The sequence below is a fragment of the Capricornis sumatraensis genome, chromosome 12 (genome assembly GCF_032405125.1).
Source record: "Capricornis sumatraensis isolate serow.1 chromosome 12, serow.2, whole genome shotgun sequence".
Taxonomy (NCBI): Eukaryota; Metazoa; Chordata; class Mammalia; order Artiodactyla; family Bovidae; genus Capricornis; species Capricornis sumatraensis.
The window spans coordinates 27,952,167-28,024,255 of NC_091080.1; the positions used below are offsets into that span (position 1 = coordinate 27,952,167).

The 72,089-nt window shown below is 40.1% G+C and overlaps 1 protein-coding gene across 1 annotated transcript; it reads left to right on the plus strand.

Moving 5' to 3' along the window:
* The first annotated feature begins 26,295 nt into the window (after window positions 1-26,295).
* ITM2B (integral membrane protein 2B) lies at window positions 26,296-50,781 on the plus strand. The gene is made up of 6 exons (XM_068984414.1): window positions 26,296-26,495; window positions 45,275-45,403; window positions 46,888-47,094; window positions 47,927-48,037; window positions 48,770-48,920; window positions 50,044-50,781. Exons 1-6 carry the CDS (start codon window positions 26,379-26,381, stop codon window positions 50,127-50,129), a joined length of 801 nt encoding a protein of 266 aa, XP_068840515.1. The 5' UTR covers window positions 26,296-26,378; the 3' UTR covers window positions 50,130-50,781.
* Window positions 50,782-72,089: the final 21,308 nt, after the last annotated feature.

The following is a 72,089-nucleotide window of genomic DNA, read 5'->3' on the forward strand; positions in this document are numbered from 1 at the left end:
GGATGGAGGTAGGATGACCTTGACCTCACCTCTAGGGTGAACTCTAATTGATCTCAGATAAGCATGTTAAACCCTTCCTTGTGTGCTGTGTTTGCTTAGTTGCTCAGTCGTGTCTGACTCTTTGCGACCCCATGGACTAAAGCCCGCCCGGCACCTCTGTCCACAGGGATTCTCCAGGCAAGAATAGTGAAGTGGGTTGCCAACCCTTCCTCCAGGGGATCTTCTAAACCCAGAGATCAAACCTAGGTCTCCCACATTGCGGGCAGATCCTTTACTGTCTGAGCCACCAGGGAAGTCCAAGAATTCTGGAGTGGGTAGCCTATCCCTTTTCCAGGGGATCTTTCTGACTCAGGAATCAAACTGGGGTCTCCTGCATTGCAGGTGGATTCTTTACCAGCTGAGCTATGAGGAAAGCCCAAATCATCCCTTACTGGTACCTGGTTCAGAATGCTAGGCCTAAGCTATCCTTGTAGGGTACTTTCCTGTCTCAGGGATTCAGCTGAGAATGAGCTCATGAGTCACTGCTATGATTCAGTTCAGGCCAATAAGATGCAAGGAGAAATTTGCTGTGGGCGGGGGTGGGGGGGGGGTGTTCCTCTCATGAGAACCACAGTAGTCCCAGAACTGCTAGAACTAGTCTGAAAAGTCAGCAGAGGAGGTTGGGCCAGGAGAATCAGAGAAACAGAGTTGGGCCAGCAGATTAAGCCATTGAAGCTAAACCCTATATCCAGCAAGCCTCTACACTGTAAACCATGGGATCTGATCAGTTTCATGATTATCTGTTTACTTACGACAAAAGCATACTAACCAATACATATTTATACTGTAAAGCACACATACCCAAATGGGATCATATCATAGATTTTGTACAGCAAATTGCTTTTTTCACTAAGTCATACATTCTAAACATCTTTCCACGTGAAAACATTTAGCCCTGCTTCACTATTTTAAATGCCGGATGGTGTTTTCTCAAAAGGAAAAGCCATAGTTTTTCCTTTCTTCTGCGGAAGAACATTTAGGTTGTTTGCAGATTTTCCTTATTACAGATGGTGGCACAAAGACACATATTTTGGAGTGTCTATATTAATATGTACATAAGATAAATTCTTCATAGAATTGCTTGGCCAATAAGTCTGAGAATTTTAAATGTTCATAAATACTGCTAAGTTGTCTTCATTAGTTTACTTCATTAATAAAAAGGCTTCATTAGTTTACACTCTTACTATGGATATGTGAGTGTGCTTATTTCTTCACACCCCTGCAGATACTAGGTATTATAAAAAGTTTAAACCTTTAAATTAGTAAGTTAATATTTTATTCATGGGTTAGGTCAAAGGACAAAAGGAAAGATATACCCATCTGAATGCAGAGTTCCAAAGAATAGCAAGGAGAGATAAGAAAGCCTTCATCAGTGATCAATGCAAAGATATAGAGGAAAACAATAGAATGGGAAAGACTAGAGATCTCTTCAAGAAAATCAGAGATACCAAGGGAACATTTCATGCAAAGATGGGCACAATAAAGGACAGAAATGGAACGAACCTAACAGAAGCAGAAGATATTAAGAAGAGATGGCAAGAATACACAGAAGAACAATACAAAAAAGATCTTAATGACCCAGATAACCACGATGGTGTGATCATTCAACTAGAGCCAGACAGCCTGGAGTCTGAAGTCAAGTGGGCCTTAGGAAGCATCACTGTGAACAAAGCTAGTGGAGGTGATGGAATTCCAGTTGAGCTATTTCAACTCCTGAAAGATGATGCTGTGAAAGTGCTGCACTCAACATGCCAGCAAATTTGGAAAACTCAGCAGTGGCCACAGGACTGGAAAAGGTCAGTTTTCATTCCAATCCCAAAGAAAGGCAATGCCAAAGAATGCTCAAACTACTGCACAGTTGCACTCATCTCACATGCTAGTAAAGTAATGCTCAAAATTCTCCAAACCAGGCTTCAGCAATACGTGAACTGTGAACTCCCTGATGTTCAAGCTGGTTTTAGAAAAGGCAGAGGAACCAGAGATCAAATTGCCAACATCTGCTGGATCATCAAAAAAGCAAGAGAGTTCCAGAAAAACATCTACTTCTGCTTTATTGACTATGCCAAAGCCTTTGACTGTGTGGATCACAATGAACTGTGGAAAATTCTTCAAGAAATAGGAATACCAGACCACCTTACCTGCCTCTTGAGAAATCTGTATGCAGGTCAGGAAGCAACAGTTAGAAGTGGACATAAACAACAGAGTGGTTCCAAATCGGGAAAGGAGCACGTCAAGGCGGTATATTGTCACCCTGCTTATTTAACTTCTATGCAGAGTACATCATGAAAACTGCTGGGCTGGATGAGGCATAAGCTGGAATCAAGATTGCTGGGAGAAATATCAATAACCTCAGATATGCAGATGACACCACCCTTATGGCAGAAAGCGAAGAGGAACTGAAGAGCCTCTTGATGAAAGTGAAAGAAGAGAGTGGCTTAAAGAGGAAAGTTGGCTTAAAGCTCAACATTCAGAAAACTAAGATCATGGCATCCGGTCCCATCACTTCATGGGAAATAGATGGGGAAACAGTGGAAACAGTGGCAGGCTTTATTTTTGGGCTCCAAAATCATTGCAGATGGTGACTGCAGCCATGAAGTTAAGACATTTGCTCCTTGGAAGAAAAGCTATGAGCAACCTAGACAGCATATTAAAAAGCAGAGACATTACTTTGCCAACAAAGGTCCATTTTGTCAAAGCTATGGTTATTCCAGTAGTCACATATGGATCTGAGAGTTGGACCATAAAGAAAGCTGAACGCCGAAGAATTGATGCTTCTGAACTGTGGTGTTGGAAAAGACTCTTGAGAGTCCCTTGGACTGCAAGGAGATCCAAACAATCCATCCTAAAGGAAATCAGTCCTGAATATTCATTGGAAGGACTGATGCTGAAACTCCAATACTTTGGCCACCTGATTCGAAGACCTGACTCATTTGAAAAGACCCTGATGCTGGGAAAGATTGAGGGCAGGAGGAGAAGGGGATGACAGAGGATGAGATGGTTGGATAACATCACCGACTCGATGAACATGAGTCTAAGCAAGTTCTGGGAGCTGGTGATGGACAGGGAAGCCTGGCGTGCTGCTGTCCATGGGGTCACAAAGAGTCAGACACGACTGAGCGACTAAACTGAACTAGGTCAAAACATTTTTATGGTTGTTGTATTTTGTAAACTGTTTATATATATTTTGCCTACTTTTCTAATTAATTTCATTTCTCTTATTGATTTGAGATAGCTCTTTGTATATATTTTTCAAATAGTTATTTTTGATAGGTGTTAAATTTTGTCCCCCTGCTTTAGTTAATCATTTTTATTTGTTTGTGATACATTTTTTCACAAGAAAGTTTCATTCAATCTAATGTGTTGATATTTTCCTTCATCATTTCAGTGTATTGTTTACACTTAGAGTTCTTCCTTCACTCCAATATTATTATTTAAATTCACCAATGTTTTTCTCCACTTATTTTACGGCCTATTTTTACATTTGAGTCTCTGATCCAAGTTAAAAGTTTTTGTTCTACACAAATCTGAACTCTTTGATTTTTTTTTTTACAATGAGTATATATATAAGTATCACAGTTTTTAAAAATATAGTCACCAGTTAGTATAGTACAGCTATATCTTCCTATGAAAATCTTGACAAAAACAAAACCAATAACAGATGTAATTTTAAAAACAATATGCCAAATGAATGAAACTAGGCTTCCCATCTTTTGCTTTGAAAGATCACCATATGTGAGCCTCCCTCTGCTTTCCCGTGTGTACACACTGTTCTGCACATGAGGACGGCTGGCTTCGTATTGGTGGCCACCCCTCCTGAAGCTTGATATGAATCCACAAGAGAAAAGGAAGAGAAGATGTCAAGGGAAAGAGTAATTGAGTAAGAGAAAAGCCTGTTGGAAGCAGAATCAGCATTTACTGCCAGGCAGCAATAGCTCTGCTCAATAGTATGCTTCATTTCTCAACTCCCACCCCATTAAAACTCTTCAAAGCTCTCCACCCTTTCAGTCCACAGCCCCGAAGCGTCTCCCCAAAGCATAAAGTCAAGAAGCGTGGGCTCTGGAGCCAAACTGCCCGATTCACACTGGACTCTGCTACCTGCCTAGCTGTGAGTCCTTAGCAAGTTGCTCAAACATTTTTGGAGGTCAGTTTTCTCTTAAAAAGTGAGAGTAATCGTAGTAAGACTTACCTCGTATAGATGTCCCGTGGATGGATTTGGTGAGGGAATACACATCAAGCACTTATCATAGTATCTGGAACATAATAGGTCTCAGTAAGTATTAGCTCTTTTCATTACCTAAGTCTGATTAAGTCTATCTGAGCCTCCAGTCCCTTGTAGAAGTCTAAGGGAATATCAGAAAGTTAGGAATTATGAGAAATTCCAATTGTAGTTGTTTCACAGGTTTGGGAAATCATGCAAGTTCTGCCTCTCTACTTTGCTAAGCTGTAATATGTGGACAATTAGTTTCTTATTACAATTAACTGCTCATTGTGAATTATGGTAAATATGCAGTTAGAAGGCTACTATTATTAAAGTGGCTCTTATTCACCTGACTTAAAATGTGCTGTTTTTTTCCAACTGACTCAGAGCTCTACTCACTACCATTGTGCAGTAAAATTAGAGAAAGTTGTTGGATCATTTCAAACCTGCTTATTGATGCTAAGATCCCATTGTGAAATGGGGGAAAAAAATCTTAGTCATGGTTAGGCAATAGCACCACATCAGAAGGGAAAGGAAAGGAAACGTGTGGTAATTGAGAAACTGTGCAGTTGAGGTCTATTTTGTGATAATAATTCTCCCACCAGTCTTATGAAGTTAGCACTTTATAATGCTGGCCTATCAAGTTCCCTTCTTATAGAAAGATAGATTGAAACTTTGCAAGATTACATTACTGGCAGGGATCATTAAGATTCATTTTAGAAAACGGCTTACCACATTTACACGTAGATACAAGTTGCTTTCCTTTTTTCCCCAAAAAAGTATAGTAACGAGATTAAAATGCACTAATTTATTTCCTTTAAATTCCTTTTCTATGTGTATTACACTTCATCTTTGGTACACTCTACTGTGGCTGAATTTTTTGGTTCATTCCTTAAAATTCACTAGTTCATATACTTTGATGTGTTTATGTTGCTATTTGGTTTATCTGTTGTTGTTTAGTCGCTGAGTTGTGTCTGACTCTTTTAGGACCCTGTGGACTATAGCCCGCCAGGCTCCCCTGTCCATGGGATTCTCCAAGCAAGAATCCTGGAGCAGGTTGCCATTTCCTTCACCAGGGCGTCTTCCGACCCAGGGATCAAACCTGCATTGACAGGTGGATTCTTTACCACTGATCTACCTGGGAAGCCCTTATTTGGTTTACTTACTAGGACTTTTATTTCAATGATCATATTTTTTTGTGTGTTGTTCTCAAGAGCAACAAGTGATTCTTTAATTAAAAACTGCCTGCTCTTACAGGTATAGTATCCTGTCATATCTCTGCAGTTATTGATCATAGTTAACTTGAAATACTATTTGTTCTAGAAACTGTTTCCTTGGGCATTCACGCTTACACTTGTTGCCTTTGATGCCTGTCTTCCATGGTGTTGGTTTGCCTTAAAACCTTGGTGATTCTTGGTGCACCGCTTGCCTTCGTGTTTGAGCAGCCCTTTCTGTGGGAGCTGCTTCTGCTCCTGGGAGCTGTACCAGTCACTGTGGATCTCTCCAGATCTCTTCTCCTTCCTCCTCCTAGACACCTCCCCCACCCACCGCAATTTCACTACCCTCTGGAACATGTTTCTCAATCCTCTTTTCATTGTTGTTCTTCTAAGAAGCTTTTCTATGACACTTCCCCCCGAGCCACTGCCTAAGCTCAATGAATTTTAGTACCACACATGTGCTGTATATCTGCTTATTTATTGTTGCCCTTTGTTGCTGTTCAGTCTCTAAGCTGCGTCCGACTCTTGGCAGCCTCATGGACTGCAGCACACCAGGCTTCCCTGTCCTTCACCATGTCCCGGAATTTGCTCAAACTCGTGGCAACTGAGTCAGTGATGCCATCCAACCATCTCATCCTCTGTCGTCCCCTCCTCCTCCTGCCCTCAATCTTCCCCAGCATCAGGGTCTTTTCCAATGAGTTGGCTCTTCATATCACGTGTCCTTTGGAGGGCCGCAAATTATTGCAATATTTAAGGGGTTCTTTGTTTTTCTTCTCTCCCCACTCCCCACCCTCAAACCAATTTTTGCCACACCGGGAGGAATAGTGTACACACCCCCAGCTGATGCTGTGTGCTCTGAAGAACATCCCTGCCTTTCTGCACCAAGTGTCCTGGAGGTAAATGCTCTTACAGCCTTCTGCTTAGAAAGTGAAAGTGAAACTTAGTTGCCCAGTTGTGTCCGACTCTTTGCGACCCCATGAACTGTAACCCACCAGGCTCCTTTGTCCATGGAATTCTCTAGGCAAGAATACTGGAGTGGGTTGCCATGCCCTTCTCCAGCAGATCTTCCCAACCCAGGGATCCAACCCACGTCTCTCAAATTGCAGGCAGATACTTTATCATCTGAGCCACCAGGGAAGCCTCTCTGCTTAGAAAACTGTTGCCCAAAAAACTCTCCTGCTTCTCCGTATTCAGTGCCTCTGAGCTTAGAACATCCCAACATTCCCTGAGTCATTCCTACCTCTAGAGTCTCTGATGCACTAGGATGTCTAGTTGCTGTTGTTCTTTTAATAAACTTTCTTCGTTAGAGCAGTTTTAGGCTCACAGCAAAATCAAGCAGGGAGTACAGGCCGTTCTCATACACTCCCTCCCCACCCCACACACAGCCTCCCCACCATCAACATCCCCCTCAGTGTGGTGCATTGGTTACAACTGGTATTTTGTTTTCAGCTGATGTTTACTCTGTTAATCCAATGATACAAGCTTTCGATATTTCTGGAATTCTTCAAACACAAGGACCTAATCAGAGCATATTTTGTTATTTTCAAGCAATAGTATGGATTCTGCTTTGTCTTTATAATTTTTGCAACTTTGAGGGACTAGAACAGGTGGGTAGGGAGACCTTTCCTTATAGTCCTCCATCTGAAATCAATCTTTTAGACGTACCATAATTTTAAAAAAATGAGGTGGAAGTGGTAATTAACTTCCATAGACTGTTATTTTAACTTGTATCAGCAATCCTCCAATTTACCAAGAATCTTCTAAATTCTAAAAGACGAGTAAGTTATTCTTCACTAAATATTCTACATTCGTAACAAATCATGTGTGTTAGCCTATGTATGATGAAGCAGCAGGGCTCTATTTTCATGGGTTCTTTCTTTAGTGTGCTATAACTATGACTGTTGGAGCTTATGATATATTTAATTTATATAGTATATTAAAATGGTATATCAATACTATATGTTTAAGTAAATTTACAGACCACAAAAGCCATTAAATTCTATTTCTATTGTTCCATGTTCACTTTTAATCTGTCAGTATATATGTACACATATTGCATAGTCCTGTCACCCTGCTTATTTAATGTATATGCAGAGTACATCATGAGAAATGCTGGGCTGGAAGAACACAAGCTGGAATCAAGATTGCCGGGAGGAATAGCAATAACCTCAGATATGCAGATGACACCACTCTTATGGCAGAAAGTGAAGAGGAACTAAAAAGCCTCTTGATGAAAGTGAAAGTGGAGAGTGAAAACGTTGGCTTAAAGCTGAACATTCAGAAAACAAACATCATGACACCTGGTCCCATCACTTCATGGGAAATAGATGGGAAGACAGTGGAAACAGTGTCAGACTTTATTTTGGGGGCTCCAAAATCACTGCAGATGGTGACTGCAGCCATGAAATTAAAAGACGCTTACTCCTTGGAAGGAAAGTTATGACCAACATCGATAGCATATTCAAAAGCAGAGACATTACTTTGCCAACAAAGTTCCATCTAGTCAAGGCTATGGTTTTTCCAGTAGTCATGTATGGATGTGATAATTGGACTATAAAGAAGGCTGAGCGCCGAAGAATTGATGCTTCTGAACTGTGGTGTTGGAGAAGACTCTTGAGAGTCCCTTGGACTGCAAGGAGATCCAACCAGTCAGTTCTAAAGGAGATAAGTCCTGGGTGTTCTTTGGAAGGACTGATGCTAAAGCTGAAACTCCAGTACTTTGGCCACCTCATGCAAAGAGTTGACTCACTGGAAAAAACTCTGATGCTGGGAGGGATTGGGGGCAGGAGGAAAAGGGGACGACAGAGGATGAGATGGCTGGATGGCATCACCGACTCAATGGACGCGAGTTTGAGTGAACTCCGGGAGTTGGTGATGGACAGGGAGGCCTGGCGTGCTGTGACTCATGGGGTAGCAAAGAGTCGGACACGACTGAGTGACTGAACTGAATAATTTATACATACTATTTTTGTGCTGTTATGTTAGTGTATGTGTTTACTTAGAGTTCTACAAAGTTGCCATTTTTACTGCCCACCTAATTACTTTTCAAATAATTGTATCTGTTTATGGCTGTGTTGAACCTTCACTGAGGTGCTCAGGCTTTCTCTAGTTGCAGGGAGCAGGGGCTATTCTCTAGTTGCAGTGCATGGGCTTCTCATTGCAGCGGCTTCTCTCTTTGTGGAGCACAGGCTCTGGGGTGCGTGGACTTCAGTAGCTGTGGGGTGTGGGCTCAGTAGTTGCAGCTAGTGGGCTCAGTGGTTGTGGCGCATGGGCTTAGCTGTCTCTCGGCATGTAGAATTGAACTCGTGTCCCTTGCATTGAGAGTACATTCTTAACCTCTGCACCACTCGAGAAGCCTTACTTATATAATTATCATACAGAATGTAAATCACTGATATTTATGGACATCTTCTCAGTATTAAGAAATAAGAATATTTTTATATTGTGTCAAAGAGTATGAATACTATCAAGCGGCTTTCCAAAAAGCATGTCCCCATTTACAATTCACCTTCAGCCTTGCCAAACACAAAATCTTTTATTCTTTTGGAAGTTTTTAAATTGGCTTTTTTTTTTTTTTTCACATTTGTGACTGTGTTTTCCCACTCAATGACTTCCTATCTGTATTGTCCCAGGCATTTCTTAATCTGTCTATATCAACCTAATCATCCAATACATTTTTCTTTGACACTTCCCACGGAGAGACAAGCTCTATGCTCTTCCCCTTGATTTTGGGTGGGCTTATGACTCTGGCAGAAGTGATACTATGTGACCTCCAAGGTTAAGTTTAAAAAAAAAAAATGCAATACAGTGTCTGCTTCAGTTCAAAAAAAGTGCATCGAATTATACACTTGCTCTTAGGACTCAGCCACTGTGCTGTGAGAAAACCCAAGTCACTGTGAGGAGGTCCAGGTGAAGCAGCTGTACAGAGGGCTGCAACTCGTAGTCCTGGCTGAGCTCAGAACAAAGCCAGCACCCACTTGCTAACCGCATGCATGAGTCAGCTTGACTCACTAGTGCTCAAACTAGTCGCCCCTGCTGATGCTGTGGGGTGAGAGCAGAGGTAAGCAATCCTGCTGAGTACTGCCCGAATTAAAGATTTATGAGCAAAACACATAATTGTTTTTGTTTTAAAGCACAGAATTTGGGGCTGATTTGTGACCCAACAGTTGATAACTGATACAGTGTGCATATCTCCTTTAACCACTTATCAAGTGCAGTTAGGAATATTGTTTAACTCTTTATTTGGAAGAGCCACTTTAAAAAAAAAAGAGAAATATAGAGACATGAGAGGTAGTACAGCATAACATGTGAGTATTCTAGAATTTGACTGCCTGGGGTCAAATTCTGGCTCTGCCAAGCACTTACAAATTGTCAACAGATAGCTTGTTATCTGTTAAGTGGGATGTTAATGGTAATCACCTCATTAGAAGTATTATGAGGATAAAATGAGTTAACATATATAAAGTACTTAGTCCAGTGCCCAGCCAACTTCAAACCTTATTTATATGCTGGCCATCCCCAGCAGTTACATATTTTCGCATATTCTCTATTGTGTTTTCTTTCTTTCTTTTTCAAAAAAGTTGCACTGATACACATTTCCTTTATTTTTATACTTGGTATCAGTCAGGATTCTTTCCAGTACAGCTACAGAAAACACAGTGAAAACAAAGCACAATAAAAACTGACTTAAGGAAGAAGTAGCTTAACTAACTTAATCAGAGGTAAGGTGAGATCTGCAATGGGTCAGTATGTTATCTCAGTCTTAACATCAGAGGACTTCCCTGGAAGTCCAGTGGTTGAGAATCAGCCTTCCATTGCAGGGGACATGGGTTTGATCCCTGGTTGGGGAGCTAAGATCTCACATGCCTCCAGGCAACTAAGTCTGAGCACGGCAACTAGAAAAAAGCCAAATCCTGCAATAAAGACCCATTGCAGCCAAAAAAAAGAATAAATTAGTTTGCTACTATATTTTTTGGTAATGCCACAAAGACCCAGGTTCTATTTAGCTCTTAGATTTTCTCTTAGTAACATAGTGGGGGGAATTCTGTGGTGGTTCAGTGGCTAGGACTCTGTGCTTTTACTGCAAGGTTCTGGGTTCAGTCCCTGGTCAGGAAATGAAGATCCTACAAGCTGTGTAGCAAGGCCAAAAAGGGGGAAAAAAGTAACAGTGTGTAAATAATTCTAAGTCATATCCAGATATGGCAAAATGTAGAGGAAGAAGAAAAGTCATCTCTCTCTTGGTTCTTTCATAAAAGGAAAAAAGCTTTTCTTTGAAGACTTACATCCATTGGTAAAAATTGGGTATGTCCTCAATCTATAGCCAAATCTCTTAAATGTGATTGGAATGGAATAGGTGTTGGACTGTCAACTACAATGTTCAGTTGAACACTTTGAAGAGTATACAGCTTGATTCTGATAATATGCGCTGTTTCATCAATGTGTGTGTGCTAAGCTGCTTTAGTCACGGCCGCCCTGTGCAACCCCATGGACTGTAGCTCGCCAGGCTCCTCTGTCCATGGGATTCTCCAGGCAAGAATATTGGGTGGTTGCCGTGCCCTCCTTCAGGGGATCTTTCTGACCCAGGGATCGAACCCACATCTCTTACATCTGCCTTGGCAAGTGGGTTCTTTACCACTAGCACCCCCGTGGAAAGCCCCTGTTTAATCATCCAGTTCAGTTCAGTTCATTTGCTCAGTTGTGGCCGGTCTCTTTGCAGCCCATGGACTGCAGCAGGCCAGGCCTCCCTGTCCATCACCCACTTCCGGTGTTAACTCAAACTCATGTCCATTGAGTCAGTGATGCCATCCAACCATGTCATCCTCTGTTGTCCCCTTCTCTTCCCACCTTCAATATTTCCCAGCACCAGGGTCTTTTCAAATGAGTCAGGTCTTCACATCAGGTGGCCAAGGTATCGGAGTTTCAGCTTCAGCATCAGTCCTTCCAAGGAACACCCAGGACTGATCTCCTTTAGGATGGACTGGTTGGATCTCCTTGTAGTCCAAGGGACCCTCAAGAGTCTTCTCCAACACCACAGTTTAAAAGCATCAATTCTTCAGTGCTCAGCTTTCTTTATGGCCTAACTCTCACATCCATATGTGACCATAGCTTTGACAAGACAGACCTTTGTTGGCAAAGTAATGTCTCTGCTTTTGAATATGCTATTGATGTTGGTCATAACTTTTCTTCCAAGGAGCAAGAGTCTTTTAATTTCATGGCTGCAGTCACCATCTGCAGTGATTTTGGAGCCCAAGAAAATAAAGTCTGACACTGTTTCCATTGTTTCCGCATCTATTCCCCATGAAGTGATGGGACCAGATGCCATGATCTTAGTTTTCTGAATGTTGAGTTTCAAGCCAACTTTTTCACTCTCCTCTTTCACTTTCATCAAGAGGCTCTTTGGTTCCTTTTTGCTTTCTGCCATAAGAATGGTGTCATGTGCATATCTGAGGTTATTGATATTTCTCCTGGCAATCTTGATTCCTGCTTGTGCTTCATCCAGTCCAGCGTTTCTCGCGATGTACTTTGTATAGAAGTTAAATAAGCAGGGTGACAACACACAGCCTTGACGTACTCCTTTTCCTATTTGGAACCAGTCTATTGTTCCATGTCCAGTTCTAACTGTTGCTTCCTGACCTGCATACAGGTTTCTCAGAAGGCAGGTCAGGTGGTCTGGTATTCCCATCTCTTGAACAATTTTCCACAGTTTGTTGTGATCCACACAGTCAAAGGCTTTGGCATAGTCAATAAAGCAGAAGTAGATGTTTTTCTGGAACTCTCTTGCTTTTTTGATGATCCAGCGGATGTTGGCAATTTGATCTCTGGTTCCTCTGCCTTTTCTAAATCCAGCTTGAACATCTGAAAGTTCACGGTTCATGTACTGTTGAAGCCTGGTTTGGAGAATTTTGAGCATTACTTTGCTAGTGTGTGATATGAGTGCAATTGTCCAGGTGGTTCATTACTTTTAAATTCTAGCTTTGTAGAGGATGGGCTTCCCAGGATGACTCAGTGGTTAAGAATCTGACTGCCAATGCAGGAGATGAAGGAGTCCCCAGTTTAATCCCTGGGTTGGGAAGATCCCTTGGAGAAGGAAATGGTTACCCACTCCAGTATTCTTGCCTGGGAAATCCCAGACGTGGAGGAGCCTGGTGGACTACCGTCCATGGGGTCACAAAAGAGCCCAGACACAACTTAATGACTAAGCAAAGAGGACTAAGCAGAGACAGATTTAAAGATGCTGTACTTGAAGATTTGACTGATGAAGCCACAGGCCAAGGAATGTCAAGAGCCAGCAAAAGCAAGAAGAGTCAATGGATGGATTCTCCCTTTGGAAGATGTGTGGCTCCATCAACACCTTGATTTCAGTCTGGTGATATGAGTCCAGGACTTCTGACCTCCAGATCTGTGAGGGAATAAATTTCTATTTTTTGAAGCCATCACTTCTGAGATAATTTGTTAGAGCCACCATAAGAAGTGAATATGATTCCTATCCAATAATACTTTTTCAGTTATAGGGAGATTTAAGAATCATACATCTGCAGGCTCCTGAAACCCTTTTTATCTTCCAGTTCTGACCTAATGGCACCACGCAAGTCAATCACACTGTAGACTGTGTGAAAGAAGCCACTTTATAGGACCCTTCCACGCATGTTATCAGCCAGCTGGAATCGTTTTTCGAGGCAGCTCAATAGTATGTAGATCAGCACTGCCTCCACCCACTGCCCCCGCCAGTTCTGTGCAGGTTGATCTCCGAGAATCTGTTACTTGTCAAATTCTCCCATCTCTCAGGAGACTCTAGCCTTTAGGACAGTGTTTGTAATGACAGCAGGATTCCCGGATATAGAAGTAAGAACTACCTTTGGTATCTAATATGGAAACAAACGATCGTATGGAACGGACACACTGGTAAAGTAGGTTCCTTCACATGTAGAAAAAAATTCTGCCAGTTTCCTAAATACAGTTGGCTATAATTATCTGGCTAAGAAGAATATGGAAACGTTCTAGCTTCCATTGGACCAGAGTTGAGCAAAATCTCCCTCCTTATAAAATGCCAGTTGAATGAAACCTAAAAATGGAATGCAGCCATACAGGTACAGCATGTCATTTCTCTGCTCACAGAAGTTCCCACTTGACAGAGTGTCTTTGTGTTTAGGTTCCTTTAGAACCAGCCTGGGGCCCCATGGGCACTGGAGATAGATACAAGGTCTTCACGCTTTTTCAGGCACTTTATGTTTTGGGTTTTTTTTTTTTTTTTTTTAAGGTTTCTTTGTTTTATTTTATTTTGTAAACCAGGAAAGCAGCTTGCATTTCCAAGGTCATCAGCTCCCTCTCAAATCTCTTCTTTTCACAACCATATTGTTTTGTTTTTCTTGACCCTAGGGAAAAATTCAACCACAAATGTAATGTTTATCCTTCAAAATAGCAGCTGAAAAAAGCACAGGATGTGTGAGACTAAAAACACTCTTTTCGCTTCCTTTTGTGCGTGTGTGTGTGTGTGTGTGTGTGTGTGCATGTGTGTGTTATATCTTCCTCAGGTTTCTTCCAAAGGGAGCCTGCTCCAAGTAAGAATTTTCAGTTTGGCTGGGAAGGAGATGCTCCCCAAATGAGACCAGCATCACCTTGGGAACAGAGCTTCGTGTGCTCTGCGCCTTTGGGTTCAGGGTTAACTTCAGTTTAGCAATGATTCTTTTCCTCCCTTGTCTTTTTTGTTAAGTCATGACTTCAAGCATGTTAGTCCTGCCTCCCTCCTTAGTTGTTTGAAAATACCGTTTAGATCATGGGTACTAGAGATTCCAAAAGACTGGCTTTTCTTGGGAACTCTATAAGAAAGTCCTCTTGGAAACCTGACGGAAGCAGCCACTCAGCCATTTACTTTCCTTTCGGATGCATTCCATTTGACAACAAGATATTTTAGTTTAAATTCTTGCCTCGCAGAACCCACTTGTTCTTAATGCTATGTGTCCTTTCTTCCACTTCTCGTACACCACACCCTCTTTACTCAAGTTTTCCTTTATCTTTGTGTCCTTGTACACTGTTCTGCAACCAACTTGTTATTAACAAGGAAATCTACTTGTTTTTTAACAAGGGACCTTTCTCACCCTCATTATTTCAGTTATGCCTTTTTATAAAGTGTCTATAGGTACTGTGGCCAATGATTTCTTAAAAAATTGAATTGAATTGCTTTGGTTAAATGCCAGTAAGATTCCTCATCTGCAGCATACACGTTTGCGTCTGTTATAAGCACTCTCGTTTGCATTCAATTAACTCTGGTGTCTTAGAATGACGGCCATGTTATTTCTTGGGATTGTCTATAATGCAATATACTTTATTATGCCTCCAAAGTATCATCTTTCTTTTTGCAAAAATGTAACTAGTTCACTTCCAGAAAGAAATGAGTTTTTTGAAAACCGAATAACCCAAAGGAAAGAAAAACTCGGTATGGTGTATCTAGAGCAGCAAGCTCCATAGGTGGTGTTTTGACCCACAGCGCTGAGAGGCATTGAAAGAGTTCCCTGGAGATCCAGTGGTTAAGACTGCCTTCCAGTGCAGAGGGTGAGGTTCAGGGAGCCAAGATCCCTAATGCCTCATGGCCAGAAAAACCAAAACATAAAACAGAATCAATACTGTAACAAATTCAACGAAGACTTTAAAAATAGTCCACATCAAAAAAAAAAAAAAATCTTAAAAAAGAGAACAAATGGTCCTCTTCTGAGTAGGGCAAGCCACAGTGAAGTATTGCCCCCGTGTCTCCCTTTTCCTTTTAGTAACTTAAAGGATGATCATTGAGACTAGGTTACTTTAAATATGTGCCTAAGTGTATGGACATTTCTGAAACTACAAGGACTTTTTTTTTTGTATAACTGGAAGTTTATTTGCAGTTCTGCACGATTTTGTTCTTTCAGGGAATGTCTTACTGTGTTTATTCCCTCAATTCTTCTACATCTGAAAAAAAATGGCCCAGAGCGAGCACTTTGAAAGAGGAAGAAGATACCATCCTTTATTCCTTTGCTGTTGTCTCTGATGAAACCAAAGGTGGGTCACTTCCTCAGTCTATCTTTTAGCATCTTATCTGATTTTCTTTTATAATATTTTTTTTTTTCCTTCCGTGTAGTCTCTTAAAGCAAATGGCAGCTAAATGAGCAGTTTCTGGCTTAGGTCAGGTAATTTCTCAAGATGGATTTTTAAGGCCTATTATGTAGTGTAATCAACCAGCTCTAAGAACATCCTAAGGAGAAACGTGTGTGTTTAGTATACTTAACATGCCTGAATTTCCCTTGACCTTCAAAGCATATATTCCAGCTCTGCTCCTATTTTATCTGCCTGAAACATCTTTTAAAGGAAATTATAAACATAAAAAAAGAAGTTTCTAAATAAATACTTGGGTCTTGATTCTCTAGAGTTTTCATAAATCAAACTCCCCCCCCCCTTTCTTAAATTTAGCCAAAGGAAAGCTAAATGATAGATTATACAGAAATGATCCCTTTAGATGCTTTCTGACTCAAAGCACAATTTTTCTCTTGGGTATATGCCTTCCCTCTTATGCAATGATTCAAAGCAGAAGGAAGCTGATGATACCACATTCAAAGTAAAAATCCAAGTAGATTTCTCCTGTTCTGGTGGACTTATTTGCATTTCTCATGTTCTTCTGCAGTTGGTTAAAGTGATTTGGGACCCATATTCCCTAAGTGGAGAATAAAATAATTCCTTTTATAGCCAAGTGTTTTTTAAAGTGTGATCTGTGATGGGGAGGCTCTTAAAAATACTTCCTATGACCTTGTTTTGTCCCTGGCATGGGTCACACAGCACAATTCATTGTTATATATCTTATCTTGAGCTCCTTTAGTTGTAGTCTGCTAATTTGTTTTACAGATATCAGCCCCTAAAGATATATATTTTTAATATATATATTCCTCTTGGGCATGGAACAACCTTAAAGTATTTTTAGAGAGTACTGGGGCAGAACCGAAGAGAAGAAAACAACTCATTCGCTATCTCAAAGATCTTGCAATTATTACCAAGTTTAAGAAACACAGCTCTGAATATATGCCCCACCTCTGTTTGCCCTAGGAGTGTAGTAGCAAGGAGTCAGAACTGAGCAACACAGGTTAACTGTGCCAGTAGGTGCTAAGTAACTCATTGTAAGGTCTTTCCCAGGTCTTTTTGTCTACTAAGGGTTAGAAATACAGGGAAAGTTTCAGTTAGGCATAGACTGTCATGGTTATCTAAGGAATGATCTCCGAATAAGTAGGAAATAGCCTCCTCATTGGGCTTCCCGGGGGGCTCAACGGTAGTGGATTCTTTTTACTGTTGGAAAAAAGGAGATGCAGGAAACATGGGTTCGATCCATGGGTCGGGAAGATCCCCTGGAGAATGGCATGGGAACCCACTCTAGTATTCTTGCCTAGAGAATCCCATGGACAGAGGAGCCTGGTGGGCTACAGTCCATAGGGTTGCACAGAGTCGGACACATAGCCTCCTTCTCAGTATCTATGGCTGGGTTTGGGTTGTACTACCACCTAGAAGTCATGAAGATTCAGTGTGGAATAAAGCCCTTAATCTTACTACCCCATTAATTATGCTGCTTTATGAATGTTTTACTTGCTTAATAACCATTGCTGGATGCAATGTATCTTGAGGTCCCAAGTTGGAAATATCATTTTAGTGATCATAGCTCAGTTGACCACAGTTGCGCAGGAGACCAAATGAATTCAAGTTTTTTGTTGATTTTTGAATTTTTTTTTTTTTTTTTTTTAACGATCGGAAGGAAAGTTATTTTGCGTTGTGTCTGAAGAAGCATGACCTTCCTATTAGATTGTATTGCAGTCTGTTCTTGGACAAGGCAGTAAAAGAACTATCAGAAGACTTCTTGAAGGCTTTTCCAGGATGGTGATTGTAGTAGGTAGAACACTGAACACAAGGCAAAATCTTCTGGCTATTTAGTTTGAGAACATGAGATTTTACATTTATGGTTTTCAGAAATTTGACTACTCCTAAACAGCCAGGTTAACTCTTAAATTCCCTGCCCAATCTTTATTTTTCTATTTTGACCTAGATTTAAAATTGTACATATACCTTAGATGTAATTAATGAGTATATATTAAATACAAGATATAATATACAAAAATATTTATAGAGATGTGGTATCTCAAACCATGATTAGACTATCCTAGCCATTCTCATAAAGCTTCTAGGCAAATTAATTTTACAAGTTATTCGGCAATTAAATTTACGAAAATATTTCCAGGAGAAATGGAATGGTAAATAACTCAGCAGAATTCATGTAGTGAGCACTGTTTTTGTTTCAGCTGTAAAGAAAAAGTCAAAAAGTAAGGAAGAAAAGTATATTTAGGAATCACATGGGGACTGTTAATCCTAGGGTAATGAATACATAAAAAAAATAATCAGTGTTAGATGAAGTCTGCCTTCAGGAGTTCATATATGTCCATTGACCAAAGCCTGTTAATAACTCCTGGGAAACCAAAATAGAAAATAAAATCCAACCTTTTTGTTTCTTCTTCTGTGCTTAGTCTAGTTTCACGTGCTCATAGAGGGCCACGTGCAGAGGGCTTGAACTTGGCGCTTCAGACCAGAGTTCCTGGTTTAAAATGGCTCCCTCCACACCTCAGCTGGGAGGGCCATCTGCAGGTCTCACACACACACACACACACACACACACAAACAGAGGATACCTCAATTCAAAATGGCAGCGGCGGGCTGGGTGCAGGCAGGCTGTGTGCAGACGGGCTGTGCGGCTCAGGTGTGCCTTCCTGGGAGAACCCTGCCCCCTCCCTGCTGAACAGGTCCCGATAAAGCAGCTTCGCCCACAGCCTGTGGAGTTCAGTGCTCTGGAGCCCAAGCTCACACCTGGCTCTCCATTCATTGATAAAAGAAATGTTTCCAGGACTTCCCTGGTGGTCCAGTGGCTAAGACTTCACCCTCCCAATGCAGGAGGCCTAGTTTCAAGCCCTGGTTAAGGATCCCATATGCTATAACTAGAGATCCTGCATGCTGCAACTAAAACCTGGTGAAGCCAAATAATACTATAAATAAACATTTTTAAAAAATTTCCTTTGCTTCTAAACTGAACTTGGTCTTGTTCTGTTGGTTCAAGCAACATTGGGCATGAGAACCTTTGCTGGGGCTCAAAAGTGTCAGTAACACTACATACAGTGTCTAATTTTTTAAAAAGTGAACAAAAAAATAATGGAACTATCTGGAAATTTAATCAAAAGTCTAAGAAACTCATGAAAATAAATGTCTTAGTACTGATTTCATATTCATTCCTCTTTTGTTGTAACAAAATGGCAAACTACCTGCTTCCTCTGTGTTGCTGCTGCTGCTGCTGCTAAGTCGCTTCAGTCGTGTCCGACTCTGTGCGACCCCATAGACGGCAGCCCACCAGGCTCCGCTGTCCCTGGGATTCTCCAGGCAAGAACACCGGAGTGGGTTGCCATTTCCTTCTCCAGCTTTCTCTGTATTAATGAGAAAAAAGATTCCTGCACTGAAGACTGCCCAGAATAGACTGAAGAGAGTTCACTGGGGACATTAGATTGATTCGATGATAGAGGACCTTGCAAAGTTTAGGCTACACATGTGCACATACACGCTCACAAACACACACTGCCTGTGTGTGGGGGGCTATGTATGTATGCACTCACGATAGAGAAATATTAGCGCCTTCCTCAACAATCCCTGTTGCCAAAATAATAGTTATGACAACAGCAGCACCTCTGCACCATTTGCCTGAAAGTTCTTAGGCTTCCTGGATGAAGGAAGGCCTATGACGCTTGGTAAAATTTAACTAGAGTAGGGCAGCGTTTCTATAGTCTTCGGGTAGTCTTTGCGTACCTGACTTTTATGATAACTTATTTGACCTAGAAACACACATACTCTCTCTCTATCATATGTTATTATTAGCTATGCTGGTTTATATGGTATCCTTTATTCTAACATAAATAAAAGCATTAAGGAACACATTTATCCTCTTTTTGTTTTTGCTTTTTAAAGAGGGAAGTAGATTCAATGGCCTGGAAAGCTGTTTTAATGGTTTTTGGTGTTTCCTTCTTTCTCATTTGCTCAGAATGCCAGATTAATCTTTATAGAGAAAACTTTTTTTTTTTTTTCCAAACAGGTTATTTGCAGAAATGTTCAACAATCCCCTCAGGAAAAATTCCACACTAGTCATTCTAAGAGGACATGCAGATTTACAGCTCCACCCTCTGCAGCTGTTGATCCCCACCTTGCTTAGCATACACCCTCTCCCAGAGGCTGCTCTTTGCCTGGCTCAGTTCTTTCTAGTGGTCTTGGTGTTTTTCTCGCTGTTTCCTCTATTTAGGTGCTCTTCCCTTTCGTTTCCCTGCATCCAAATCCTTCCCATTCCTCCAACTAAAATCTTGTCTCTGTGAAAACTTACCAGGCCCCTCCAGGTCATTGCAGCCTCCAACCTCTTACTCTGAACAGATGGTTTATTTGTTGAGTATTGCTGATAAAATCTGAGGCAAGATGAGGTTTAAGCCAGAGTAGGGTTCAGGTCTGAGCGGATTCTGTCCGTTGGACTATCTTTGTGCCTTCTTGCCATATCTCTCAGTTCCTCTCTGTCATTTATTTTTTTAACTTGCATTTCTTATGGTTTCTTCCCGCCACCCCCGCCCCCAGCCCTCTCTTTTAAATGTGAAGACTCACAGCATATCCTTAGCATGAATGGACTTGATAGCCAGGCTTTGGAGGAGGGCAACAGACAGATGGCAACTAGAAAACTAGAGCACTCAGAGTGGAACATACCTACACTTCTCACAATCAAACTGAAATACTGTAAAAATGTCAATGCCACAGTCAATCGAGTCAAAACAGAACTGCATTTATAAACAAGACAATTCCCAAAGGGTTGGCATATTACGGGGTGACTTCCCTAGTGGCTCAGATGGTAAAGAATCCGCCTGCAATGCAGAAGACCAAGGTTCGATCCCTGGGTTGGGAAGATCCCCTGGAGAAGGAAATGGCAACCCACTCCAGTATTCTTTCCTGGAGAATTCCTTGGGCAGAGGAGCCTGACAGGCTACAGTTCATGGGGTTGCAAAGAGTCAGATATGACTGAGCGACTAACATTGGCATATTACAACACCATTAAAAACTAATTTAGTTCATCAGGGAAAGCAGTTACATGGTATAAAATAAAATAATTGGAAAATATATATAGGATTGAGGACAGGAGGAGAAGGAGGCAACAGAGAATGAGATGGTTGGATAGCATTGGACATGAGTTTGAGCCAACTCTGGGAGATAGTGAAAGATAGGGAAGCCTGGCATGCTGCAGACCGTGGGGTCACCGAGTTGGACACAACTTAGTGTGTCTGAACAACAAACAACAACAATTGAGGCGGGGAGGCAATAAAATATATAACCTTGGGAGGTAAGAAACTTAGAAACAATAAAGGCTATCTGAAGTACTGCCAGGGGAAATAGCAATAAACTCAGATATGCAGATAACACCACCTTTATGGGAGAAAGCAAAGAGGAACGAAACAGCCTCTTGAGAAAGGTGAAAGAGGAGAGTGAAAAAGCTGGCTTAAAACTCAACATTCAAAAAAAGTAAGATCGTGACGTCCCGTCCCATCGCTTCATGGCAAATACATGGGAAAACAATGGAAACAGTGACAGACTTTATTTTCTTGGGGACCAAAATCACTGCAGATGGTGACTGCAGCCATGAAATTAAAAGATGATTGCTCCTTGGAAGAAAAGCTATGACCAACCTAGACAGTATATTAAAAAGCAGAGCCATTACTTTACCGACAAAGGTCCATTTAGGCAAAGCTATGGTTTTTCCAGTAGCTGTACAGATGTGAGAGTTGGACCATAAAGATTGCTGAGCAACAAAGAACTGATGCTTTTGAACTATGGTGTTGGAAAAGACTCTTGAGAATCCTTGGACTGCAAGGAGATCAAACCAGTTAATCCTAAAGGAAATCAACCCTGAATATTCATTGGAAGGACTGATGCTGAAGCTGAAACTCCAATACTTTGGCCGCCTGATGCAAAGAGCCAACCCATTAGAAAAGACCCTGATGCTGGGACAGATTGAAGGCAGGAGGAGAAGGTGGCCACAGAGAATGAGATGTTTGGATGGCATCACTGACTCAATGGACATGAGTTTGAGCAAGCTCCAGGAGATGGTGAAGGACAAGAAAGCCTGGTGTGCTGCAGTCCATGCAGTTATAAAGAGTTGGACATGACTGAGCGACTGAACAACAACCACAATTTTGAAATTAGGAAGGAGTGAGGAAAATAATGCTTGCTTAAGTCTTAGTTCAGTTCAGTTCAGTTCGGTCACTCAGTCGTGTCCGACTCTTTGCAACCCCATGAACCACAGCACGCCAGGCCTCGCTGTCCATCACCAACTCCCGGAGTCCACCCGAACCCATGTCCATCGAGTTGGTGATGCTGTCGAGCCATATCATCCTCTGATGTCCCCTTCTCCTCCTGCCTTCAATCTTTCCCAGCATCAGGGTCTTTTCCAATGAGTCAGCTCTTCGCATCAGGTGGCCAAAGTAGGAGTTTCAGCTTCAACATCAGTCCTTCCAATGAACACCCAGGACTGATCTCCTTTAGGATGGACTGGTTGGATCTCCTTGCAATCCAAGGGACTCTCAAGAGTCTTCTCCAACACCACAGTTTAAAAGCATCAATTCTTCGGTGCTCAGCCTTTTTTATAGTCCAACTCTCACATCCATACATGACCACAGGAAAAATCATAGCCTTGACTAGACGTACCTTTGTTGGCAAAGTAATGTCTCTGCTTTTTAATATGCTGTCTAGGTTGGTCATAACTTTCCTTCCAAGGAGTAAGAGTCTTTTAATTTCATTGCTGCAATCACCATCTGCAGTGATTTTGGAGCCCAGAAAAATAAAATCAGCCATTGTTTCCAATGTTTCCCCATCTATCTGCCATGAAGTGATGGGACTAGATGTCATGATCTTAGTTTTCTGAATGTTGAGCTTTAAGCCAACTTTCTTCTTTAAGCCACTCTTCTCTTTCACTTTCATCAAGAGGCTCTTTAGTTCCTCTTCACTTTCTGCCATAAGGGTGGTGTCAACTGCTTATCTGAGATTGTTGATATTTTTCCCAGCAATCTTGATTCCAGCTTATGCCTCATCCAGCCCAGCAGTTTTCATGATGTACTCTGCATAGAAGTTAAATAAGCAGAGTTACAATATACAGCCTTGACGTACTCCTTTTCCTATTTGGAACCACTCTGTTGTTCCATGTCCACTTCTAACTGTTGCTTCCTGACCTGCATACAGATTTCTCAAGAGGCAGGTCAGGTGGTCTGGTATTCCCATCTCTTTCAGAATTTTCCACAGTTTATTGTGATCCACACAGTCAAAGGCTTTGGCATAGTCAGTAAAGCAGAAGTAGATGTTTTTCTTGAACTGTCTTGCTTTTTCCATGATCCAGCAGATGTTGGCAATTTGATCTCTGGTTCCTCTGCCTTTTCTAAAACCAGCTTGAACGTCAGGGAGTTCATGGTTCACGTATTGCTGAAGCCTCGCTTGGAGAATTGTAAGCATTACTTTACTAACGTGTGAGATGAGTGCAGTTGTGCAGTAGTTTGAGCATTCTTTGGCATTGCCTTTCTTTGGGATTGGAATGAAAACTGACCTTTTCCAGTCCTGTGGCCACTGATGAGTTTTCCATATTTGCTGGCATATTGAATGCAGCACTTTCACAGTGTCATCTTTCAGGAATTGAAATAACTCAGCTGGAATTCCATCACCTCCACTAGCTTTGTTTGGAGTGATGCTTCCTAAGTCTAGAGAGAAGCAAGTAGATGCCTTCACCTTTTGCCTAGAAGAAACACCTTTAAATAAATAAAATCTAAGACAAAGCCACAAGGTGTTCAGCTATAGTCACACACTGGGTTAAGAGGGACTTTGTCAAGAACACATTTTAAAGGACATATTCAGGGATATTGTTTCACTAAGGGGCCTATATTTGCAAAAATGTTTTCCTAATCAACCTGGTAAATCTGAAGGAGAGTGCACAGAAAGCATGAAGATGTAAAAGAACCCTAGGGCAGGCAGGGACTGGGGGTGGGGCGGGGAGGGTGTTGGCCCCTCGGAATCCCTTTCCAACACATCACACAAATCTAAATGATCTAAGATCCTTGAATTTATTTCGCTGACTCTAGTGTGTCCTCCCATCACTCTCTCAAGATCACCGTGAAAAGAGAAAACAGAGCTCTTCCAAGACTCTCTTCACATTCAGTAGTTAGTGGTAACTTATGACAATGTTTTCAACTTTCTTCTGTTGAGTCATTGACTCCTCCTCCTCTCTCAGTTTCCAGGGTCATTGGGCAACCCTTTGTAAATCACAGGACTAGATTTGCTTTGTTTGGTCTTGTTCCAGCTTCTTCATTATCTCTTCTGTTGTGTACTACACAGTTTTGTAGACACACCAGATAAAGTGGAGAAACAAAACCAGATTATTCCCAGACTGCTTGCCATCTGATTTTAAACTATTGCTTGCTGCTGGTACACAAAACAAGGAATAGTGTTTTATTCCTGAGTTTTTAGACTAGAAATTAACTAAGGGCTAGTTAATTTTTGGTTCAGGCAAACATCTTCGTTCAGTTTGTTAATTTGTTTAATAGTGCTGTTTATAATTTTGTTTTCTTCCCTCATTCTCTATAGTGCAAAATGCCTTGGGTGTTTTTCCACCATTCTAGTATCATTAAAAGTGGAGCAGGAAGGATATGCTGCTGCTGCTGCTAAGTCGCTTCAGTCGTGTCCGACTCTGTGTGACCCCATAGACAGCAGCCCACCAGGCTCCCCCGTCCTTGGGATTCTCCAGGCAAGAACCCTGGAGTGGGTTGCCATTTCCTTCTCCAACGCATGAAAGTGAAAAGTTAAAGTGAAGTCGCTCAGTCATGTCGGACTCTTTGCGACCCCATGGACTGCAGGCCCCCAGGCTCCTCCGCCCATGGGACTCTCCAGGCTAGAGTACTGGAGTGGGGTGCCATTGCCTTCTCCTAGGAAGGATATGTATAACCATTTATAATCATCTAGATCTTGCTTCCAAAATTTCTTGGTCTTCAATTGTAGAGTTTCAAGAAATCTCTGAAACTATGTCAGTTCACAGAGTCAACCCCACAGAGTTGATCCCTGGACCAGGGAAACCCAGGGAGTTTAAATAAGTCATTGCAAGTCATATGGCCAGCTAGGGTCAGGATGTGCCAGGACTTGAACCTATCTCTTAGTATTTTCAACGGAACACATAACTCATTTGTAGTCGAATTTCAGAATGCTTAAGCAGACTCAATGTTTGGGCTGGATTTCTACCTCAGTCCAGGATGACTCTTGCAAATATATGATCTGGAAGGTTCTGAGATCTTGGTACAATTGCAGGGAGTTATGGTCTGATTATGGGCTTCCCAGGTGGCCCTAGTGGTAAAGAACCCACCTGCCAATGCAGGAGTTGTAAGAGACCACAACTTCCATCCCTGGATTGGGAAGATCCCCTGGAGGAGAACATGGCAACCCACTCCAGTATTCTTGCCTGAAGAATCTCAAGGACAGAGGCGCCTGGTGGGCTACAGTCCATAGCCGTGCAAAATGATACGTCTGAAGGGACTTAGCACTCAGGCATGGTCGGATTCTGTGGAGAGTCTAAGAGACTTAAACCGCCTCCTTGAACAGAACCAAATTCCCCAGAACCTCACACTCAACCCACTTTCTTCACGGTTGACTCAGAGCAGAGCTGACACAGCTGAAACATTCTAGAGTACGCCCACATCTCTGGCTTAATGTGGACAGAATGGAGTGGAACAAGGATTCAAGATCAATCATTCATCCAAAGGGTCATCTGTTGACCGTCATTAACTCAGTATCACTGCAGGCCCGTATCCTCTCTCGAATTAGTGGTAAGTGAAATCTCTTCAAAACAAAATTTTGCTTTATCCATAATTTTTTTTAATTTCGTAGAAAGCCGCTAAAGACTCATCAGAGAATATGAATCACAAATCAGCCCCGTGTTCATGTGGGTTCTGTCCAAGTCTACACAAGAGGGGAACATTTTGTTTTAGAAATGTGAGATGTATGAAATACAAATCTGCCAAGAACCTTCCTCTGAATTGCTTTGGGACTAGGCAGGGCAGCCTGGGACCTTGCGAGGGCGGCGCGGGGGGAGAAAACAAGGCAAGTGTGAGTCAGGTAACGCCCTTGGGGTGGGGTCCGGGAAAGATAAAGAAGTGAGATCACAAGGATAGAGAGCACTGAATATTTGTGTTCCACTGAGTAGGATCCACAGTAAAGTTAGACAGTGGAGGTATGGAGGCCCCCAGAGTCCACAGCCTTTAGGTTCTCGGTGGGGGCAGCAGGCAGGGAAGGGTCGACCTGGTTCTGCCAGAGGTTAACGCACGGTCCAGGCGGACCCAGGAAAGTTCACCTAATTTTGCTAAAAAGCTGCAATCCTGTGCGCGGCGGTAAACAGGGTTGGAAGCGAAATCGGAACCGCAAAATCCAGGCCCTCGCACAAGAGCACCCCCCTTTCCTTCCCTGCCCGATACCCTCCTCCGATCCGGGATGAGGGCAGGGCTCGCCGCCCCCCCCCCGCAATCGGTTGGTCACCCGGGGTTCAGACTGCGGGACCCCGCCCATATGGCCTCCGACCCCGCCCCTGACCCCGCCCACCCCGGATCGGCCCGCCCCCGGCGGGGAGCGAGCGGTCTCCGCCCTCGCCCCCGAGCTGCGAGGCTGCAGGACTGGTGCCGCAGTCGCCGCCTCGGCCACCGCGCAGCTGCCGGTCCACCTCCGCCACCGCTTAGCCGCGCTCGGAGCCCGGCCGAGGAGGCTGCCACCGCCGCCAGGAGCCCGCAGCCTGCGCCCCAAGCCCGCCGCCGCCGCCCTCCGAGGGCGCCCCAGGCCGCGCCATGGTGAAGGTGACGTTCAACTCGGCTCTGGCCCAGAAGGAGGCCAAGAAGGACGAGTCCAAGAGCGGCGAGGAGGCGCTCATCATCCCTCCGGACGCCGTTGCCGTGGACTGCAAGGTCCGAGGGCCGGGGCTCGGGGAAGTGGGCCCGCTGGGGCCCCGGGAGAGCTGCGCGGGGCTAGGGCGGCTGTGCGCCCCGGGACAGCGCGGGGCGCGCGCGGGACGGGGGTCCCTGAGAGGGCCGAGTACTCCCTTTTCTCGGGCTGCTCCCCGTTCTTGTCCGGCGCAGCTTCTTTGTAAGAAAGTGCGTGTGCAGAAAGCGGTGCCCGGCGCGGAATCGGGGGCTTGGGGGCCTCCGGGGGAGGAGGATTGGAGAACCGGGCCGAGTGCACGGTGCTTGGTGCAGTCGAGGAATGTGCGTGGAGCCGTGCCGGGGTTCGTTCCACCTGGAGATCGGCGGCGACATGCAAAACGACAAAACAACAACAAGAGTTTGGCACGTCCTCCCAGTATAAATAATGTCCCTAAGATGGCTGACATCATTACAAGCCTAAACCGCAGTTGCTTCCTTACTTTCGTTTCCAGGCTGAACTGCACTGGGACTAAGTCCGGCTTCTGTAAGCCTCTTAATTTTAAAAGCGTTTTTTTTTTTCTTTAACCTTCTCTTTTTCCACGGCCCTTTGGTAGCCGTGGAACTTCGCCGTGGGGTCTGGAGAGGGAGGGAGCGGGCGAGGGGAGAAGGCAAGGTGATGGTCTGCTCAGAATAGGTTCTGGCTGTTCATTTTATAACTGAAATATTCCCGGTAAAGGTTACTGATTACTATCTGGATGTTAGTGTAAAACCGACAGTTCACTTTTAAATTATATCAGCAACTTTACGAGAACCCCTTAAGCTAAGTGAAACTAAACAAACTTGTCCTACGTCTCTTTCAAAATTGTCCTTCATCCCTTTTAAAATTGTCCTGGGTCCCTTCAACAACTTTTCTTTATTTTACAAAATCCCCCCTTTAACCCTAAGCAAAAATCCAGAGAGGAACTATTATCGGGCTACAGTAATAGTCGTTTAGGATGTGATTGTCTCAGAAGTTGAATAAACAGGAAAGGTTCACAACCTTTCTACCAGATCTTCAGGCTGCAAAAATTTAATTCTATAGAAATTAGTTGTAGAATTATTTACGTTCGTAACTTTTAATTTTTTTGTTAGCATTTTTCAAGACCTGCTGTAAGTAGGGTAAACTTAGTTTTAACTTAAAAAAAACCCAGTAACTTGTGCAGGTATAAGGACTGTTATTTAATATATTACTGCAACTGGGAAACAGTGTGAAAAATGGTTGAAAATACAGTGTTAATCTGCATGTGCCTGTACTGGATTTTTGGAAATGTTCTAGTTAAAAACACAAATGTCAGGAGTTGATTTTTTAAATGACTGTCTTGCCTTGAAATAGGAAGTGGACAGATTGCCTAAAAGGATTAAGCGTTTTGGCATTGGTATTGTTTGCCTGAATCCATTGCAGACAGTCTAGGTTTTAGAGAAAATGTTTGGAATCCACAGAGGATAATTGCAGCAGCAAATTATTATTTGAGCTCTGTATTTGTCTAACATTCATTGTACCTAAATTAGATTGATAGTCAAGTACCCCATCATAACAGACTGAAATACATATATAGAGATTAGGTAGATTTTAATCCTATTACATATCTTTTTAAAAATCCTATGAACAAATATAATTCCTCTCACTAAAAAAGAGAGGAAGAAAGGATCCGATGATGTCACTTCAGATAGCTTTTCCCTGTTCCTGTTGTGAAAGAGATTTGAAACGCTGGACAAAAATCAGAAATAATTTGCTGGGTAGCTGTAAATCTGATTTTGGACGTTTATTGTCATTTCTGAAACGGTGACTGTGTTTTCAGGTTCTCAGAATTTCTCAGTTTCACCATATTTAAATATTGTGGTCATAGCAGCAGTTTAAAAAGTAACCATTCCTAGCTCTGTTTTCTCAGATCCCCATATCCAAAGAAATACTGGAACTAAGCTGTGAGGGCCTGTCTTCCTTTATAACCACACAGCAGTCATGGATGAACTGGCAGATACAAAATGACTAATGCTTTTTCGAGCTGTGAACTCAAAGACCTCTTAAGTGAGTAACAGAATATTGCTGTACATTAGAAGGAGAATCATTATAATCCGTCAGTCACTTAACAGTAAATGCAAACCTTACTTAGTAACAGGCATTTGCAGACGGTCTCTTACAGCTGGGACAGTGATTACATAATGTTCTCTGACTCCTTTGGGTGACTGTACTGTGACCACTGAGTTTGACTCTGCGAATTCTGCACAGAATCAGCCTTCCTGTGTTTGCCTGGGGCATTTCCTTGCCTGGTTGGTCAAGAGGATCCGGTTTAGCTAGTTATGAGCAAGAACTCCTGAACAAGAATTTTGAGTATCTTTAGCTCTCCCAGACCACAGTGTCCTGAAGACCATTGTTTCTCCCGATGTCCCCTTAAGGGTCACCTAGTATCACCTGGGATTCTGATTTTAAAATGCAGATTCTTCAGACCTTCTGCAGTAAAGAATTCTGATCGCTCCAGTCAGCTGGCTTATGTAACTCACATTCCAGTACGTTTACACTGCTCCTGTCTTTTGCCATTTCTTTAGCTCTTTTCTCTGGAAGCTGTTGCATTGTCCTGTCTTTTAGATTTGTCTTTTCAGTAGCTATTAATCCCAGCAGCCACGTCTGTGGATTATATTGTCTCAGCTAGCTTGCTGTTTATTATTCTTTCTCTACATTTCCCCCTAGGTTTTATGTAATAGAGGTGAATTTGAAATTATGAATGTTTTATGTGAGAGGCAGCTATTCATTCATGAACTTTTGTGTTTTTACTTTGAACTTTGAAACATTGTTTGTTATATACGTGTAAATATCAAAGAAAATACTTACCGTCCTGAGTCAGAAGTCCCAGTTTTGTCAGTACACAACTGCTTGATCTTGGGTTTAAGCTTTTTATTTTTTTGAAGAGTTCTTTATGTGTAAGATGACAGGGTAGGACCAGATGGTCTGTGGAGGACTCTTCCAGTTTTAAAATTCTATGAAAATGGCAAGAATTACATAATTATATTTGGCAGGAGTCAGATTGTTTTAACTGTTCCCCTCTCACCCTAGCTAGACTGTTCCTTTTTTTCCTCCCCTTGTTCAGCTTGTTACATGTCTTCCTCTTATTAAGTAGCTGTGGGTCACGGAGAAAAGAGATGGCTAGAGGTATTATGTAATAAGCTAAATTTTGGTTTTGGGTTACCTCACTGTAGAAGAGTAGCTGTCAATAACTCCTGTTGTCATGCCTGATTATGAAATGCCTTTTCCCGTTTCAGGCCTCGAAGAAGCTCAAGTTTTCTTCCTAGGTATCCCTGTAAATTGTTTTGCTGATAAATAATGTTGCCTTTTCTCTGCAGTACATTGTAGTTGTAGACATCCTTAAAAGGAAAAGTGAAATGCTTGTGGAGGGGAGAGAAGGGGCAGGATGGAAGCCTAAGTGAAGGGCTACTAACCCAGTAAGTTCTGAGTCAGCCATCACAAAACAGCTATCTCCCTGCTAATTCTTTTCACTTTCTGGCATTTCTCTCTGCATAAAACAGGACTGGTCATTTAGCTTTTTGGTGATGTTGGTGTTCCTTTTATTTTTTGTTTGGGGTAGAGGGCTAGAGGGGAAGAGGAACATAAAAGTCTGACGCCATATACTGAAATGTTTTGGTCTTTAGAGAAGGGATGGGGAGCTTGGTTCCCTTTAACAAAAGAGCATATCATTACCCTGTTGTATAGTTCAGTGTCAGTAAAACATTGACCAGCAAAAAGTTTACAGTCGCTGCATTTTAGTTCTTCGTGAGGGTATTGATATCTGACGTGAGGATTTAGTGCTGGGAGATGAATTAATTGCCCCTGTGCATACCAAGTGACCTTGGCAGGATCTTTTTGTGTCCACATGCCTCATGGGTGGCTGCCGCTCCAGAGGGTGGAAAAGTTGTACATTGTGCAGCTGAAAACTGCCCCCAAGACCCTGCTTGGGGTCTTCCCAGTGTCACCTTAAACATAATCTTCTTTGGACTAGATGGAACCGAATATATTATCCTTGGCAAAATCATAAACCTGTAAGACATTTTGGAATTCAGCTCAGCCATATTAGAGATTTAGGTGCATAGAAGTATTACTTTAACCAGAAATATCTCTCGGAACACATGGTACAGGCCTATTTAAACTGACTTAGAATTTAACTTTAAAAATTTTCCATATGTATTGTTAGAGCTTGATGTAAAGTGGGACATTTTATTTCTTATTTGTTCTTTCATACCCTAACTTAAATACCTGGAATGTCTGTTTAAAAGGCATTTTTTTCTCCCTCGAAAGGAAAGTGCTTTCTGAATTCATGGCATAACTAAAACTTCAGGAACTCTTTTATCACAGTGTCAGCAGAGGAAGAACCAGAAAAAAATTTGTCTTTTCAAACTGACATCAGTGAATCCATCCTCTTAAACTTTTTGGTAAACTTGTCACTTTTTATTAGAGCTTCAGCTAAAGGAGTTAAGGACTTTGCCATCAAAGGACTTTTTCAGGCCATAGCTGCTGCCTGTTAAAAATAAAGGATTTGACAGTGCTGAATTTCTGAATGTGGTGGTTTTTGTCAAAATGCTGTAGAAAGCAATAACACTGGAGTTATGTTTTCAAGAAGCTTATGTGTAAAGAGTTATTTCCTGTCTTTCTATTTACTTTGCATGGCTTAACAATGAAAATTTTACAGGCTGGACAACTGAAAGTTGAAAATTAGAAATTTTGTAACAGATGTGACCCTAAGAATATCAATAAAAATCATTCAATTGTGATTTTCCCTTTTAATCAGTGTTTATGATATATACACTTAATAGCTTTAAATAATCCTATTTTATGTTACCAACAATTGAGCAAAATTGTTTGTAAACAGTTGAAGTTTTTTTGAACTCTTGATCAAAGGGAAAAAAAGAACTTAATAACTTAATGAAGTATTTCTATAATTCTGTCATTTGGGGGAAAATCAAGTAAAATGAACATAGACTTATGCAGAAAAATACTTTAAAAATGACAAAATTACTCTTGTTTTTATGATAGAGGGATATTCTAATTTTTCATTTAATATTTATCAATATTTATTGATAACTGATAATATTAACATTGATTAGTTTCTAGCAGTAATTATATGAGCTAGAGCTAAGATATATTTGTCAGAAGATAAATTAATGTTGAAATTAAATTTGCACAGTTTATGAATCCTAAACATTTTCAAATTAAAAAATGTAGGGAGTTTATTTGGGAAATGGATACTAAGTGCGTGTGAGGTATTTAGTACCTTAAGATTCTGAAATACTTGCATAAACCTTTTTTGGCATAGTTGAATTTCATATTTTAAAAAAGAAGATTTAACGAGGTTTTGTACATTTGAATGTTTTTAACTTTTAATGCCAAATTAATCTTGGATTGTTTTCTCTGCTTTAAATATGATTATGATGTTTAAAATTTTGTAATGTAAAAACCTAAAAGGTAAGTTGCATTATTAAGTCACTTACTGCAACATCCAGAAGAAGAATCATCTTTATGCTGGGAAAAATGACTTTTAAAGGTCAGTCCATCTAGGTCTGCAGTTTTTTGGGGGGTGGGGGTGGGAGGACACTGTGGTTTTTGTGGGATCTCACTTTCCCGACCAGGATTTGAACCCTAGCCACGAGAGAAAGCCTGCAATCCTCACCACTAGGCCACTCAGGAACCTAGGTCTGCATTTCTTAAAATTGTTTTTTTTTTTTTTTCAGCCAGCCTCTCTAGTATTTCATTTCTGCTGTATATACCATGGCAGTTTTTTCATTGTTCATTTTCTAGCTTTCTCTTCAATTTATTTTACTTTGCTTTCATTTTAATGCTTGGAAGTTTCCCAATTCCATCAGTTTTAGCTCGAGCAAAAACTAGGCATGTTAAGCAGAGATGGCAAATTCAATACTCTTGGGCCCAAGTAGATGTTTTAGTGAAGCCAAGCTTTTTTCTTTTTTCATTTTTTTTTTTTTTTGCATATTAAGCAACTTAGAATATTCTTCATTTTCATTTAAAAAGTGAAAGATCAATGTTGCTTGATCCTCCAGGTTTTAAAGGTAAGCTGGAATGGGTTTCATTTAAAACTTGAATTTTAAATATTAACCACTAATTTATACAAGAATTTCATGCAGAAACACAGATGACTGACACAGGCCACCGTTTTACAGTCTCCTTTACAGTGGAGAGCAGGACTGGCAGATTATGGCCTACTGCCGGTTTTTGTATAACCCACGAGCTAAGAATGATTTTTTTAAAAAATATATTTTTAGATGTTTGGGGAGAAATAATCAATTTCTCCCATTTGCCCCAGTTCCCTCACAATCGAAAAAGGAGTATCATTTGGGAAGCCACACTGTCTACTTACTGAGAACTCAGACTATGCAGTTTATACTTTTAAGGGTTTAGATTCTGTCTCTACCATCTACTACGATACTTTGGGGGAAGTTACTACTACTCTCTGTGTCTTTCTCCATCAGCTAACTGGGGAATAAGATAATTTGTAAAAAGTGTATCACAATACCTGGAACAGCATATGACTCAGTAGATGCTATTATTACTACTACAGATTTTTTTTTTTTTTTTTAATGATTCAAACTTTTATTTGGCACCACTGCAAGATTTCTGGAAGTGGACTTCAGGGTGGGTGTGCCTGAGTGCTCAGTCATGCCCAACTCTGCGACCACAGGTACTGCAGCCCGCCAGGCTCCTCTGTCTGTGGGGTTTTCCAGGCAAGGGTCCTGGAGTGGGTTGCCCTTTCCTCCTTCCTCCAGGGGGTCGAACCTGAGGCTCCTATGTCTCCTGCATTGCAGGCGGACTCTTCACCCTCTCAGCCATAGGGGACGCCAGGTAGAAGTAGAAACTTAATGAAGCAGGGCAGTTACTCATTTTATACTGATTTTTATAGACTAATACCTCAAACTCAACACTGTCTTCAGATAATGTTAGAGCCTGCTGGCAAAGGTTAATATTATTACCTAGATCTGATAATTTGGGCAAGTCCCACAACCTCCCAAGCCCCAGTTCCCTCACTTGTAAAATAATGTAATGGTACCGACCTTAAATAGTGTTCTTGTGGTAGAATTAACAGTCCCTGGTACATAGAAACTCATTAAATGTTAGCACTTTTCCCCAAATCCCCATCTGTTAAAAGTCCCATTTTTAGCCCCCTCATCATTCTTTTGTTGGACTGTTACTTCTTATGCTACTATTATTGCTCATCCCTCCTTCACGTGTCAGTTAAATTGCAGTATTGTTGATAAGTAACACCCTGCTCCCCTGAGACACTCTGCCAAAGAGTCATTCCTGCAACATAAAAATCCTTAGCATTCAGTAGCTATGTCCATTTTTTATAGAAGTATTTCTTATTACAGAATAGAATGTTGATATAATTTTACAAATTTAATTTGGGGTTTAACCAAAGTAATACTTAGGGCAGGACAGTTATTTGCATTTTAAAACTATCTCTGAAGAACACACATTTTTTGGGGAACCCACTTTGTGCATTAATGGTTCTCAAATGTTTTGGTCTCAGAAACCCTTTGTACTCTTAAAAATTGTTGAGGGTCCCAAAGAGCTTTTGATTTATGTTGGTTATATTTATTGATATTTACTGTATTCAAAATTAAAACAATATTTATTGATTTAAAATAATACAAAACCTATAACATGTTAGCAAAAATAACATTTACAAATAAAAATTTCCATATACCCGACAGACTTTCAGAACAGTAAGAGCAACGTCGTTTTTAATTTTTACCCTTTACTGAGTGGCTTAATAGAAGACAGCTGAATTCTCCAGTTAGCTTCTATGCTGTGTCACACATTCAGCTTCTGGGAAACTCCACTGTACACTGTCCAGAGAATGAGAATGGGGGTGGGGAGGCTTATTTTTATTACAAAATTAGTTTTGACATTGTGGACCCCCCCCCCCCCCACATTGTGGTGTCTGTCCCTAGAGCACATTTGGAGAACTTCTAAATACTTGCTATTTCATGGTTTTTGTTTTCATTTGTATTTTTTGCAATTTTAGATAGTACTTACTGGCTTCCTAAAATGGGAAGTGACTATTTAGCCTTTTCTATTTGTTTGTATAGTATATACATAGTCTCTTCTCCTGGTATAGTTACAGTAATGTCTGGTTAAATTGCTGGTCCATGCTTTTATTGTAATTGACATGAAACTTACATCGGAGTAATGTAGTATAACTTTTTCTACTTCCTTTCTTGTACAAAGCCATTATTTTCCCTGAATTTGATAATTGGCTTCTTGAGTCAAGAGAGAGGGTTACTTAATTTTCTGTGTATTGCTAGTTCATCCTCAGTGTCTCTGACAAACTTTCAGATAACAAACTTTCATATCTACAAACTTAGCAGATAATTTACCGAGTTTTCTATTTTTCTTGGTGATATTTCACTTGTCATTCTTCAGTCTTCCCACTCAGATGGTGGTACTCTAGGTATGTGGCTGCACAGATATCCTGAGAGTAATTATTATCCTCGAATTATTCTGCCTTTGCCTCCATCCTCCGTTGGATCTTCAGTTTTATAAATCCAAGAAACAGAATTTGAGATGGAATTTTTTTTTTAAACCTGTCTGAGAATCTTTACTCTGTCTTCACATTTCATTGATAATTTATCTGGGCATAAAATTCTAGGTTAGCTGTAATTTTCTTTCAGCATTTTAATGGTGTTGCTCCATCTTCTATGATGCCGTTCTGATTCCTGGTTCTTTGAATAGGACCACTTTTGTTTTGCTTTTCCTCCAGAAGCTTGAGGTTTTTTCCCTTATGCTCTCAGCTTTTAAAATTTCTATTGACATACTTTATCTTCTGTCATTTCCATTTCTAGCTTATGGTTTATTTGTTTATCCCTTTACCAGCACTCTTTTGAGCTTTCAGGAGGAAGTAAAGATGACTGTTTAACTGGAAATCAGTAACAGGACTTTCAACTCAGCTGTCTTCTTAGCTTTAAGACTTACTAGATCGTTTTATTTAAAATTGAAAATGGAATTTTAATGATAGTAGATAATAATAGGAATAGTAGATAATAATAGGAAACCATGTTCATTTTTATTAGCATCAGTTTAATGCCTGACAGGATAACCTATAGAGAGGCATCTGCTTGTCTCCTTTTTTAATATTCCAGAATTGTCTTTTCATGAGTAATTTTAGACAGCTCCCTCACTGTCAACTTCATGATTTTTGCTTTGTGGCTTTATTTCTCTAACTTTACTAGCTTCATTTTTGTAATAACGTCTTGCCTTGTTCATCTTTGAAATGTTTATATTCTAGTGAGCCTGAGATATTTTCCTTCATTGTTTTTCCTTCATGTGCATATGATTTAAATACTTTTTGTTACTATCCTTTGTTAATTTGATGAATAATAGAAAAAAATTCTATTCTATTAACTTTGTCAACACATTAATAACAACACTACTGTTGTAACAGTTAACACATAGTGCTTCCTATGAGTGTGACTCAATTTGAGTAAACCTATTATGATAGGGAAAAGCTGTAGAAACTCAGGTCATTTCTGGTTGGATATTTATCTGTAAAATGACATATTGGACTAAATGACCTCTCACGGCTCTTGCATAGAGGATCTTTGCTTTCTAAGTATACTGATCACATATTCAGGGGCCGCTGTTGCATGACCAGACCTTATACTAAGAAGTTAAAATTTACTGAACGCCTAACCTTCAAAAAACCCCTAGTGTAACTCAGAGAGACTGACCAACTATGTAAACCAAATTAACCACAACCTGCTTAAATATCTGTATCTGTTTTCACAAGAAAACAACCCTCCTGGATCCAAGAGTGAGGCGAATAGTAGGATAAGGGAGCAGAATCAAATGACTGCTGAATGTTTACTGCTCATGTATTTGGTGCTAGGCATAGGTTCAAAGCACGTTTTACCATGTATTCACTATATAGGTACAAATATCTGTGATCTCAGGACTGGAATTATCTTTTTCTAATAGTCATTTTGTATAACTTCTAAATTTCTGAACTTGGATGGAAGATACAGCTTTCCGCCTTCGAATTATTTTATGCTTTTAAAAGACTATACGTGGAATTTTCTTGTCAAAAATGCTGCATTTTAAGTGGAATGACTCATATTTGAATACAAATGTATGATTATCTTATTGAATGACAGTAAAATCGAAGATTTATACAAAAATGAGTCCAGAACAGCAGAACAGGTTTGTTCCCTCCTACCTCTAATCTTGACATGTAATTCTATGATGAATTATAGAGTAGAGCATTCCTATCATACTTGAAAATTTTTGGAAGATGGTTGATACTCTCATTAAGAACAGTATGAACTTGTGGTTCAGCCAGTAGCAGAAGATATCTGTCTTGACCAAGTTGTCTATCCCTAGTAAAGACTGTTACTAACAACAAATGTCATTTGTATATAATAGCGTTGTTTACAAACATCTGTCAGTCGGTGCTAGTCTAAGTTTTTCTTTTGACTACCCACTACCTTTCTGTCTCACTAATATGAATTTGAAAACCTGGTGAAATATTACACTTTCCTTCAGTGTAAATGGAATAAACACTATATAGAAATGGTCATCTTTTAAAATAAGCAGAAAAAAGAATAGAAGATTTTAAGGTATTCCTGTATTAATATTCTGCTAGGTACCAGATACTCTGCTTGCTCCTAATCATGTAAAAAGTGATTAAGTGACAGTCCAGCACTAAAAGCATTTACAGACTGATCTTTTTCTTTTTTATAGCTCTGGCCTATTTTTTTGTTTAACCTTGGCCTGTGCTAATTTTACATAATGGCAATAATTTTGGTTCAGATTTTTGTATTTCTCACAGTAGTTAAATTGTTATGCAGTGGATTTAAATTGTTAATTTTTTCATTCCTATTTTGCTGGTTGTGTCATAGGATTTGTTAACAAATAAAGGACGTTAAAGAGAAATTGGTTTTGTAGACATTATAATTTTAGATTAGTTTGTTTTGAAAAATCTCTCCTTACGCAAGTATAAAATAATGCAATAACCTTATTATGCATATAATGCCAATCACTTGGAAAACTGCTCCCTTTTTGCATCTTATACACAAGGTTTCTTGTGGACTTTCTCACATGGTTGAGATAGTAGCAGTCTTACTTGAAAAATCAGATGAGAAGGTAAAATTCAGTTTTACGTGTTTAAATGAGCAAGAGAAACTGCAAACAGATGTTTGGTGGCTTTATAGATTTTTTAGCTTCCTAGCCATAGATTTTTGTGTTTTACATATAGCAGAATATAGTTGGTAACCAGTTAATGCTGTTAATGGTGAACAGGTTGCTGGATCATGTCTTTTTGATGCTTCCATGATGGGAAAGAAAGCTAATGTAGAAGCCAGGTGACTTTAGAACAAGTACGGTGGTAAATGAATGACCCCGCTATTCTACATGATAGTAATCAGATGGAGCAATTGCCTATGTTACTTCAGTGGTTTGAAGAGTCTGGTTAGGAAATTATTTTGGAAATATTTAAAAATAGATCTTCAGTGATGACCAAGGTTTTTATTTTTAATTCTTATTGGAATAGGAAGTCATTTTCTTTTCCTCTCTAGTAATGTCTTTTTCAATTGGCTTTTTCAGTACTTTGCTGTTCAGTTCAGTTGCTCAGTTGTGTCCGACTCTGCGACCCCATGGACTGCAGCACGCCAGGCTTCTCTGTCCATCACCAACTCCTGGAGCTTGCTCAAACTCGTGTCCATCGAGTCAGTGATGCCATCCAACCATCTCATCCTCTGCCATCCCCTTCTCCTGCTGCCTTCAATCTTTCATTTATGAGGTCTTAGGAAGAAACCCTCTCCTTGCTCCTCATAAGCTGGGAAAGAGAGGAATTCAGATTTGTTGGAGTATTAGTTACATCCTGAAAATGTCAGCCCCTGGAACTTTATACAGTTCTGTTGATTCTGACCAATATATGCAGCTGTGTGATCACATCACTTTGTAGTTTGTTCCATTTTTCTGTCTCTGTAATTTACCTTTTCCAGAACCTCATACCAGTGGTATTATACCGGGAGCGGCTGTCCTTCATTCTCATCGTTCCTGCCCTGAGAACTGGGCGTCCTCTCGAGCATCTTTGATGCGACAGTTCTTGGACCACAGCTTTCTCTGAGCTTATCCAATACCCGGCTTCTCCCTGTCACCATTTTTGCTTATGCCATTCATGCTTGGATGTACTTTTTGCAAAAGAATACCTGTTCTGCCATTTAACGGATTAAGATGCTTTATTCACCATATTAATCTAGTCTCTAAAACCCAGAACTCTAAATCCTTTTATGTGGAGAAGTGGTTTAAAATTAGATGCTCAGAAGGAATCATACATAACCTAGTCATCGGTATGGAAGTGAAGACTGAAGTCCAAAACTAAGTGACTTTGTAGAAAAGAACTTAGTATGTTTGGTCTTCACTAGGAAGAAAAATGATGAGGGAGGAATTGAGAAAACTAGAACATAGATGAGAAGTTTATTTATGAAAATTTGAATTATTGGATTTTTTAAAATGTTGGCAGCTAATTCTGTATTTTGTAAAACAGTCGCAGGCTAAACAGCACACCCATGGGCAGCCAGCCTGTGCAGCCCCATGTTTATCAGTATTACTGAATGTGTTTTAAAAAGCACATATTTTGAAATAAACTAAATCTACTTCTGATGCTACTCTGAGTTGAATAAATTGTATTTTTTCCCCCTGAATTTCAGTATTTATATTACAGTGTTTTTACACCATCGTGTTCTTTTTCTTTTTTGTAATACGATTTTTAACTCTCAGAGATAGTTTCTTCTTTGGTAATTCTGGTTCTTACAGCATTGTTGCACTTGCTCTAATAATGCAAAGTAATATTTCTGGGGGCTTTGAAGAAATGTCTCCTCATTCATTCTGCAAAGAAGGCTCATGAAGTGAGTTGTTAGTGTGGAACAGAATAAAAATTATATGGAAACCCTTGCATCTTGTCTGAGTTCAGTTTATAGTTGAAGCACATTTACTAAAGCCTCTTAGGGAACTCATTGAGGTGACCTAATTCTTAACTAATTGAAGTACCAGAACTGAATTTATCCTTCATTTTGCTTAAGATATAACTGGTTAAATAATTTTACTTTATAATATGGTGATAAGATTCATTTGAACCAGAGATTAGTAGTGTCAGAGTGATAATGCATTTGAAGCAGTTTCTTTCTTTTCCTACTGTGGAGGGTGACAAGGGTGATTATGGGCCAGAGTGTGCTTTGGCATCTTCATTTATAAACTGGGATGAAAACTTGAGGTTTTAGGAAGATTAATGAGAAGATAATTGTATAGCACCTGTGGGAGTTCTTTTACCTTATCAGCATAATTTAAGGTGCACCAGTTTTATTGCAGTACCAGGGGAGGAAATGTCTGTTACTTGTTTAAATTAGGCCAAGTGAAGTTATAGATGTCAGTGAAGATGTTCTTGTTCATGAGTGGTTTTCCTTTTTCTTACTGTGGTGGTTAATTATGAAATAATCCAAAGGTCCCCCCCCCCAAAAAAAAAAAAGTTTAGAGTACCGTTTATTTTTTTTTAATGTTTTTTTAAGTGTTAAATGTGTGATGTAAATTTTTAATTCAACTTGACTTTTTTTGGTTGAGAATTCTAAGATTAATCACAAAGTCATCAGTGCTAGTTGGTTTCATTTAGACTTTAATTGTATGAACCTATACTTTATTATTTACTTGATGGACATTTAAGTTATTTCCAATTGTCTTCTTAATGACCATTCTGCAGTTATCATTATTGAGCCTCTTGTCTGTGTACAGAAGTGTTTATCTAGGGTTATAGTGCTAGGACTGGAAACACTGGCTTGTAGGATATATACATACCTTTAATTGTATTAGATCCTGCCAGATTGTCATTCAAAACATTGGTACCAGCTCCTGTCTTTAACTGTGCAAAAATTCTCACTTCCCTTTGTTCCACACTCCAGCACTGGTGTTGTTAGGCTTCCTTTTATTGCCGACTGTATAGGAACTCAGTTGATACTTTTTTCTCTCACTCCCCATATTGAAATAAACTTTACAGGCAGTAGGTCTTCTTGGTGATCTAGTGGTTGGGGGTTTGCCTGCCAGTGCGGTGGACACGGATTCAATCCCTGGTCTGGGAAGATTGCTCATGCCAGCGGGCAACTAAGGCCGTGCACCACAACTGCTAAGCCTGTGCACCCTAGAGCCCACGCTCTGCAACAGGAGACGCCACTGCAGCGAGAAGCCCGTGCCCCCAAACTAGAGAAAGCCCACTCACTGCAGCGAAGACCCAGCGCAGCCAAAAAGAAAAAGAAAAAACTTGACAGTAAAATACACCTGTTTTATGTATATAATTTGATAGAAATTATGGTCCTTGTATAAAGTCATATATCCACCACCACTCATGATATGAAACATTTCCATCACTCTAAAAGATTTCCCCATGGCTCTTCTATCTTCCTTTCACCCTGACAGCCACTAAGCTGCTTTCTGTCATTGTAGTTTTTCCTTTTTCTGTCATTGGCTAGTCTTTTTTGTGTTGGAATTTTCTCACTCTAATGTGTTTGAGATTCAGTGTGATTAAACCACACTTTATTTATCCATGCATCAGTTAGTGGATAGTTACGTTGTTTCTGCTTTGGGGCTATTATGAACAGTGATGCTATGACTATTTATGTATAAATCTTTGACCTGTTGATTTTGATCTTCAGCAATTTTGCTGAACTCTAATTAGTTTGAATAATGTGGCTTTCTCAGATTTTCTGCATAGACAGTTATATCACTTAACATAATGACAGCTTTGTTTTCTTTTTCCTAATCTTTTCTGTTCACGTTCTGTCATTTTTGAACTACGTTGGATCTCTAGTACAGTGTTCGAACAAAAACAAAGAATCATACTCCTGACTTGAAAGGTTATGGTTTAACTCTGAAGCTTAACTGTTACATATGAGGTTTGGGACTGATTTTTGATCATTAACCTTTTTCATGTTAATGAATTTCAACTGTTCTAGTTTGAAAAGAGATTTTATTATGAATGGGAGTGAGAGTTTATCAAATGTATTTTCTACGTATTTTGAGATGGTCATGGGGCTTTTCTTTAATCTTACATGCGGCTTTTTTTCCCTCTGAGCTTACTCTTTCAAGTTTTAAAATTTAGTTATTTAAAATACATTTTTAAATCACTTAGGTTAAAAACTTTTCTATCTTAAATATACTTTCATCCCTTCTCCATGACTAAGACTGTAATAAAGGAACATCATTTAATTGTCATGCATACTGTTAATTTTAACTGTAAATTGCTTAAGGTCTCAGCCATATCTTAATCACATTTGAATTTCCCACAGGATGTAGCACAGTACGTTGCAAATAACAGGCCCTTAATGTTGAGCTGGGCTAAGTACTTAGGGCTACTATTCTTCCCTAAAGAGCCACAGTCTCTTGTTGGTTAATAAATTCTTACGTTGCCCCCACCTTTCATTACCATCCTGGCTGTTAATGTAATTTTGGGGGTCATTAAAAAATAACCAAGTTTTAAAGCTTTTAAATTTTATCCACTCATCAATTATTTATTGAGTGCCAACTAAATGCCAAGGTTGGCTTGGTGCTACCATACTAACCTTATAGGAATTTAGAGAAAACAAGAGATTAGTTAGACTTTGAAGACCTGGTACCTCTTTTATGAAATAAATGATTGTATAAGTTAGATTCTTTTGGGAAATTTAAATTTTTATTCCTGTAGTCCTGAAATGTGATTTTTGAATGAACAAGAGATAGCATGTTACATAAAGTACCTTTGTGACCTGCCCCAGTAACTTGTCCATTCTCATCTCTGCATCAGTTGCCACCACGTTGGGCACTCTAGCCATACCCCAGGTGACTGTGGAGAAGTAACGCGTTCTGGTTATTCATTCTTTGCCCTACATATGACACCCTTTAACTCCACCTTCTGCGCAGTTAATGAGTATTTGTCCTTCATTCCACTCCAGTATTTTCTCCCCTGGGAAGGCTTTCCCAAATCAGCCCTCCTGTGTTCTCTACCTTCTCCTATTAGAGCTTGTAACATATTTATGTTCTTTTTTATAGATTGATTTTCCAGGCTGACCTGAATGCTCCCTTTCTTGGCCGTGGCTATATACCCATAGCACTTGGCCCATAGTAGGCATTTATAATTTAGTCTTGAAAATATTGCTTGTTGACCTGTTAAAAATGACAGAGCAAAAGGCCTGGAAACTTGTCATCAAATTAACAGTTGGGACTGTGTATTCCTTTACGAGAGTCTGCCCATGCTCTCGGGCTGCTCCTTGAAGTGATGCTACTGAAGAGGGCCTGCCAAAACAGGGGGCTGTTTCACACACATCTGACGGTCTCAGCAGCTGATACCAAATGTGTAGAATTCACTGTTTCCATCTGCCATTTTCATCTCCCCACCCTGCCTCCACCCTAAAATTAATTATCCTTGAAACTGTTTCCTGTCTTCTTAGATATTTGTGTCAGACAAGGACTCAAGCAAAACACTGTATGTCCTTTGGTATTGGGGTTTCATAATACCTTCATGACTCCATGGAATTCTGTTCACAGACGGGATGTCTTACCTGACCCGATAAATTCCTTAGGTTTATTTTCTGGTACACACTACTTCCTTGGAATGCACTTGTCGTCCTCTAAGTATACATACAGTCTGTTGACAGGTACACCTACCACAGCAAAGTGTGATGAACTCACAGCATCTGAGTCAGTCCCTAGACTGAGAGACATTTTTTCTACAGTGTTTAAACTTCAACCAACCCAGGTACTTTAAAATTATCCTTGGTTGGCTGGGACATCTGGGCTTGGGCTTTCCCTGAGTGATATCAAGTTAAGATTCCTCATCTAAGAATTGAAAACGTGACTTTAGCTTTCATTCTTTCCTATCTGAACTCTTGCTTCAACTATATCCAGTGTTTTTTTTTTTTTTTTTTTTTAATTGTGGTGTTTTGTTTTGTTTTGGCTGTGCCACGAGACTTGCAGGATCCTTGTTCCCCTACCAGGGATTGATCCCAGGCCAAGGCATTGAAAGTTCGGAGTCCCAGTCACTGGACCACCAGAGAATTCCCTCCAGCATCGTTCATACAGTTTTCATTCCTAACTTATAAGTTATATCCTGTTTATCTATGTAATTGTGGGGTCAAGTCTCCTTTGTCCTCTAACTCATCCTATAGTGAGTTTTCCAAGTAAAGGTCAGAGTTGTGTACAGTACTTGAGAGGCTGCACACACATACTACTTACTGCTGCTGCTGCTGCTAAGTCGCTTCACTCGTGTCCGACTCTGTGCGACCCCGTAGACGGCAGCCCACCAGGCTCCACTGTCCCTGGGATTCTCCAGGCAAGAATACTGGAGTGGGTTGCCATTTCCTTCTCCAATTCATGAAAGTGAAAAGTGAAAGTGAAGTCGCTTAGTTGTGTCTGACTCTTAGCGACTCCATGGACTGCAGCCCACCAGGCTCCTCTGTCCATGGGATTTTCCAGGCAAGAGTACTGGAGTGGGGTGCCATTGCCTTCTCTGATACTACTTACTAGATCATCTTTTATTATGTTGGTTTCAAGTCCATTGGAGTCTCTCTTTTGCTGTCTGTACTGTTTTTTGAGCCACTGGTTATATAACACCAGCAGCTAATCTCATTTGTTTGTTAGCTCTTTGCACATAAACCTGGGTACAGATAAGTTAGCTGTAACTTTGAAGTGGCAGGGTGGAAGGACTGATTTAGAAGGGCAAGTGTATCTAAGGACTGTACATATCCTGATCCTTGGTGATGTTTCAGGGCTAAATTACCTCCTTGAATAGGTCGGAATCCAAATTCTAACAATTGCATACTAGTTGTATGTCTCGTAATCATTAAGTTTTTCTTACTGAATCTTTCCTCAATTTTCTACTGTTTCTATCTTTAAAGTGAAAAACTTTGTTAAACTGGGATCCTTTAGGGTAGAGCAATGCATTAATGGAATTATTTCTGAATATGTTTGTCCTACTTATTTGAGATTCTCATTATTTAAAGAATCTGTTTAATATTATTTGGTCTGTCCCAGTTTTCCTGTTAATTTTTCTTGTGTTTGGTTAGGAATGGCTTTGTACCTAGTGTGAAATATTAACTACCTGCATCAGGCTGACATATAATTTTATGAATAACCTCACATACCCTGAAGTTGTAATACACAAGACATGTGTGCGTGCTCAGTTACGTCTGACTCTTTGTGACCCCATGGACTATAGCCTGCCAGGCTCCTCTGTCCATGAAATTTTCCAGGCAAGAATACTGGAGTGGGTTGCTATTTCCTTCTCCAGGGGATCTTCTTGACCCAAGGATTAACCTGAATCTCCTGCATTGGCAGGCAGATTCTTTACCACTGAGCCATAGGGGAAGCCCGATACACAAGGCTCAGCACCATAATTTTGCATGACAAAGTTGTAGCCTTTTCTAAATTTTTAAATATTAGAAGATATTTTAACCACAGAAGTTATGCACAGAAAGTAGAAATTGTTGAATATGTTATTGATTGCTCTGGAGGTATGGGTGGCAGGTGGGATGCTGAAAGTTAGAAGAAGTCAAGAACTCTCCCAAGGGCCTGGTGTCTCAGCTCAGGAGGCATCAGGCTGGGGCCCGGTGCCACCACTGAATCATACCTAGGGAATTGTTGAGTAGAGACCTGACTTCTTTGGTTTTCTGTATTTTTGTTTACAAAGTGATCATTCTTAAGGTTTCTTTCAGCTTGACATTTCCGTGGTTCTGACTGGAGATAAGATACTGACCATCAGTCTTCCACATTTCAGGACCCAGATGAAGTGGTTCCAGTTGGCCAAAGAAGAGCTTGGTGTTGGTGCATGTGCTTTGGACTGGCGTTTATGCTCGCAGGTGTCATTCTAGGGGGAGCGTACCTGTACAAATATTTTGCATTTCAAGTAAGTGGGGAAATGCTAAGGACACTTCTGCCTTTCCGTCACCTGTACTAGAAAATTGGCCCAAACTTATTCTAAGCCTGTGCTTTTTGTCTGTGGCCTTTTTAGCCAGAGTGGTGGTTCTGTTTTCTGGTTATGTTCAAAAATTCCCTGAGCATAAGTTCACTGAGCCTATTAGACAGTCATTAAAAGCAGAATAACATTGTTTTGAAATGCTGCTGACTGAAGGATATAGATGGCTAGATGATATTTCAAAACTGACGAACCCTCCATTTTCCTACCATGATTAATAGCTAAGTTATAGGATTTTTCAGTTGCCAGTTGAATAAATATACCAGCCTCAGATGTCATGTTGATAAACTGTAATTTATTGGATCGACATTTTGGGCTTCCCCACAGTAGCTTTTTGCTTCTGGGCCCAGAGTACTCTTGTTGCATTTCTCTCTGCCTCTTTCTCAGCCATTGGTTTATCTTAAGAATTGGGACTTTGGCAATAATGCTGATGTAATTTAGGATGAAAGTTGTTTGTATTTATTATAGAATAGGAATCCCAGTGGATTGAGCCATAGTTTTTTTCTTCTGATTACAATTATTGAGATTTATGATCTCTTGTGACTTATTTCTCTGCCAATAATCCAGTAGTTTTATTTCATTTAATATACCAGAATTTGGAGAAACTGTTGACAAATAGATTTTATTAAAATAATGAGACATTCTATAGAGGATGTATAAGTTTTGTGCTCATTTTCTGTGTTTGAGATATTAGCATGGTGATAGCCATTAGTGAAATACAAGTCATCTTTCTTAATGCAGTTTTTTATAAGAAATGTATTTTCAATATAAAAAGTCATTGCAGCTCCACTGTCTAGAGATATTTGTTGATCTATCTTTTTGTTATATGCTCATAATCTTTATTATATATGCCTACTTAAAATCTTTATAATGATTTGCTGTAATCTGATATTTTCCATTTAATTGTGATATATTTTAAGGAAAAATGAGAGCTACCTGTATGCCTGTAGAAATGACAGAAAAACCATCCCTTTTTTGGCTAATAAGAGAAAAATCATGTAATCAGTGAATCACAGCAAAATTAAAAGTATATTCTTTAAGGAAAATTATTCCTGGTTTATGAATATATTCCTTTTATAAAATTACGGTCTACAGGTAGAAAGAGGCGTGTGTTTCTTCAGATTTACTTGTCACCAGATGGATAATTGCTTTTATAGCCTATTTTTAATCAAATACAAAAAGCAAAGGAGAAATCAACTGCTTTTTTCCTTCTGAAACTGTTTTTTTTTATAATACTTCAACACCTGATCTTAAAGAATGTGTTAACTCTGTAATTAAACTGTCTGACTTGTCATCTAAAAGTAGGAGTTTGCAAGCAAAATGCTATTTAGATGAAGGTGGCAGCTTAAGTAATACTTACATTTAAAAACCTGTCTCCCACTGCATTGCTGAAATAGTGTTTAAACTCTCTGTAGCCAGATGACGTCTACTACTGTGGAATCAAGTACATCAAAGATGATGTCATCTTAAATGAGCCTTCTGCAGACGCCCCAGCCTCTCGCTACCAGACCATTGAAGAAAATATCAAGATCTTTGAGGAAGATGAGGTTGAATTCATCAGCGTGCCTGTCCCAGAGTTTGCAGATAGTGACCCTGCCAATATTGTTCATGACTTTAACAAGGTGAGCCAGGTGCCCTGAACAGTAAAAAGAATGCAGGTCCCTTGATGGGTGCTTTTGTAGTTTTAATTTTAATATTGACTAATTTATTCTATTTACGGTTTACTGTTTGAAAAGAAAATTTTAAAAAAGGCCTTGGGTTTTTTCTGCCCTACCAAGAAAAACTCCAACATTTGATGGGCTTTGTCTGAGGCCAACCCTCAGGGAATCTACTTTTTCTCCCCCTTTCCTTGTCTGTCTTAGTGCATACCAGATGGTGTTCCTTCTCTGCTGTTAAATTGCTTTTAGAAATCTAAATATTTACATGTTTTGGTTTAACTCATTTTAATCCTCAGAACCATCCTGGTGAGTTAGTCTTTCTCATTCATGGTTTCTCATTTGAACCACAAGAACAGAGTCATTTAATTGATTTATTTCAGTCAATTTCATCCAGTTCTCTGGTAGATGGTAGTAACTAGCCAATACTTTCTAGATGCATCAGAGAGAAGTTAATTTTTATATACAATAGATGGATGCCTTGGAGGGCATGATGGTTTATAAGTGCTGGGACTAAGTCTCTTAAATCAGATGATAGGGTATTGGAGTTAGTTTTAATAGTTTGTTATTATCTGATCAGTATGTAAATTCTGACTAGTAGCAGAATTTCCTCTCCGCTTACTACTTCCATTCCTATCCTACCAAATTCTTGATTTGTTGAAATGCCAGTGATTGACACATTCTAAAGCCAACCCATTTTAATGGTACAAATTGCTCTTAAAAATCCAGTTGCTGCCTGTTTGTATATTTGTAATATTTATACATGAATCTAACAAAAATATCATCTTTTTCTTCCCAGAAACTTACCGCCTATTTGGATCTTAACCTGGATAAGTGCTATGTGATTCCTCTGAACACTTCCATTGTCATGCCACCCAAAAACCTATTGGAGCTGCTTATTAACATAAAGGTATAAAACTTTCAGATTCTTCTTCTTATTGCTGCTGTTACAGGATCTTGGAATTCCTTATTGATAAATTAGCCCATCTTACTGACAGTATAGCTAATAAGCATCTTATATGACAAGTAACTGAGACTGGTGGTTTGGGATTTTTTTCCCTTGTCTCTTTTAATATTTTATTTATTGAAATTAAAATGTGATTTCTTAAATTACATCATAGGGCCAGAGAATAAATAGTAGGCTTTAAAGAAATAAGGTCAGTGTTGCAGCTATTCAATTTTGATGCCATAGACAATATGTAAACAGATGGGCACAACTATACTCCAATAAAACTTCTAAAAAGTTACTGATTGATTTATTTTTGGCTGCACTTGGGTCTTTGTTGCGGTGTGTGGGCTTTCTCTAGTTCTGGTGCCTGGGCTTCTCATTGTGGTGGCTTCTCTTGTTGTGGAGCATGGGCTCTGGGTGCATGGAGTTCAGTAGGTATGGCTCTTACGCCTCGTTTTCCTGGAACCTTCCCAGAGCAGGGATCCAACTGTGTCCCCTGCATTGGCAGGCAGATTCTTAACCACTGGCCCATCAGAGAAGTCCCCAGTTAAACTTTATAGAAACAGATGGTAGGTGATATAGTTTGCCAATCTCTGTTTTGCGTTATAATCCCTAAAAATTTTGTTTGTTTTCCTTGTCTGTTCAATGTATGTTTTGAGATATCCATGTAATATAATTCTTTTCCAAATGTAGGCTGGGACCTACTTGCCTCAGTCATATCTGATTCATGAACACATGGTCATCACTGATCGCATTGAAAACATTGATCACCTGGGTTTCTACATTTATCGACTGTGCCATGACAAGGAAACTTACAAACTGCAACGCAGAGAAACCATCAAAGGTAATACTTAACGAATGTTAGAGTGTTGGCAGAAAAGTTTGTTTCACTTCATTGTGTTAAGTTAGATTTAGTTGTAAGCTTGTCATTGTTACCAATACATGGGCCATGAGTAAGAAATAAACCTGTATTGTACACTGTATACTATTTCTAGATTACTGAAGAATCGTCTTAGTTCTAAATCTCCTCTTTTCAGATGTAGAGAATAGGTGAATGTGAAATTCCTTTCCTAGATGTGCTGCTGTTAGTTCACTTCCATACGGTCCCCCCGTCTGCCTTTCCATCCTCCCACTTTGGTTCAGCCAGACTATGCAAGGGTTCTGCTTCCCCAAAGAGTCTCTAAAGTAGCTCTCAGGTGTGCACTCGGGTTCTAAGCAGAGTGTGCCTTTTGGATCACGTTGACGATAACCACAGGTTAGTTAGAAAGGAACTGGACTGAAGAATTACAAGCACTGACACAACTAAGGTCACTTTGCCAAATCGCTTAACCTTTGTTTTCTCACGTGATGATGTTGTTTATCTCCTCATTTCTTTTCAAGATCATTCAAAAAATAAAATGAAAGTACAGGTGACAGAGCTTTAGAAAGTAAGACATGCCATGCAGATACACTGTGATGTGATTTCTTTGAAATTGTGGCACCTGGTTAAATGGATTCCTGGCTTTTTGTTAGCACTTTTGATGATTCTGATCTACTATTTGATGATACTTTGATGATGAGTTACCTGAAACCTGAGGCTTGATGTCTTACATCATGAAATGAACTTCATGGTTCATAATTTTTTTAAAGCCGTAATTTTACGTATAATAAAATTCACCCTTTTTTAGTGTGTAGTTCTGAATTTCAACAGATGACCACCACATCAAGATATAGAATGTTTTTGTTACCTGCAAGGTCACAACTTTATATGTATGGCATTGTTACTGTTATCAACCTCTGTAAAGATACTTAGTTTAGAAAAGAGTGGAAATTATTTTCTGCCATGTTAAAACAAATCAGACTACAGAAGTTAATGGACTATAGCTAGTGTAAAATATTTGTATATGTCTGAATAATAGTTGTGAAGATTGATATGAATATTTATTACCAAAGAACCAGAAATTTTAAAAACTTTTTCTTTCAAACAGGTATTCAGAAACGTGCAGCCAGCGCCTGTGTTACGATTCGGCATTTTGAGAACAAATTTGCCGTGGAAACTTTAATTTGCTCTTGAACAGGCAAGAAAAACATAATGGAGAGAAATTTAATACCACAGCATAACCCCACCCTTTGTATTTTGTGCAGTGATTATTTTTTAAAAAATCTTCTTTCATGTAAGTAGCACATAGGGCTTCACGATTTTTTCATCTCATTAACTCAATTAAAACCATTATCTTTAAAAATCTTTTTTTCTTTCCAAGTGTGGTGTCTTTTATCTTGAATTAGTTATATAAAGTCATAGGTAATAGTACACTTCATCATAGAGCTTAGGTATTAGGAAGTGTTTAAATTTCATTAATCCATGTATCCAGATTTTTGTGTTTTAATTATGCATTCTCAAGACGAGAGGTTCTCTAATAACCACATATATGCATACGTAAAAATGGACCACGGGGACTTACTTGTAGCTGTTGCCCTGCTACTTAGTTTGTTAGAGCATTTTAGCACACATTTTAATTTTCTCCTCTAATTAAAATGTGTAGTATTTTCAGTGTCATATTTAACTATTTAGAGTATGATTTCCACCTCGATGTTTTAATATTCTAGGCATCTGGTGTAATGCTATTTTAGAAACTGTTTGGAATTTAAGGAATAACTTGTATTACTAATTTGTATAATCTCTACCTGTGCAATGGAATATAAATATCACAAAGTTTGTTTGACTAAAGGACTGTGTGTTGTTTTTCCCATATAATAAAACCAAAGAGTAATTTGGTTCTTCATATCTTGAGGTAATCCATATTAAAGAAGAAACTATTTCTTAAAAATCCAGTTCTCCATATACAGTGGGTAAAGACATAGGTTTTATAACTATATTCTTCATGGATACTGTTCAAGTAACATCTAAGACTCAAGATGCTGTTTAAACATTTTGAAGGAATGTTTTTGTATTTAATGGAAGGGCTGTCATTAAACCTAAACTTTCCAAGGAGCATAACCTAAAGTGCTTTCCTGGGAATATCTCCTCACAAATGGAGCATTTTGATTATAGTGGTGATTCTTATATGTCTAAGTTTGTTTCCTATCTGAAATAATTTAGAATCCACCTCTATTTAAAATATCTAAGAGTAATTTCCTTGTAAATTCTTGAGACAAATTCCAATTCTGAATTTAAGAAGTCAGACTTTTTAAAGCTTTACAAACCCATAAAGGGTTTAGTCTAGGAACCAGTACTAGGCTAACAAGGATATTATTTTGAGTCCTGGCTCTTGGTTTCCTTTCAGTAATACTGTAAAAGCTTTAGGCTGGCTAGACAGATACTTGGGGATTGAAATTTTTTTCAGAAGAGAATATATTCTGATGAAATGAGAATTGCTTTTCCCTGCCTCCAAGGCACTAACATTTCATGTTTTAGGGGCTATGAACACTTAGGAGCACATTATTAATTCATTGAGCAGATACTTCGCATCCTTTATATATGCCCAGCACATGCCATTAAGTGTTGAAGTTACACCTGTGAAAAAGAAAGACAACTGCGTCTTAGTAGAGACTGTCAGTCTCATGAAAGGAACCGATTAATAACCAACTAATTGTAACACAGTTGTGATTGGTGCTGGAAGAGGGGAAGATTGGGTCCAGATGTTTTAGGAGCCTTTAGAAGGGTCAGTGAGATTTTTGGGGATGTGGAGTGCGTGGGACCAGGTTATGATGGACCTTCTCTGCCATCCTGAGGACTTCTTTCTAATAGATCATGGACTGGTATTGAAGGTTTGTGTTCTGGATGGAACATCTTAGTTTTTAGGATGATAGGATAGACTAACCGCTGTGACAGTTCCAAATTCTCAGTGGTTTCGGACAGCAGGTCTTCTGTCTGTTTTCATCATTACTTCAATGTGCCAGGAAGGTTCCCAGGGACCCAGACTTGCCCATCTTGTGACAGTGCCAGCTTGGAATCGTCAGACTTGCCCTGGAAGAAGGGGAGTTGGGGTGGTAGATCCTGCAGGGGTTTATGGGCAGGCCTGCTAGGGTGCGCATCACTATTCCCCATTTCCATTGGCCAGCGCCCAGCCCTATGACCTCAGGCCAGTGGTAAGGGAGGTGGGGAATGTAGTCATCAGGTGTGTCCAGGAAGAGGACCAAAATGATGTGCTGAACACAAAGCGTTGTCTTTTTTTTTTTTACCACGAGTGGACGGTTCAAATGAATGAAAGAAAAAACAAACTCATAAGAAAATAAAGATCCTCTATAATTCTATTACCCAGCAATAATCATAAGGAATTGAGTGTATATTTAAAACTGTATCATCTTACTGTAACAGCAGCATGCTCTTTGTAGATTTGGAAAATACATAGAAACACAAGGAAAAGGGGAAATTATTCCCTACCAAGAACTGCCTGTGTTTTTTGTTGTTATTTTGGTGTATGCACTTCTGTGTCTTCAGTGTTTTATAGCCTTTTCCTCCACTTAATGTAAGCACTTTCGCAGGTCGTTGAGCATTCTACATCTTAAAGGCTGAATTATATTTATTGTGGGTGTAGTGTAACTTTCTAGTAAGTTCTCTCTTGTTGGACATTTCGGTAATGGGTAACATTTTTGCTATTAAAAATGCTGAGGTGTGTATCCCTTATTTAGAGTCAGTTGAACAGAGGTGTCCCTCTCACCCAAGCTTGGTCAGTCAGACGTGGCTCAGGAGTATTGGAGCTCCAGCTGAGATTCAGGGTTGTACCCTTTGAACTCATATGCCATGCCTGAGACTACAGTCGTGGTGTGTGTGGTCGTGAGCTTGGGGAAAGCAGAAGGCAAAGGAAGTGAGTGAGAAGAGGACCGAATCAGCGTGGCAGAGAGGACTGCCCAGTTTCCTGGGGGGTGGAGGAGACTCATACATGCTTCCCTACTCTTGACTTCCCTGGGGCTCTCCGTCTTGCGTATGTGCACGTTTATCTACGATTGCTCTAATCCGGCTAGCTCCCTTCCAGAAACATCCTACTGCATGGCTGAGTAAAGAGCACACGTCAGAAGATTAAAATCTTTGCACGGCGTTAGGACTCCGGTCTGATCACTGCGGCAGAAGAGGGAAAAAAATAAATGTGAAAGAGCTTTGTATAGTGCCGTCTAGTTGTTTGCAGCCGCTATCGTTTTTGGGGAACCCCCATCACTGGTACGTGTTAGCAAGTAAACACTGATCCTGTTCTTCAGTGCACGTTTTAAAATTTTCTGCTTTTGCTGTGTCCATTTTAGATTCTCCACATCCGTGTTAAAATAAGTAGGATGCAAAAACAAAACAGTGTTCTCAAGGGTGTTTATCTCAAACAGTGGAAGTGGGGTGTAGACTATAAAGAAACTCAAAGGCAGTTGAATAATAAAACAAGAAGCAAATGGATTACTGGAAGGAAAAGTCCAGATTCCACATTTGAATGCGGTTATGAGTTAATGCTGGCTGAATGGCTAACATCCTGCTAAGTGCACACTTAATAGTTCATTGGACACCTCCTTTCCACCTAGAGAGGAGTTTGCTGGCTGCAATTCTATGAATCCTGCTCTGAACGATGGGCACCAATCCTTGCATGTTTAACTCTTTGAGATTCAGTTTCCCAGGTGAGGACTTCATGTGTATGTGTTTATAAAAAGGACATCGTTTCAGCTCCACGAAACTACAGAGCTGTCAGTTTGTTAAATGTCTTGTCCAAAGTCAGGGGTAGCTTTCTTCTTTCTGGGTCTTTCTCATTCAAATATTACATGCGGGAAAAGCATAGTCTAGTCCGCTCTCTCACTATTGATCATTGTTAGGCTTTTATCTTACTGACAAAATATTAATCACAATTTAAGATTAAAAAAAATAACACGTATACTCAGGCGTGTCTGACTCTGCGACCCCATGGACTATAGCCCACCAGGCTCCTCTGTCCATGGGATTCTCCAGGCACAAATATTGGAGTGGGTTGCCATTTCCCTCTCCAGGGGATGTTCCTGACCCAGGGATTGAACTCGCGTACCTTGCATCTCCTGCATATACTGTAGCCTTTATTTGGCGTGGACTCTTAATCCCTCCAGTCTTCTATTGCAGATGAGTCCCAAGAAGCAGATGGGTGGGAGTGGGCTCTTGAGAGCTCAAAATCCATTTCTAAGTGGCATAAAACAAGGTAATCCTAGCTTTCTTGCTTATATTTGTAAATAATTTGATGGGGTTTCTATATTCAATTTTCGGCTTACATTTGTATTCACGTTTTTATTGTAAAAGTCATGTCATATAGGAATGTTGATGGTAAAAAGTGAATGCCCCCCTCTTTCTAGCATCCTTTTTAGCCCATTCCCACCATTCTTGACAGTTGAACGTGTAATGTAGCATGTAATTTTTAGATGACCAAGGCAAGGTGTAATTCTTCCCCTGGTGAGTAAGAAGGTGAGAACAGGGACTTCCCAGGTGGTCCCGTGGCTGAGACTCCACACTCCCAGTGCAGGGGGCCCGGGTTCCATCCCTGGTCAGGGAACTAGATCCCACATGCCGCAACTTGGAGTTTGCATGCTGCAACTAATGATTCTGCAAAGACTGAAGATCCTGCATGCCACAGCTAAGACATAGCCAGCCAAATAAATATTAAAAAAAAAAAAGAAAAACTTCTAGTCAGATGATATGCTTTTACCTGTCATGAACTGGGAGCATGTTTTAAGAAGCCCAACCCAGAAACCCCATCCTTTCCCAGTCACCAAGTCCTTCACATCCCAGCATCTTCATGGTTTTTGCAGAGATGGCTTAATATCCACTTCACCCCCGCAATCTATTCGTCATACTGCAGCCACAATAATCTCTTCAAGACACACATTTGATGTGTGTTTTTTTTTTTTTTTTAAATAGTACACACGGCTTTAAAACCTGCTCAAGGCTTTCCCTAGTTCTCAGAGTAAAGGACAGATTCCTCGCTGCTGCCTCATACAGTGCTATCCCACCTCGGCAACCTCGTCTTCATCAAACTCCCCTTTGCTCTCTGGAGTCTCTCACACTGGCTTCCTTACAGTGTAAATGCTGTTTTTCCTCCCTTGAAAATTATTCCTGTTCATTCTTCACCATGCCCTGTGGTTGACTTCTCAATCTGTAGAATCTAGTTCCCTTTCCCAAAGGAGACCTTTTCTGAAGCATTAGGAAAAGGTTCACGACTTCATAGCATCACATACTTCTCCTTTATGGCACTGTGATTGAAAGTTTGTTTTGTTATTCCTGCTTATTTTCCCCACTTGACTCGTCAGTATCTTAACAGGGCACTGGCATATAGTTGGAGCTCTTAATTATTTACTCAATGAATCAATCATTCCTCCCTGTTCCACCTTCATTCCCTTGTCTTGCCCACCATCACCTTTACTACGTAATATAACGTTGCCCACCCAGGTGCCTAGATGTCACTTCCAAAATCTAAGTTGGCTTTCTCCAATCTATCCATTCTGGATCTGAATGAGTTGGGTTAAACGTAAGTCTGATCATGTCTTTTTTTTGTTAAATTTTGTGATGGTGTTTTGCTACACTTAGGAGAAAGGTTGAAATCTTACCAAGCCCTGACATTCTGCCCTCATGAGATTTGTCTTCTCCACTTTTCTATGTTCATGCTAACCTGTTCTGGCTTTTGTATAATCTGGTGCCCCTGCCTAACTCCCTAAACCCCTCCCTCCCCACAAACAAAACATTTAATTTCTTTTCATCCTTTATATCTCAATTTTAAAATTTCCTCAGAAAAAGTCACTATAACTCTAATTCTAATATTAATAACTTCCATATTTATTATCTATTTCCCTGAAACATTCCAGCAGACTATCAGCAAAGCTTACCACTGTGTAATAGGTCTTAACACCAAATGAAGGAATAAACTAACTTCTTGATCAGTTGTATCTAGAAAACAAAAAGTTTTAACATCAACTTTATTATAACCAAAGTATTTGGGGCAGATAATCTTCATCATTCGAATGGACAGTTCAATTAATATTTATTGAATGAATGAGCAACATTTTGTGGGTTCTTTTCAGCTGCTGAGGATTTTACTTGGAGGCTGTTTCATCCTGGTAGGCTCATTGTGCAAAGACATAGCCTTGTTCTAAGTAAAATGTTCTGAGAACCATATTCAAGTTTTTGTATGACAGAAGTGAATAACTGATACTATATGTCCCCCAAATGTTTCAAACCAAGCTTATATCTTTTTCTGTGTCATGTGATTCCACTGAATTTGGGATCAGATGCTTTTCCATATTCAAAAGGATACCAACTTTGTTTTAAGCCCCAGTGTTTACTGAAAGGGGTGATGCTAAGTTTAAAAACAGAGCAGGACTATTTGGTTGTCGTAAGGCTAAGGATGCTACTTGCACTTCTTGAGTGGAGCCAAGGATGCTAAACGTGTTAAAAGCTGGGAGTCCTGAACAACAAAGTACTCTGTGTGTGTGTGTGTGTGTGTGTGCACGCGTGCTCAGTCACGTCCAACTCTCTGTGACACCATGGACTGTCACCCGCCAGACTCCTCTGTCCATAGGATTCCCCAGGCAAGAATACTAGAGTGGGTTGCCATTTCCTCCTCTAGTGGGTCTTCCCAATCTAGGGACTGAACCCAGATCTCTTATGTCTCCTGTATTGGCAGGCAGATTCTTTACCAGCTGAGCCACCAAGAAAGGCCTAACAAAGTACTACTCTGCCTAATTTTGTCAATTACAGCGCTGCTGGGAAGCACAGGAAGGAGTTGCAGAAGAGGTACCTAAATGCCAGAGATGAAGTTATCCATTAAGTCCCAACTAAGCAGACCCAGGCATGGTTTTCTATTTGGGTGTGAATATGGCAGCTTCTTAGAACTTTTTTTTCTTTTAAGGTGTGTGTGTGTGTGTGTGTACCACGAGGGAAGTCCCAGAGCTCCTGTCACAAACCCAGCTGAGGCATGCAGAAAAGTGAGCTTATGAACTCTGAGAATGCTTTATTTCTCAAGAGTGAGTCCCTAGATTCTATCCTTGCAGCTAGGTGGCAGTCTAGAAAGCTTCCTTGAATGCCTCCTTCAGGTTCCCCATAGAAATTCCTTCATAGTGAAAGTCGCTCAGTGTCCGACTTTTTGCAACCCCATGCACTGTAGTCTGCCAGGCTCTCTTTGTCCTTGGAATTCTCCAGGCAAGAATACTGGAGTGGGTAGCCGTTCCCTTCTCCAGTGGCCCACATTCTGTCAGACCTCTCCGCCATGACCCGCCCATCTTGAGTGGCTCCACAGCGCATAGCTTAGTTTCACTGAAGTGGGTAGCCGTTTCCTTCTCCGGGGGATCATCCTGACCCCAAAATTGAACCCGTGTCACCCGCATTGCAGGCAGACTCTTTACCACTGAGCCACCAGGGAGGCCCTCCTTCATGGACCCATAACTTGACAGAAATAAAAATGAGCCCAAAATGTTTCTTCAACTTCTATGAAGGTTTTATTGAAAAAATTTGTAATATATTTTTATCTAAATAGTCTTTTTTGACTGCACTTTGGCATACTGGATCTTAGTTCCCTGAGCAGGAATGGAGCTCACACCCCCTGCATTGAAAGTGCTGAGTCTTATTAACCACTGGACTGCCAGGGAATTCCCCTGGATATTCTTTAAAATGTAGTGATAGGAATTTTTTAAAAAAAATTATACATGCTGATATTAGATAATAGAGCTAAATAATGCTTCCCTTTTGCTTTGATTGCTGGAAAACAGAGCTCCCAGTTTGTGCTCAATTAGATTAATTGCTTTTCTCCTAGGTTTTTCAGTAGTATATAACCCTTTCAATAGTTGGCTCATGTCCTGTTGTGTATTTTAGATAGAATTTACATTTAATAAAATGTACATGTATTCAATACAGTGAATTATGACAATTTTCTATGTCTGGGTTAACAGTCATTAGAACAACTTCATTACCCCAGAGAGTTTCCTTGTACTCCTTTCCAATCAATTTTCCTCCATCTGATGAAACTACTTGCTGAATTCTATGACCCTAGATTAGTTTTTGGTTGTTCTTGAAATTTACTTGAATCGTAGAACTTGTAGTCTTTTAGTCTGGCTTTTTTCACTCAAAATTTTTGACATCCACGTTGTTGCATGAATCAGTATTTCTTTTTAATTGCTGAGTAGTATTTTACCTAGAGGCTTCCCAGGTTGTGCAGTGGTAAAGAATTCTCCTGCCAAAGCAGGAGATGGGTTCAATCCCTGGTTTGGGAAGATCCCCTGCAGGAGGAAGTGGCAACCCACTTCTGTATTCTTACCTGGAGAATTCTATGGACAGAGGAGCCTGGCAGGCTACAATCCATGAAGTTGCCAAAGAGTTGGATATGACTTAGCAACTGAACAACAATGTTACTTTTTAATAAATACTATAATTTATCATGTCTCCTGCATATGGAGTTATTTCCAATGCTTGGCTATTATGGATAAAGTTGGTATGAGCATTCATGCACAATTCTTTGTGGATAGCTCATGTTTCAAAATCTTTGTTCAATGTTTTCATTGTGAAAGTATCTTTATTGTAAACCTCACATCTGGATGGGGAGGGGGAGTGAAAATATAGCAGTCCCAGTATTAGATTTATATCATAACTTAAACACTAAAAACAACTTATAAATTTTAGTTTCCCATTGTTTTGAAACTGAAGGCCAAGGCAAGTACATAACTTATCCCTTCAAATAAACATCTGTCATTTGGAAAACTTCTCATTTAAATTCCTGCTAAGCTAAAGGTTGGATAGCATCACCGATTCAATGGACATGAACTTGGGCGATAGTGAGGGATGGGGAGGCCAGGTGTGCTGTAGTCCATGGGGTTACAAAGAGTCAGACATGACGTAGCAACTAAACAACAACAAAGCTACGGTCGCTGTCTTTTCACATCCTCATTTTACTTGTCCAGTAGGCATACCAGATTCAGCATATTCAAAGGAAAATTTTATCCACCCCACCCACCTCCACACACACAAAAATAAGCTAGCCAGCCCTTCCATATTCTCATGTCAACTCTTTTCTCAGTTGCTCAAACTAAAAATGTGTCTTCATCCTTGATACCTCTCTTTTTCAGAAACCTCACACCTAATCAAGGAGCAAATCTGGTGTGCTCTATCCTCAAAATACAGACTGTCAGGAAGCCAGGCCCTTCTCACTCTCCCTACTGCTAACATGTAGTCAAAGCCACTGTCAGCTCTTGCTTGGATCAGTGAAACAGCCTCCTAACCAGTCTTGCTGCTTCTATCTGTGGTCCCTAGAGCCTAGTCCAAATAGGGCAGCTAGAGTGGTCCTTCCCCAGTCTCAGTTGCGTCAGTCACCGCAATCCATTTTCATTCAGAATAAAAGTCAAAGGTTTCACATGTTCTGCAAGGCCATAGGTAATCCCCTGACCTCCCCTTCACTGGCTTTCTCTCCCCTTTCTCGCTCCTCTCCAGTCACGTGGCTGCCTCCCCTTTCTTTAAACTACCTAGAGCAATCCTGCCTCAGAACTTCAACACTTGGCTATTTCTGGGCCAGGAATTCCACTCTTCCTACCTCCAGCCCCTACATACCGCCCAAGGCTCACTGCCTTACTTTATCCATGTCTCTACTCCGCGTCACTTCATTGGATAGGTCTGGTCTGAGCATCTTTTCTAAAGTGAATCCCACCTCCACCCTCAACACCAGCAATGTCAATTTGTACTGTGTTCTTAGCCCAACCCAGGCCAGCCCACGAAGACTGCTTCAAGTTGAAAGAAGGGCAAACGTGATGACAAGAACTTGACTCAACGCTCTTAAAACAGCTAATAAGTAATGTAAAGAAGAGAGAAATAAGAAAGTGACCGGGGTGAATTGGTGGTCCAGTGACTAAGACTCTGGGCTCCCAGGGCAGGGAGACTGGGTCAGGGACTAAATCCCACATGCCACAGCTAAGACCTGGAGCAGCCAAATAAAAATAAATATTAAAAAGGAAAATTTATTTTTTAAAGTGGCTGGGAACACTGTCTACAGCCTCCCCTGTTTTCTCGTGGAAGCTCCTCTGGGACTTGGTGATCCCCTCAGTCCACCTGGAGTGAAATGTCCACTAGAGTCGAGAAGCACAGAACTGTGGGCTTTGCCTTCCTGCCTCCCCTCACCCCCTGGCCTCCAGCAGCTGGAAACCACCTGTCTTATCATTCTGCTGCACAGTGAGACCAATCGTCGGGGCCTTGTGCGTGGGTGACTGTGGCTTTGATAATCTCCTTTTATCTCTGCCTGCACTCCACAGGGTCTGAGAGTTTTCTGGTCTGTCTTCTTAGAAGCCATGAATTACCATAATGCCTTACTTTCTTCATGATTCTTATTATCACCCGACCTATTATATCTTTCTTTTTTTGCATATTTGTTGCTTGTTTCCCCAAGTAAAATGTTAAGTTCCCTGACAACAGAGACTCGACTCGTTTCGTTCATGCTATATCTCCTCCCCAGTACTTAGAATGGCAGCTGGCACATAGTAAATAATAAAGATTTACGAAATTAATTTTGTTCAATGCATTTAACATCATCCTGTGTAGTCTCTCCCCAAAATTGGTATCATTGTAAGGACTTTAGCCGCTGTTAATGTCAAACCAAACCAAACCTCTCTTTTGGCTTTTTTCTTTCCTTTGAGTTTCAGAAAGTCATTTAGGGGTTGGAATGGGCTTCCTTGGCAGTTCAGACAGTAAAGAATCTGCCTGCAATGCAGGATATCCAGGTTTGATTCCTGGGTCCTGGAGAAGGGCATGGCAACCCACTCCAGTATTCTTGCCTGGGGAATCCCATGGACAGAGAAGCCTGGCAGGCTACAGTCCGTGGGGTCGAAAAGAGTCGGACGTGACTGACCGACTAACACTTTCTTTTCATGACCATGGGAATGCAAGCTACATACACCTCAGACTTGGCACTGGTTTTGTTGCCATGTTAGGACAGTGAGCTGGATACTGTGTCTTCAGTAGCCAGAGTATAAGAAAATTTATTTTCTTATTTAATGTCTAAAGTTCAAATTGCCTCTAATCTAGGGATCGCTTGAATGTAATAAGGCTGAATCACATTGGAGAATAAAAGGCTGAAGTTCAGTCCAATTGACCAGTAAAAGGCCTCTTGGAAACAACATTCTGAGAAAGGCCCTGCTTATTCAACACCAAATATTCTGGGGTCTGAATGAGTGTGAATGGTATGGAGACTCAAAACAAACCGTAACTGCTCATCGATTCAGTCCAACAGATAATTTTATCAAGGGTCTAGTATAACGGAGACTTCCTTCAAATATGTAATCCTACTTGTGATCTATTTTTTTAAGTCAACATTGCCTCTATAGTAAACTATTTTCTGCTAGATGACCCAGAAAATCCAAATCCCTGGTGGAAAATAAGTACATTCATGAGCACTTTTGTGTGCAGATTACAGCACTAAGCTCTGACCTAAAGGAGTCTGCAATTTCTGTCTGCCTGGAGGTAGTGGTTGAAAGAAGCATGATAAGCTTCCCTCTCCCTAAAAGTCTCATTGTTTCCAGCAGAAGAAAAGATGTTGACTAATAAAGCTGTTTTATAGATCACCTCTTTTTGTATTTCGGAAACAGCTAAACTTTGTTTTGCAGATTTTGATAGGATCTATGAGAGTGATCAGAGAAGGCAATGGCACCCCACTCCAGTATTCTTGCTTGGAAAATCCCATGGATGGAAGAGCCTGGTGGGCTGCAGTCCATGGGATCGAGAAGTCAGACACGACTGAGCAACTTCACTTTCACTTTTCGCTCTCATGCATTGGAGAAGGAAATGGCAACCCACGCCGGTATTCTTTCCTGGAGAATCCCAGGGACAGAAGAGCCTGGTAGGCTGCCATCTCTGGGGTTGCACAGAGTCGGACACGACTGAAGCGACTTAGCGGTAGCGGCAGCAGCATGAGAGTGATACAACCTTGACGTACTCCTTTTCCTATTCGAAACCAGTCTGTTGTTCCATGTCCAGTTCTAACTGTTGCTTCCTGACCTGCATACAGATTTCTCAAGAGGCAGGTCAGGTGGTCTGGTATTCCCATCTCTTTCAGAATTTTCCACAGTTTATTGTGATCCACATAGTCAAAGGCTTTGGCATAGTCAATAAAGCAGAAATAGATGGTTTCAAATATGAAAAGGAGTACATCAAGGCTGTATATTGTCACCCTGCTTATTTAACTTCTATGCAGAGTACATCATGAGAAACACTGGGCTGGAAGAAGCACAAGCTGTAATCAAGATTGCCAGGGGAAAGATCAATAACCTCAGATATGCAGGTGACACCACCCTTATGGCAGAAAGTGAAGAGGAACTGAAAAGCCTCTTGATGAAAGTGAAAGAGGAGAGTGAAAAAGTTGGCTTAAAGCTCAACATTCAGAAAACGAAGATCATGGCATCCAGTCCCATCACTTCATGTGAAATAGATGGGGAAACAGTGGAAACAGTGTCAGACTTTATTTTTTTGGGTTCCAAAATCCCTGCCAATGGTGACTGCAGCCATGAAATTAAAAGACGCTTACTCCTTGGAAGGAAAGTTATGACCAACCTAGATAGCATATTCAAAAGCAGAGACATTACTTTGCCAACTAAGGTCCGTCTAGTCAAGGCTATGGTTTTTCCTGTGGTCATGTATGGATGTGAGAGTTGGACTGTGAAGAAGGCTGAGCGCCCAAGAATTGATGCTTTTTAACTGTGGTGTTGGAGAAGACTCTTGAGAGTCCCTTGGACTGCAAGGAGATCCAACCAGTCCATTCTGAAGGAGATCAGCCCTGGGATTTTTTTGGAAGGAATGATGCTAAAGCTGAAACTCCAGTACTTTGGCCACGTCATGCAAAGAGTTAACTCATTGGAAAAGACTCTGATGCTGGGAGGGATTGGGGGCAGGAGGAGAAGGGGACGACCCAGGATGAGATGGCTGTATGGCATCACCGACTCGATGGACGTGAGTCTGAGTGAACTCTGGGAGTTGGTGATGGACAGGGAGGCCTGGCGTGCTGCGATTCATGGGGTTGCAAAGAGTTGGACACGACTGAGCGGCTAAACTGAACTGAACTGATGAGAGTGATATAATATCACTTTGATAGTGTATCAGCTCAGTTTGGAGCCAAGGGTGGATCTTGTGGCTGGGAGGGTAGTGAATCTTCTATACCTGCCTCATCTTCCCCAGATACTCAGAGACCATGGCTTTTGTAAGAAAAGGGCATGCCACACCAAATTCTGATCAGAAATAATAAATATGGAAAACAGAGTAATCGGCTTTTTAAGAAGCCATGTACATATAAAAACTGAAAGTGCAAAGTCAAATATTTATGTGGTTTCTGTGAAGGACTTTGCTAAATTAAACAAGTCTGGAATAGATTAACTCTAGGCAGAGGGGTCTGGCCAAGAATTAAGAGTGCTGGCTCTATTTGGTCACAGAGCCACACAAACAAGGCATTGCAGGTAGAGAGAATTTAAACCAGGGCAGAAAAATCACAGGGTGAAAGAGTTCAGACCAGAAAAACCCTAAACAACAAAACATATAATTAAACAAACAAAAACCCATGGGGAAAACACAAGCTAATTGGTATAAACTTCCTTGTTTCAAAGTTGATGACTGTCAATGCAATTCACTTAGAAAGATGAGCCTGAGACCAGGTATGACTTGTTGACAAAGAATCAATCTTTAGAAAATGGAAGGTCCTTTTCTCTGTAACTCATACCTTTACCCAGAAGTCACAGGCTTCCTGGAATGACTTAAAAATCTAAGATCTCTTGGAAATGACTTTGAAACTCAAGTTTTCAATATTATTGACCCAGCCAGCCCTTCTTAGACATACAGATTGTATGGCCACATCTATGTGACTGGAACAGAAGACCAAGCAGAGAGAACAGCAAGGAATGAGCAGGAACAGAAGAGACATTTTGCTGTTGACCATTCCTTTTTTGTCTTTTAAATATCACATCTTTGACTGTTTTTTGGCTGTGCTGGGTCTTAGTTGCAGCACGCAGGATCTTTAATTTTCATTGAGGCATGCGGGATCTTCAGTTGTAGCATGTGGGATCTAGTGCCCTGACCAGGGATTGAACCCGGACCCCCTACGTTGGGAATTTGGAGTCTTAGCCACTGGACCACCAGAGAAGTCTTCATCTTTGACTTTTAGTTATGGAAAATTTCTAATACAGATACAAAGATAGAAACAAAAGTATAATAAATTCTCATGAGCTCATCACTGAGCTTTTAGTTCAGTTCAGTTGCTTAGTCGTGTCAGACTCTTTGCGACCCCATGAATCACAGCACGCCAGGCCTCTCTGTCTCCATCACCAACTCCTGGAGTTCACCCAAACTCATGTGCATCGAGTCAGGGATGCCATCCGGCCATGTCATCCTATGTCGTCCCCTTCTCCTCCTGCCCCCAATCCCTCCCAGCATCAGGGTCTTTTCCATTGAGTCAGCTCTTCGCATGAGGTAGCCAAAGTATTGGAGTTTCAGCCTCAGCATCAGTCCTTCCAATGAACACTCAGGACTGGTCTCCTTTAGGATAGACTTGTTGGATCTCCTTGCAGTCCAAGGGACTCGAAAGAGTCTTCTCCAACACCACCTGTTTGCAATATTTTCTTTATTATTTCGTCTATCCCTCCCTTGTTTTACTTTTATTTCTGTTGGCATATTTTAGTAACTCTCAAACAAGTATCATTTCACCCATCAAATACTATCTTTTTCTTTTTTTAGCAAAAATCACATGACTGTTATCCTCATCCTCAACAAAATTAATATTATTTTTTAATCAACTAATGTATATCTAAATCTATGTTCAGATTTATTCAACTGGCTTTTGATAGTTGGTTTGTTTGAACTGGGATTTAAGCAAGGTCCATACTTTGCATTTAATTGGTATATCCTTTTTAACATTTTTTGATTGGAGGATAATTGCTTTACAATGTTGTGCTGGTTTCTGCTGTGTGATAACTGTTATATCTTTTACATCTCTTTTAATATATGATTTCATCTTCCCTTCTCCACCCTCCTAACATTCATTGACTGAAAAGTTGGGTCAAGTGTCCTCTGGTATTTCTTAAATTTTGGACTTTTCTGATTGCATTTCCATGAAATCATTTAAAATCCTCCTGTATCTCTTGTATTTTTTGTAAACTGAGTTAGATTTGGATGAGGAATTAAATTCAGGTTACTTATTTTGGCAAGAGCATTTCATTGGCTGTGCTGTAATCTTCCTATAACATCATGTCAATAGGAAGTGATGATCAGCTTGATTGATGGGTTCAGGTAGATTTTTAATTAAAATCTTGTTTTATTTAAAATTCTTTATTTAAAATAAAATTCTATTTTAAAATTCTTAATTATGATATGATACATTCCCTGTGGAACAATTAGAAAATACAGATGGCAATAAATACAAAAATAAAAAGTAAGTGCATTCCCACAATCTAAAGAAGACTACCATTTACATTTGGCATATGTCTTTCTAGGTTTTTACTGTTTTGATTGATCAATCTTGAAAGTTTTTCCCTTCTTTCCCTATTAGTCTTATGCTGCCTTTTAAAATATCATCCAATAAATTCTTCAGTTAACAAATATTTTGGGGTACCTATTATTATTATTGTGAATGATACTAGAAAGAAGAAAGGAAGTCAGGAAGAGTGTAGTCTGAGCACCTGCTATGTAGCAGTGCTTTTACATTAATTTTTTATTGAAGGATAATTGCTTTACAGAATTTTGTTTTGTGTCAAACCTCAACATGAATCAGCCATAGGTATACATATATCCCCTCCCTTTTGAACCTCCCTCCCATCTTCGCCCCATCCCATCCCTCTAGATTGATACAGAGCCCCTATTTGAGTTTCCTGAGCCATACAGCAAATTCCCGTTGGCTATCTAATTTACATATGGTAATATAAGTTTCCATGTTACTCTTTCCATACATCTCACCATCTCCTCCACTCTCCCCATGTCCATAAGTCTGTTCTCTGTCTGTTTCTCCATTGCTGCCCTGTAAGTAAATTCTTCAGTACCATTTTTCTAGATTCCATATATATGCATTAGAATTTGATATTTATCCTTCTCTTTCTGATTCACTTCACTCTGTATAATAGGTTCTAGGTTCATCCACCTCATCAGAACTGACTCTAATGTGTTCCTTTTTATGGGTGAGTAATATTCCACTGTGTATATGTACCACAGCTTCTTTCGGAGAAGGAAATGGCAACCCACTCCAGTACTCTTGCCTGGAAAATTCCACAGACGGAGGAGCCTGGTAGGCTACAGTCCATGGGGTTACAAAGAGTCGGACACGACTGAGCGACTTCAATTCACGAACTTCACTCACTTCATACTTTCTCACTGGAGAAGGAAATGGCAACCCACTCCAGTATTCTTGCCTGGAGAATCCTATGGATAGAGGAACCTGGAGGGCCATGGTCCATGGGGTCACAGAGAGTCGGACACAACTGGAGTGACTAAGTAAGCACCACAGCTTCTTTTTCCATTCATCTGTTGATGGGCATATAAGTTGCTTCCATGTTCTAGGTATTGTAAATAGTGCTGCAGTGAACAACGGGATACATGTGTCTTTTTCAGTTTTGGTTTCCTCAGGGTATATGCCTAGGAGTAGGATTGCTGGGTCATATGGTGGTTTTATTCCTAGTTTTTTTTTAAGGAATCTCCATACCATCTTCCATGGTGGCTGTATCAATTTACATTCCCACCAACAGTGCAAGAGTGTTCCCTTTTCTCCACACCCTCTCCAGCATTTATTGTTTGTAGACTTTTTGATGATGGCCATTCTGGCTGGTGTGAGGTGATATCTCACTGTAGTTTTGATGTGCATTTCTCTAATAATGAGCAATGTTGAGAATCTTTTCATGTTTTTGTTAGTCATCTGTAAGTCTTCTTTGGAGAAATGTCTGTTTAGGTCTTTTCCCCACTTTTTGATTGGGTTGTTTGTTTTTCTGACATTGAGTTGTATGAGCTGCTTGTGTATTTTGGAAATTAATCCTTTGTCAGTTGTTTCATTTGCCATTATTTTCTCCCATTCTGAGGGTGGTCTTTTCACCTTACTTATAGTTTCCTTTGCTGTGCAAAAGCTTTTAAGTTGAATCAGGTCCCACTTGTTTACTTTTGTTTTCATTTCCATTATTTTAGGAGGTGGGTCATAGAGGATCTTGCTTTGATTTATGTCATCGAGTGTTCTGCCTATGTTTTCCTCCAAGATTTTTATAGTTTCTGGTCTTAGATTTAGGTCTTTAATCCATTTTGAGTTTATCTTTGTGCATGGTGTTAGGAAGTGTTCTAATTTCATTCTTTTACATGTAGCTGTCCAGTTTTCCCAGCCTCTTTTATTGAAGAGGCTGTCTTTGCCTCATTGTGTATTCTTGCCTCCTTTGTCAAATATAAGGTACCCATAGGTGCATGGGTTTATGGACTTTCTATCTTGTTCCACTGGTCTATATTTCTGTTTTTGTGCCAGTACCATACTGTCCTGATGACTGTAGCTTTGTAGTATAATCTGAAGTCAGGAAGGTTGACTCCTCCAGCTCCATTCTTCTTTCTCAAGATTGCTTTGGCTATCTGGGGTCTTTTGTGTTTCCTTATGAATTGTGAAATTTTTTGTTCTGGTTCTGTGAAAAATGCCATTGGTAATTTGATAGGAATCGCATTGAATCTGTAGATTACATTTGGTAGTATAGTCATTTTCACAATATTGATTCTTCCTACCCAGGAACATGGAATATCCCTCCATCTGTTTATGTCATCTTTGATTTCTTTCATTAGTGTCTTATAATTTTCTGTGTACAGTTCTTTTGTCTCCTTAGGTAAGTTTATTCTGAGATATTTGATTCTTTTTGTTGCAATGGTGAATAGGATTGATTCCTTAATTTTTCTGATTTTTTATTGTTAGTATATAGAAATGCAAGTGATTTCTGTGTATTGATTTTGTATCCTGAAACTTGGCTGAATTCACTGATTAGCTCTAGTAATTTTCTGATACTATCTTTAGGGTTTTCTATGTACGGTATCATGTCATCTGTAAACAGTGAGAGCTTTACTTCTTCTTTTCCGATCTAGATTTCTTTTATTTCCTTTTCTTTTCTGATTGTTGTAGCTAGAACTTCCAGAACTATGTTGAATAATACTGGTGAAGGTGGGCACCCTTGTCTTGTTCCTGATGTTAGGAATGCTTTCAGTTTTTCACCACTGAGAATAATGTTTGCTGTAGGCTTATTATATATGGTCTTTACTATGTTCAGGTAGGTTCCTTCTATGCCCATTTTTTGAAGAGTTTTAATCATAAATGGGTGCTGAATTTTGTCAAAGGCTTTTTCTGGGCTTTTTCTGCATCTATTGAGATGATCATATGGTTTTTATCTTTCAATTTATTAATATGGTGTATCACATTGATTTATCTGCATATACTAAACAATCCTTGCATTCCTGGAATAAACCCAACTTGATCATGGTGTATGAGCTTTTTGATGCATTGCTGAATTCTGTTCAAGAAAATTTCGTTGAGGATTTGTACATCTATGTTCATCAGTGATATTGGTCTGTAGTTTTCTTTTTCTGTGTTGTCTTTGTTGGTTTTGGTATCAGGGTGATTGTGGCCTCCTAGAATGAGTTTGGAGGTATTCCTTCCTCTGCAATTTTTTGAAAGAGTTTTAGAAGGATAGGCATTAGCTCTTCTCTAAATGTTTGATAGAATTCTCCTGTGAAGTCGTCTGGTCCTGGGCTTTTGTTTTTGGGAGATTTTTGATCATAGCTTCAATGTCAGTGCTTGTAATTGGGTTGTTCATAATTTCTATTTCTTCCTTGTTCAGTCTTGAAAGATTGAACTTTTCTAAGAATCTGTCCAATTCTTCCAGGTTATCCATTTTATTGCCATATGGTTGTTCATAATAGTCTCTAATAATCCTTCATATTTCTGCATTGTCTGTTGTAACCCCTCCTTTTTTATTTCTAGTTTTGCTGATTTCATTCTTCTCTCTTTTTTTCCTGATGAGTCTGGCCAAAGGTTTGTCAATTTTGTTTATCTTGTCAAAGAACCAACTTTTAGTCTTATTAGTCTTCACTATTGTTTCTTTCATTTCTTTTTCATTTAATTCTTCTCAGATCTTTATGATTTCTTTCCTTCTATCAGTTTTGGGGTTCAATTTTGGGGTTTTTCTTTTTCCAGTGTTTTAGGTGTAAAGCTGTATTGACTATTCGATGTTTTTCTTGTTTCTTGAGATAGGATTGTATTGCTATAAACTTCCCTCTTAGGACTGCTTTTTCTGCATCCCATAGGTTTTTTTTGTTTGTTTGTTTGTTTTTGAGTTGTCGTGTTCTCAATGTCATTTTTTTCCAGAAATTTTTTAATTTCCCTTTTGATTTCTTCAGTAACCTGTTGGTTATTTAGAAACATGTTGTTTAATCTCCATGTGTTTGTGATTCTTACAGCTTTTTTTCTTGTAATTGACATCTAGTCTTATAGTGTTGTGGTTGGAGAAGATGCTTGATATGATTTCAATTTTCTTAAATTTACTGAGGTTTGATCTGTGACCCAAGATATGGTCTATCCTGGAGAATGTTTCCTGTGCATTTGAGAAGAAGATGTATTCTTCTGCATTTGGATGGAATGCCCTGAAGAAAACAATGAGATCCATCTCATCTAATGTATCATTTAAGACTTGTGTTTTCTTATTAATTTTCTGTTTTGACGATCTGTCCATTGGTGTGAGTGGGGTGTTAAAGTCTCCTACTATTATTGTGTTACTCTCAATTTCTCCTTTTATGTGTAAGTGTTTGTCTTATGTATTAAGGTGCTCCTGTGTTGGGTGCATAGATATTTACAATTGTTATGTCTTTCTCTTGGATTGATCCCTTGATCATTATGTAGGGTCCTTCCTTATCTCTTGAAATCTTCTTTATTTTAAGGTCTATTTTGTCTGATCTGAGGGTTGCTACTCCAGCTTTCTTTTGTTTCCCATTTGCATGGAATATGTTTTTCTTGTAGACAGCATATATATGGGTCTTGTTTTTGTACCCATTCAGCCAGTCTGTGTCTTTTGGTTGGAGCATTTAATCTACTTACATTTAAAGTAATTATTGATATATCTGTTCCTATTGCCATTTTTTTTAATGGTTTGGGGTTGATTATGTAGATCTTTTTTCTTTTGTATTTCTTGACTATATAAGTCCTTTTAACATTTGTTGTAAAGCTGGTTTGTGGTACTGAATTCTCTTAACTTTTGCTTGTCTGAAAAGCTTTTTATTTCTCCATCAATTTTGAATGAGATCCTTGCTGGGTACTGTAACTTTGGTTGTAGATTTTTCCCATGCAGTACTTTAAATATATCCTGTCATTCCCTTCTGGCCTGCAGAGTTTCTGCTGAAAGATCAGCTGTTAAGCATATGGGGTTTCCCTCATATGCTACTTGTTGCTTCTCCCTTGCTGCTTTTAATTTTCTTTCTTTGTGTTTAGTCTTTGTTAGTTTGATTAGTATGTGTCTTGGCATGTTTCTCCTTGGGTTTATCCTGTATGGGACTCTTTGCACCTCTTGGACTTGATTGTCTATTTCCTTTTTCATGTTGGCCAAATTTTCAACTATAATCTCTTCAAAAATTTTCTCATATGCTTTCTTTCTCTCTTCTTCTTCTGGGACCCCAGTAATTCGAATGTTGGTGCACCTGATTTTGTCCCAGTGGTCTCTGAGACTATCTTCAGTGCTTTTCCTTCTTTTGACTTTATTCTGCTCTTCAGAAGTTATTTACACCATGTTATCTTCCAGCTCACTGATTCATTCTTCTGCTTCAGATATTCTGCTATTGATTCCTTCTAGAGTATTTTTAATTTCAGTAATTGTGTTGTCTCTGTATGTTTATTCTTTAATTCTTATAGGTCTTTGTTAATTGATTTTTCATTTTCTCCATTCTGTTTTCAAGGCTTTTGATCATCTTTAGTATCATTATTCTGAATTCTTTTTCAGGCACTTTCCCTATTTCCTCTTCATTTATTTGGACTTCTCTGTTTCTAGTTTGTTCCTTCATTTGTGTAGTATTTCTCTGCCTTTATTTATTTATTTTTTAACTTATGTTTGAGGTCTCCTTTTCCCAGGCTTCAAGGTTGAATTCTTTCTTCCTTTTGGCTCTTGCCCTCCTAAGATTGGTCCAGTGGTTTGTGTAAACTTCCTATAGGGTGAGATTTGTGCTGAGTTTTTGTTTGTTTGTTTTTCCTCTGATGGACATGATTGAGTGAGGCGCTAATCCTGTCTGCTGGTGATTTGGTTTGTACTTTTGTTTTGTTTGTTGTTTAGATGACGCGTCCTGCATGGGGTACTAGTGGTGGTTGGGTGATGCCAGGTGTTGTATTACAGTGGTTTCCTTTGTGTGAGTTCTCACTATTTGATACCCCCTAGGGTTAGTTCTCTGGTAGTCTAGAGTCTTGGAATCAGTGCTCCCACTCCAAAGGCTTGATCTCTGGTCACGAACGAGGATTCCACAAGTGGTTTATCATGACATTCAGGTCAGTTCAGTTCAGTTGCTCAGTCGTGTCAGACTCTGCGACACCATGAACCGCAGCACGCAAGGCCTCCCTGTCCATCACCAACTCCCGGAGTCCGCCTGAGTCAGTGATGCCATCCAGCCATCTCATCCTCGGTCGTCCCCTTCTCCTCCTGCCCCCAACCCCTCCCAGCATCAAAGTCTTTTCCAATGAGGCAACTCTTCGCATGAGGTGGCCAAAGTACTGGAGTTTCAGCTTTAGCATCATTCCTTCCAAAGAAATCCCAGGGTCGATCTCCTTCAGAATGGACTGGTTGGATCTCCTTGCAGTCCAAGGGACTCTCAAGAGTCTTCTCCAACACCACAGTTCAAAAGCATCAATTCTTCAGTGCTCAGCCTTCTTTTTAGTCCAGCTCTCACATCCATACATGACTACTGGAAAAACCATAGCCTTCACTAGATGGACCTTTTTTGGCAAAGTATGTCTCTGCTTTTGAATATGCTGTCTAGGTTGGTCATCGGAGAAGGTAATGGCACCCCACTCCAGTACTCTAGCCTGGAAAATCCAATGGATGGAGGAGCCTGGTGGGCTGCAGTCCA

Coding starts and splice junctions, on each gene's coding strand:
- ITM2B (XM_068984414.1), top strand. CDS start 26,379: ATGGTGAAGGTGACGTTCAACTCGGCTCTGGCCCAGAAGGAGGCCAAG. Junction 26,496..45,274: donor CCGTTGCCGTGGACTGCAAG/GTCCGAGGGCCG, acceptor TCCACATTTCAG/GACCCAGATGAAGTGGTTCC. Junction 48,921..50,043: donor ACGCAGAGAAACCATCAAAG/GTAATACTTAAC, acceptor TCTTTCAAACAG/GTATTCAGAAACGTGCAGCC.